The sequence below is a fragment of the Tupaia chinensis genome, unplaced genomic scaffold (assembly GCF_000334495.1).
Source record: "Tupaia chinensis unplaced genomic scaffold, TupChi_1.0 Scaffold148296_1, whole genome shotgun sequence".
NCBI lineage: Eukaryota > Metazoa > Chordata > Mammalia > Scandentia > Tupaiidae > Tupaia > Tupaia belangeri.
The window spans coordinates 263753-328740 of record NW_006208147.1 but is presented as its reverse complement, the minus strand read 5'-3'; the positions used below and the strand labels follow the sequence as shown (position 1 = coordinate 328740).

The following is a 64988-nucleotide window of genomic DNA, read 5'->3' as shown; positions in this document are numbered from 1 at the left end:
AGCAGGAAGAATAATAGACAGACTATAATGTCCCATCTAGTGCTAAAGTTTGGTGTTTTTGACATTATCCAACAAATTTTCAAGTGAGTGCCACAAACATTCCCTGAGGGGCTGCTGAAGGCGTGGTCTGCTAGGGTCAGCATCAACACACAGACAAGACATGGATTCTGAGGTCCTCGTGCTGTGGGTTAAGGACAGATGATTCCACTTTCATGTAAGATATAAGGCACTTAGCTGGAGGTATTTGGGAATGAGTGCAATAGCTAAAATAGGAAGCCTTAGAAAAATCCCTTTGTTTTTAATACAAAGAACAGTGTTTGCCATTCTAGAGAAACCAGAGCACTTGGGTGGTTATTTTAGACATTGCCCTGTTTTTCTCTCACAAAGATAGACGAATTCTATTGAAGGAACTCCTGCAGCCCCACAAGACATTTTGTCACCTAGGCTAAAAAGCACAACTGTTAGAACTAGCCACTTAGGACAATGGGGGGGGTGCAATTAATACATCCCGTCGACACTGTCTCTTGTCAGAGGAAAAGAATACAGAGCAAATGCATCCCGCACTGTTTTTGTATTGATCACAAACTTGGGTACACTGCATCAGTGAGGTAGTGGAAGAGACGGTAGGTACCTCCTATAAAGAAGTGTGGACGTCACAGTCAGATCCCACCTCCGTGTTTTCCATGACAGAAACGTGCCTTCTTGAAAGCACTTTTAACCCTATGCTTGCCCTAAGGCTCATCCACCATCACTGAAGTACACACTTTGATTATCTTCAGAGTAGTGGCAAAGGGTGTGTGTTAAAATATCTAGCATCCCAGGACCAGCAGTTAGCGTAATGGCTATGTCGCTGGACTCCCACGTAGTCGACTGCGGTTCACGTCCCCGCGGTTCACGTCCCGGACCCGGTGGCTTAAAACTCACGCCGGGTGTGTGTGCGTGCGTGCCCAAGATCCCAGGAGGAGAATGGAGAAGGGATTGCGGCACAACCATCCTCCCTCGGGGGTGATTTCTCGCCTTCTGTCTCTATGTCCCTCCCTGTCTGTCTGGCGAGTGCACGTGCCCTATAGCGAAAACCTCTCAAAAAAAAAAATAAAGTCTAGCATCCCTTGCTGAGGGATCCTTTGGCAAGAGCAAAACTGGCCTTCATGGGATCAACAGATGGCATAATGGTTATGTCACTGGACTCCCACATAGCTGACCGCAGATCAAGTCCTGAATCCAGAGGCTTAAGACTCACGACGAGCGAATGCGCATGCATGCTCAAGATCCCAAGAGGAGGGACCAGCAGTTAGCGTAATGGCTATGTTGCTGAACTCCCATGTAGTCAACCATGGTTCAAGTCCCAGACCTGGTGGCTTCAACTCACGCCAGGCACGTGTGCGTGCATGCCCAAGATCATCCCGAGAGGAGAATGGAGGAGAATTGCAGCGTAGCCATCCCACCTGGGGGTGGTGGGGGTGGTGGGGGTGATTTCTTGCTTTCTGTTTCTCTGTCTCTCTCTGTCTTTCTGGAAAGCACACACGCCCTATAGCAAAAACCTCTCAAAAAAAAAAAAAAATCCCAAGAGGAGAATGGAAGAGAAGGGATTGGGGCATGGCCATCCTCCCTGGGGAGGTGATTTCTCACTTTCTTGTCTCTCTCTGGCGAGCACACTTGTCCTACAGCAAACATCTCTTAAAACAAAACAAAACAAAACAAAACACAAAACTGCCCTTCCTAAGCATTAAGCTGAGATCTTCAATGTGACCAAAACAGACTTAGCTGGTCATGGACAATACCAGGTATCACTAGCTGCAAGGCAAAGGAAATGACTCAGTCTGCACCCAGCGTGCACGGGAAACAGAGGAGGAAGAAACATCTAAGTCAACAGCACGCATGCACAGTTTCCCAAAACAGGAGGCCCGGTTTCTTTTGTGGTGCTCTAGGGCTATTTTAGTTGTCATCGTTTTGCTTTGCTGTTTAAAATTTATGTGCAGTTACCTAGTAGATGGGAACATTTACAATAGAAGAGATCTCTGTCAAACCATACTGGTGCACACAGTTTATGGCCCACAGTTGTGTGGTGGCAAAAAATTCCTTTGCATCCTGTAGGACTACATGAAATTTACAACTGTGCTGAAAGTATGTGAAGAACTAGTATGGCTGAATTAGGACCTCCTGAGCTCTAAGAAGTGATAAACCTAAATAGAAATTGCTAATGCCCAGATTTTCATTATTATTATTATTATTATTGTCATTTTAGGTTTTTTGCCATAGGGCACATGTACTCACTGAAGAGAGACAGAAAGAGACAGTGAGAGGGAAAGTGAGAAATCACTCCCTAGGGGGGATGGCCACATTGGAATCTCTTTTCCTCCATTCTCCTCCTGGGAATTTGGGCATGCATATACATGTGCCTGGTGTGAATTGTAAGCTGCTAGGTCTGGGACTCAAACCACAGTTGGCTGTATATGAGTCCAGGGCCTTAACCACCATGCCACCTGCTGACTACTGTCCAGATTATTTTAAGGGCAAGTCTAGATCAATTTAAGAGACTAAACTTTCCTTTTTGTGGTGCTGTTTTCCAAAGCATGGCTTTAACTGCCTCCTAAATAGCTCAGCTGATATTAGGTGGTGAGTCTGACCTCCTCGCAGCTCTGTGTGTTACTAAAATTGATAGCACTGCAAAATCACAAAACATTTTGTGTCATGGGCTTTTAATAAACTTCTTTACAATGATGAAATCCATGGGTTTTGTAGTAACTTAAAGGCTCCATTTTAAGAAAAAAAATTAAATTAATTTTTAAGCCAAAGCCAGGAACTCCTGGATTGTTCAATAATACAAAGCCAAAGAACTTAGGTCAAAAAACTTTATGTAGAAAAACAAGAAGGTTCACTCTCGTGGGTGTGTGAAATGCCTTCCTACTAAGGCTTACCCAGCATGATTTTATTTTATACCTTATTTTGTCGAACCCAATCCAGGCTCTAACCCAGGCTTAATGTTTTGAAAACTGGAAATCTGAAGATATATTACAAGTAAATTAGAAGGGAACTAATGAAGTAGCCCATAAACACCTAGAGTGGAGGAGCATAGAAGCAAACATTTAGCAATACAGGCCACTTAGAAATTAGACAGTCTTAGGACCAGCAGGTAGCATGATGGTTAGAGTGCTGGACACTCCCACATGGCTGACCATGGTTTGAGTCCCGGACCTGGTGGCTTGCTTTCTCACTTTCCCTCTCTTTCTCTCTCTCTCTCTCTGTGTGTGTGTGTGTGTGTGTGTGTGTGTGCATGTGTGTGTGTGTGTGTCTCTCTGGTCAAATTATAATAAATAAATAAATTAAATTAAATAAATAATTATTTAAAAAAGAAATTAGGCGATCTTTTCTTTTTCCTTTTTAATTTTCCAGAAGGCACATAGATGCAAGAGAGAGCGAGAGAGCAAGAGAGAGAGAGAGAAAGGCAGAGAGAGAGAGGGAGAAAGAGAGATACATACACACATACACACACGGGGAGTAGGCATGCTGCAATCCCGTCTCTATTTTTCCTCCCCTTCAGAGCCTAGGTACTCACATTCACGTGCCTAGCATGTTTCTCAAGCCACTGGGTCTAGCACTCTAACCACGCAGCCAGCTATGCAGGATTCAGTAGCCTTAACCACCACACTAGCTTACGGTATTGTCTTACTGGTGTGGGACAATCAGAGAGAGGAAGTGATCTCCCTTTGAAAGTGAGTCTTACCTCATCACAGGCTTTACCCTATGGCTTAGCTTGAAAAAAATCTTTCCTTTACAGCAAAGTGCATTTGCGTGTTCAACTATAAACACACTCACAAAACACGTATTCTGTGAAACAAGTACTGCTAAGTATCAGGAGCTGACATGGGTGCTCGGGAACATCGATCAGCAGTACAGACGAAGGGACGAAGGGCTTGTTCATTCTGGTTCTGAGGAAACTCATAACCCCAGTCAGCTGTGAACTGGACAGGTCTCACCAGAGATCTGTCTTACCATGAAAAGGCCATTGGGAAAGAAAACGAAAACTCTATTACCACAAAAGCCTTTTGGAATTTCCAATATCCTAAAACATGAGCAAAAGGAGGCCTTCCAAATAGACTTCTTTGTCCATAGCAAATGAGCATGTTTCAAGCGTGAGTAGAAACAAAGAGACATGCTCTTGTCCACATGGCGATCCACCCTGTTTCAGAACTGGCACAGAGATGCTTCATTATTGTACAGAAACACGTTGGTTGGCGTGACAGGAAGAATCAAATGACCTAAGTACTAAGAAACACTATTCTCTAACAAGTGGTCTGTGCAAGCCGAAAAAATTATCTTCTCCAACTTAATACAGCACATTATTATACACCCTGTCTCCTAAATGTTCCAGCTGTGCTGAACAACAGCTGTCATCCTGCGTGAAAACACCACCTTAAGTTATTGTGATGTGTCGCAAAGGGTCTAATTATTTTTTGAAACTGTCACTTTTTTTTTGAGCACACGAATAATTCTAAGCCTTCTTTTAACTTGTGAAATGATTTAGCCTTCCTAAAGATTTTTTGAAAATAATTACTTATTTAATTTTATTTATCATTATTATTGTTTAACCAGATTGAGAGAGAGAAAGAGGGAACGAGAGAAAGCAAGCCACTAGGATGGGGACTGTAACCGTGCTCAGCCATGTAGAAGTCCAGTGCCTTAACCACCATGCCTCCTGCTGGCCTCTAAAGGAAAATTATTAAAAATGTTCTTTTCTTTTTTTTGTTTGTTTTTATTTGCCAGAGGCATGTGTGCTTGCTCGAGAGAGACATGTGGGGGAGGAGTGAGAAAACACCCCCATAGGGCATGGTGGCATGGTAATCCCTTCTCCTCCATTTCTCCCCCCCCCCTTTGAGATTTTGGGTACATATGCATGTGTGTGCACACACATATCCCTAGTATATTTCTAATGCAGCCAGGTCTAGGACTTGAACTGCGCAGTTGGCCATATGGGGTCCTGACACCTTAACTATAAGATTATGGGCTAGTCCATTAAAATCTTTTGACACTTAAAACACATTTGCCAGAGGGTATGTGTTCTCACCAGAGAGACAGAGAGAAAGGGAGAAAGCACCCCCTGTGGGGCATGGTCACACTGCTTTCCCTTCTCCTCCCTTTCTCCATGCTGTTGAGATTTGGGGAACAAAAACACATGCACCAGGCACATTTTTAAGCCATCAGGGCCATGATCCAAACCATGGCCATGTGGGATCCAGCTCCTTTAACCACTGGGCCACAGGGCTGGCCCAATTATTAAAAATCTTACAGTCATCTCCCACCTTATCTTCTAGTCATTTACAGTCATCTTATCCACCAAAGATAAAACATTTGTCACCATAAATAGTACTTTTCAGTTGCAAATTTGATTCCACAGTCAAGAGGAAAAAAAGTAAATGTATTTAAAATATTTATTCTTTCAGTGAGATGTTCTCTTGTCCTCCTTCATGCCTTATTACAGTTATTTTAAAATAAGCTTTTCATGTTCTGGAATACCATACTTCCCTTTGTGCTCCTCAAATAATTTCATGAGCTCTTCCATATAGGTCTGATGCAATTCTTCAATCTGCTCTGGGGTTGGGTGCGGAGTCCGAAGAACAGGGATTGGGCGGCCGACTGCAAAAATAGAGAATACATCACACGAGAAACCAAAACCACTCCACCGCAGGCGCCCACCTCTGATGGGCAGCGGTGGGGAGGCCTGCCAATCAGAACCCCTCCAGGCTGCTCTTGCCAAGCCTTTTTTCATCTTACTGGCTGCCTGCAGCGGTCACGCCATTCCATTTGATAACAAACAGGGAACTTTCCTTCTCAGCAGACAACTGGATTGTCAGTACCCTGGTGGTTTGGACTTGGAGTCAAACGAGCTACTGTGTGCACTGCAGCTGTGCAGTGAGTGGACGTGGCTGTGTGTCCACGTCCCCAGCATTCTCCCTCTGGTACAGCTGACAGCCAGACCACAGTGCTCTCATTATTCCTGACTGTGAAATCCCCGAGTCACGTGGCATCCCTCTATCCTGACTCTTCCTAATGCCTTTCTAGCCAATTCAGAATACATACATCTTTGCAGCTAACTGTCTATATTAGAGAAACACGTATAATCACAAGAATTTCATTGTTTGTAATAGTAGAGACTGAGAAACAACAACAACAAAAAGACCCAAAAAATTACTAAACTATGGAACAGTCACTCAGTGGAATCCTGGGCAGCACTTTTAAAAGAATAAAATGATAAAGATGTGCAGATATATGCAAATACACACAGTTGTCTAACACATATGAATTAGGAAAAAATAAGTTGTAAAATAATACAGAATGATTCCATTTATTGCAGAAAGCATTGCTACATCTAGGTGCCTTGTGTTTTTTAGTGCATAAGAAGTCTGGAAAGAGACAAATGACAATAATCACCTCTGTGAAAGGAGATAGGATGGGGGACCTCTCACTACATCTATCTGTACTATGTGAATTTTCTACAAATAAGAATGCATTCGTATCTTACCTGTATAAGTACAAATACAGTAGTTATTAAAAAGAAATGCGGCAACGTACACACATATTTTTGGAGGTGTTTATATACTAAATAACCCATAATTCACTCATCTCAGATTTTTACACAGTACACACACTAGGTTTTGGTGCTTGCATTCAGTGCGCCCCCTGCTGGTCATACTCTGCTACTGATGCCAAGGGCTGAAAATGTACAGATGCTCATTGATTTGCTGGCTCTGACCTTCGATTAGCTTGGGTATGAGGTCAAATGAGGTTGTAGGTAATGAAGGAAACTTACGGAGGAGGCGGTTTCCTTTGACCTCCCCTGAAACACCCTGTGCTAGGTATATAGGCTTGTCCGTGCCAGTAGCAGAAGCGGTAAATTGAGAACAAAACAAAGCAAATGTTAAGTCACAGAGAAGGAAGTGGAAAACGACATCAGTATGGGAGTAAGGGAGCACAGAGAGGAGCCTGGTAACACGTACATGTACATGTATGCACACACACACACACACACACACACACCCTTACTGCATTATTTGATGTTCTCAGGCTGCTGAGGATTTAATCACATAGAGCCTCAGAAGTTCTTGCATGAGACAGCCTTGTGGCTCAGTAGTTGCGGGATTTGGATGCCATATGGCCGGCCAAGGCTTGAGTCCCACCCTAGCACTTTGAAAAACATACCCGTGTGTGTGTGTGTGTGTGTGTGTGTGTGTGTGTGTGTGCCCCAAAGCCCGAAAGGATGATGAAATGGAGAAGGGGTTGGGGCATGACCTTGTCCTACTGGGAGGGGGGTGTTTGTTCTCTCTTTCTCTCTCTCTCTCTGACTCTTGTGGGCAAGCAATTAAGAAATGAAAGGACAAGCTGGTTCCTACATGGCAACTATAGTTTGAATCCCTCATCTACTCAACCTGAAACACTCCAGGCATGTGCACTAGTCCCGAGAGCTGACAGCCTGGAGGACCAGAGAGAGGAATCATGGCATGACCAGATCCTGTGGAGGGTGATCTCTGTCTCGCTCTCTCTCTCTCATATATCTTTTACATGTATATATACACACACGCATGTGCTCTATTATTAATAAAGGTGGGGAAATAATCTTTTTCAAAAGAAGATCCCACACAGATTTCTTTGTAGCTCGGACGTCAGATTTATTCATAGTGGACATTAGTCCTTTCATTATTATTATTATTACGACTACCATTATTATTACTTTTAACTGCAACAGGCACATGTACTTATCAGAGATGGAGAAATAATTGGGATATTCTAAAAAGGGTCCCTGGAATCCTAGAAAACCAGAATTCTTTTTCTCCACATAGTTTTTTTGTTTTTGTTTTTGTTTTTACTACTAAGGAGAAGAAAATGTTTTCAATATAAGAGTAAGCTGTAAAGTTGCAAACTGCTGAAAATTTCCTTTTTACAGAACAAAGAAAAGCACAGTTGCATCAGGCTGCTCTTGAAAATGAAACTCCTAGCTCTGGAAAATATTGGCCGACGCCTACTTGTGGCAGAGTCAGAAATCACAATTCTTGTTTATGCTCTGCTGCTTTTTACAGCTGGTGTGAAGGACGGCTCCATTTTCCAATTCCCCCAGCACTTTAAGATGAGTTGGTATTGGGAACCAGCAGTTAGCGTAATGGCTATGTCACTGGACTCCCACGTAGTCGACTGCGGTTCGTGTCCCGGACCCGGTGGCTTAAAACTCACGCCGGGCACGTGTGCGTGCGTGCCCAAGATCCTGAGAGGAGAATGGAGGAGAAGGGATTGCGGCGTGACCATCCCCCCTGGGAGGTGATTTCTCACTTTCTGTCTCTATGTCTCTCTCTGTCTCTCTGGCGAGCGCATGCGCCCTATAGTGAAAACCCCTTCAAAAAAAAAAAAAAAAGATGAGTTGGTATTTACGGCCACACATAGTCATCTTGGGCTGGTTTCTACTATGCTGTGCTGTATTCACCCAGGATGAAGAGGGCACTCATACATAGTCTCCTCAGTTGCACGTGGGCCTTCTTTGGAAATGGGCAATATTTCATTTTCAGGGGGCAAATAGTAGGTCTAACACAATTGGGGAAAAAAAAATCCTCTTTCTATTTTCTGTTAACTATAAAGATCTCATAGAATATATCCCTCTACTAGACTCATACAAGGCCCTATTTTCCTCAAGATGCTACATGGCTGTGCAAAAAAAAAAAAAAAAAAAAACGTGAACACCATGCAGTTTTTCATAATATGCATTTCCCATGAATTTTATGAAACCCCTTCATAGCTATATATGCTTTATTATTTTTTTTATAGTTTGTTCTCAGATGTTCATGCTTACCAGAGAAAGACAGAGAAAGAGAGAGAGATAGTGAGAAATCACCCGCTGGTGAGGGTGGCCACACCAGTCCCTTCTCCTCCATTCTCCTCTGGGGATTTCGGGGATGTACACACACACATGCCTGGCATGTTTTCCAAGTCACCACCTCCAGGACTTGAACCATGTAGTTGGCCATGTGAAAGTCAATTGCCTTAACCACCATGCCACCTGCCGGCCCTTATTTTTATTTTTGTAGACTCAGTTGAAAGTAAGTTGTAGACACTGGTGATTTAATGATTTGCCTCATCCTTGAATCGTTCAGATGTATTATCTAAGAGCAAGAACACGGTCCTATGTTACATCATTATCACACCAAAGAAATGAAAACTCCATGCAGTAATAGTTTGTGCTTAATCTATATTCAAACTATATCCATTGCCCCAATAATATCATTTATAGTTGTTTCCTCCCAACCCACAACAGCTGCTGTGTGTCTCTGGGCACCTACTCCCTTTGTCTTGCATGACTTTGATATTTTTAAAGAGTAAGGGCCTAAAAAAAAATTTAAAAAAAGAGTCAAGGCCAGTTGTTTATGCAATGCCCCGCAGTCTAGATTTGTCTGATTACTTGGTCATGATTTAGTTCAGATTAACACTTTGGCAGGAATATTTAACAGGGAAGTTGAAACTTATTTGCAGGCTCTCAAGAAGCTGGTCAGAAAATATAAAAAGAGCAGATATTCAAAACGGGGCCAGTTTCATGGCTGGCGATTGAAAGAGCTAGGTCCCACATGGCCAACTGTGTGGCTTGAATCCCTGCCATGGTGGATAAACATGCTTGGCACGTGTGTGTGTATGACCCAATCCACTAGGATAAAGAAATGGAAAAGGGACCGTGGTATGATCATGCCCCACTGGGGGTGAGCTTTCTCCCTCTCCTTCTCTCTGTCTCTGGTGAGTACACACATTTTTTAGCAATTAAAAAAAAAAAAAAAAGAAGAAGAAACTGGTTATGCTATGGAGCAACCTGGAAAACTTGTGAGCAACCCTGAAGGAATTCAGGGGTGATAGCTGCCTCAGTTTTCTGTTCCCCTGTGAGCTAACTCTTCCTCCCCTGAACTGTTGAGCAGCCGAAGGCCTTGGGCAGGTTGAATTCCCTGCTTCTCTGCCAGTTCCATATTAGGGCAGACTCCGAGCACCTTCTTTTATAGGACACTCCAAGTGTGCTGAAACTGCCCCTCCCCAATTCACTCATAAAAAAGCTATGTCCAACACACAGTCAGCTCCAGAGATCAGAGATTCAGAGTGTTAACACCTGAATAACACCCGCCAGCATAATAAACAGTTCTCCTAATCTTTCTGAGTGCTGCTTTCTGTTCCTTGGTGTCTGGTTTTCTGCAACATTTTGGTGCATTGGCTGGGAAGCAGAATCAGGCTAGCACTTTGAGCCATCGATCCCAGGACGCTGCCCCTCTGGGATAGGTACTACGGTATGGAGAGATAGACACACCCCTGTCTCGTTTGACAGGATCCCTCAGCTGGGATGCCTGCTCTGAGGCTGAGCGTTCCTGGCTCATCAGACTCTGCCTGGAGAAAAAGATCAACTCCTGGACCCTGATGCAGCAACCCTGGTCAACTCTGGTAATCTGGTAAAACCCCAGGGATCTGTAGAACCCTAGTCAGACCTACTCATATTGAGTAGAAGACTTGATTACTCTCCTTCGGTCGCAGGACCGACAGTCAGGGTTCATGTGGTAATAAGGTGGTGTGGGGAGGGAATGTATAACCTCTAAATGAATGCGTTTGTGGCTCCATGGATTCTTGTGACAGAGCATGATTTGGTCTGTTATTGCATTTCTGTGGTAGTTCTGTGAAGGCTAAATGGCAAAATTGGCACTGGGGGACCCAGTCCCTCTCTACATGTTCAATCCAGCGGAGGGTCTATATCTGATTGCTTATTGCCAAGGAACTACACAAAGCCCACGAGGGACACAGCCAGACAGATGCCTGATTGGTCCTCTTCAGGGGGCACCCACCCTTTGTCTGTTTGGGACACAGGTTCGGGTTAGGTTCGCAGGAGAAGGGACACAGAGGCCAATGGGAGGGCTTTCCCTATAGAGATGGATAGGCAGAGTAGTGAATGTCAGGTCATCAATTTTGCCTTGGAAAGTTGGGTCACAAATTTCTCCTGACTGTGATGCATTTATAGATAGGCTGCAAAAAATCTTTGCAAAGGCAAGTAGAGAATGTAGATTCAACTGAATCATTGTTGAAGCAACTGGCCTTTGAAAATGCTAATGTGGATTGCCAAGAGGTGTTGAAGGAAATGTAAAGCCTGTGGTGCCCTGGTAGCTCAGTCCCCATAGCAACTTAGCAACTCTTAATGACCTTGAAGACCTGATAACAGTCTAACAACTCTGTTTAGTGCTAACAGACACTGAGTTAACCCTTTCTCGTCCCTAAGGTGCTCAGGACTTTCTTTTTATGGGCAGTTGCTTTGGGCTTTCTGTTTCTGCCTTCTAAAAATTTTTTCAAATGATTAAAATTTTAAGTCATTACCAATAAGAACGTTTTATTTTGGGGGAAATTTGTTGAACAGTTTTTGTTTATTGGTAAATTATGCATCAACGTGTAAAACAAACTCTCACAATTTATGTAAAACAGAAAAAGGGAGGAACTGGGCTAGTCCCTCTACACGTGCTGCCAAATTACTCTACTTAACCAGGTTGAAATTAAATAATTTAAATTTGATTCAAAATTGCATCAATGGGGCACCGCCTGGCAGCATTTATCATCTACTCAAAAGCTTCCTCCAGCCAGTGATCTCCTGAGCCCTCTGGGAGATGAAGGCTTTTGATATCTGGAGAAATCAGATATATTTGGGCCATGCCTCTTGGTGCCACCATGGAAAAACTCCAAGCCAAGTTATCAAAGCCCATTGTGCTGGATTGTATGTTAGCTAATTTCAAAAAAGGCTTCTCTGGTGACTATGGGGGTCAAAATGAAACTAGAGAAATTGAGAGTTCTTTGTGAGGTCGAATGGCCCCCTTTCAAAGTAGGATGGTCGCCAGGAACTTAGCTCCTTATGGTGTGGGCTATATACAATGTTGTCACTGGCACTCCAGGCCACTCTGATCAGTTTCTCTATGCTGACTCCTAGCTGCAGATAGCCCAGGTCCTTCCACCATGGTCACATATTTGCATAAAGGGAAGAATCAATGCACTCTTTTGGCTGCCCCTGGTGCCAGACCCTGACCAAAAGAAACCTACTAACATGGCAAAAAACATGGAAGTAATTCAGAAGACAGATGAGCTGCTGGGGCAGTCTTATGAGAAGCTCTATGAGGCATACTGGATATGTACTCTATTTGATCTGGAGATCCCCGAAAGTCAGCAAATGATTAATGCCACCTTTGTTGCCCAATTGGCCCCTGATATCCATAGAAAAACTCCAAAAGCAGGAAGGCTCTGCCGGGATGAACACCACCCAGCTCCTGGAGATTGCTAATTGAGTCTCCGTGAACCAAGACCATGAGAAAAAAAAAGGAAGCAGACCAGCAGATGAAGCCAAAGGCAACCCTGCTGACCACCAGGATTAGACAATCAGATGCCCCACCAGGTCCTGGGGGGGCCAAAACCCAGCCGCCCAAGGCCCAGAGCAACCCAATGTGCATACTGCACAGAGTATGGACACTAGAAAGGTGAATGCCCCAAGCAGAAGGCAAACCAAGGGATAATGACCAAGAATACACCAGGGGCCCTCAAGACCTTCCACCCAGAATGCCCAGGGGACCTCCTGGCCATGATGGAATCAGAATAGCAAATCAGCTTTGACTCATCAGGCTCAGCTGCATTGATTGTCAGTCCTGCCAAAATCCCGACTGTAACAGTGCCCCGAGAGGAAGAATGGCGAATATTAACCCCCAGGGAAGCACTTGCTAACAACTTAGAAAATTTTCCAGATCAGGAAACTGGGTGTATGCTGCTCCAATATGTGGATGACCTCCTGCTTACTGGAGTGACCCAAGAAAATTGCAACTTGGGTGCTGCTCCAGCTTCTCTCCCAGGCCAGGTACAAGGTCTCAATGAAGAAGGCCCAGATCTATCCTATTCAGGTGCAGTTCCTAAGATTCATTCTGACTAAAGAACACCATGCTCTTGGGCATGAACACAAACAGATGAGATGTGGACCATCTCAGCCCACAAACAGGAGACAACTGCATGAGTTCCTGGAAGCAGCAGGGTTCTATAGAATTTGGATCCCAGGCTTTTCTAAGAAGGCCAGACCACTGTATGAGCTACTCACAGGCCCAGAAGAGTCCCATTTTATGGGGACCCCTCCAAGAGCAGGCTTTCTAGACTCTCAAGTCAAGTCTTGGGAAAGCCCAGGTTTTGGGGCTCCCAGATGTCACTCAAGAATTCAATCTGTTCATATATGAGAAAAGTTAGACAGCACTAGGAATTCTGACTCAGTGCATTGGACCTTGGGAGAGACCCATTGCCTACCTGTCTAAGAGACTCAACCCTGTGACATCTGGATAGTCCCCTTGCCTATGAGCCCTTGCTGCCATTGTCAAATTAATTAAAGAGGCAGACAAATTAACCTTAGGCCAAGTTATCACTGCCCAGGTCCCTCACTCAGTGACCTCCCTGAAGAATAGCAGGGGATAAAAATGGCTAGCCAGCTCTAGGACAGTCCACTATCAAGGCTTATTGGTTGGAAACCCTCCGGTTAGGCTCCAGACTCATTCTTGACGAGGTCTTTTCTGGACACCCTGACACATTGCTGAAGACTCCAGACCACACCCTCTTCACTGTCAGCAGCAGTTACATGCAGGATAGAAATCGATATGCTGGCTATGCAGTTACCTCTCGAGATGTGATGATCAAGGATGGAGCACTGCCCCAAGGGTGGTCGGCTCAGTGGGCTGAGCTCTGGACATTAACCTGAGTCCTGAAATTAGCAGTTGGCAAGAAGGTAAACATCTACATGGACTCATGATACGCCTTTGCCACCCTACACACCTATGGGGCATTATATTGAGAGAGAGGACTCCTCTTGGCAGAAAGAAAACAGTTAAAAATAAAAAATAAATCTGCCAATTATTAAAAGCAATCCGAAAACCAGAAGAAATAGTAATCATCCATTGCAGAGGACATCAGAAAGGAGAAGACCTCGTCACCCTGGGAAACTGGTTAGCAGACCAGGCAGCCAAGGCTGCTGCCAACCGAACCCCAACTGCTGTAACCAGAGTGTTCCAACTAGAAGGTCTCTCAAAAGCCCCCCCCACCCCCACCCCCATACCCTTGACGAATATTGTTGGGCAAAACCAGAGGGAGCACCTCTGGAAGAAGATGGATGATGGAGACAGCCAGATGAAAGAATACATACCCCAGTCCCTGGGATATTCATTGGTAAAGCAGCGCCACGAGTTGACTCACTGGGGAAAGACAAACCTGGAGAGCTTACTGGGCAGATACTATTTCTTGAGTCACCTACTGTCTCTTTGGGCAACTATGAATGAGAATGAGATGCAAGACTTGTGCCAGAAATAACCCTGCCCAAGGGCCAACTCGGCCAGCTAGAATACAAACCACCAGGACCGCTCCCTAGAAATTACTGGAGGCAAACTTCTCAGATGTGTGACAGTGCTGGGGCTATAAATACTCACTAGCCTTGGTTTATACTTACTCAGGCTGGGTAGAAGCCTTTCTCTATAAACTGAAAATACCAGAGAAGTCACTTGAGCCCATATGTCAGTTTGGGCTTCCCCTTATGATCAGATCAGACAATGGCCCTGCTTTTGTTGCAGACGTTACACAGGGAGTGGCAAAAGCCTTGGGCATAAAATGGAAGCTTCATGTGGCTTACCAACCTCAGAGTTCTGGGAGAGCTGAAGGAATGAAGCGTACCCTCAAGTCCACCCTGGCTAAGCTCTGTCAGGACATTGAATGCCCCTGGGTGGATGTCCTCCCACTAGCCCTGCTCTGAATTCAATGTACACCCCAAAGACAAGATTATTCCCCTTATGAGATTCTATTTGGCTTGCCATCCCCTTTAGTTACCCAGACCAGAACGGCTGACATCCGTTAGCTGGGTAAGGCAATCCTGACCCAGGATCTGGTGGCCTTGGGAAAGACCTTAAAGAGTAGCCCATATCAGCTTAGAAAGAACCCCTGTTCCCCTTGGAAACTGGGTATACAAACATAAACCTGAGAATCTCGTATGGGTTAAAAATTGGAAAAAAAGAATCACTACAGCCCACCTGGTTGGGGCCATATGTTGTTATACTTGTTACCCTTACTGCAGTTAAGGTTGCAGGGCTAGTCCCATGGGTCCACCACTTGCAAGTGAAGCAAGCCACAGTACCAGGGGATGCCAGGACCTGGACAACGAAAAACCACCCTGAGCAGCCAACTAAGATAACCTTCCAGAGGACCAAGACCCATCATCAGGATTACAGCCCTGCTGCAGCCACTCCTGGGCTGGCTGCTCTGCATGCAGCAGAAGCTTGAGGAGTCTACAGCCCTACTTTGGTCACTCTGGACGCTCACCAATCTATGCACAGCAGAAGCTTGAAAACAGAAATGAATGACTTTTCTACAATACCCTTACAACCTCTCACCTTGAAGCCATTAAATATCAACTGCTTGTCACTACCCCAGGAAGCTATGTTTACCGCCCTCCTGTTAATTGACCCTCCTCAAATATGGTAGAGGCGGCTCAAGAGGGGGGAATAATATGGAGCAACCTGGAACTTGTGAACAACCTCGAAGCAACTCAGGGCTGATAGTTGCCTGGGTTTTCTGTTCCCCTGTGAGCTAGCTGCCTCTCCCCTGAACTGCTGAGTGGCCAAAGGCCTTGAACAGGTTGAATTCCCTGCTTCTCCGCCAACTCCATATTAGGGTGGACACTGAGCACCTCCCCTGATAGGACACTCCAAGCATGCTGAAACTGCCCCTCCCCAATTCTCCCATAAAAGACTGTGTCTAACTCTAAGCCAGTGCCAGAGATTCAGAGTGTTAACTCCTCTGTGCCTAAGCATAATAATCAGTTCTCCTAATCTCTCAGAGTGCTGCTTTCCATTCCTCGGCGTCTGGTTTTCTGAGACAGTTAGAGGTCTCTGCTCTTTGTGTCGGTTAGAGGTCTCTGCTCTTTCTGTCAGCCTGCATTTACCAAGTGCCTGGAGTCTACCAGGTGTTTTCCCACATTTAATCCTAGGATAGCCCTAAGAGAAGACAGGGCGGGTGAGCTCATCTGCCCTATCATAGTTGTAAACTCTGAGGCTCAGAGAAGATAGATGAAACATTCATAGTCACTCAGAGCTGGGCCTCAAACACATGCCGCTTTTTCTGTACATGCAGCTGGTGCATTAACAATGCTTTCTTGGAACCAGCAAGTGGTGTAGTGGTTAAGGTGATGGACTCCCACATGGTCAATTGTAGTTCGAGTCCCAGGCCTGGTAGACTGACACTCATGCTGGGGGTGTGTGCATGCATGCCCCAAATCCCAAGAGAATGGAGGAGAAGGGATTGTGGGGTGGCTATGACCCCTAGGGGATGATTTCTCACTTTGTCTCTCTAGGCACACACCCTATAGCAAAAATCTCTCAAAAATAAAAATTAAAAAGGCTTTCTTCACACCAGTATCAATCTGTGTGCAGCCAGTAGACGTCTGAGCATTGATCATAGTGGCCATTGCAAACCACATGGGAGTACTGTGTTCACAAGTACTAAGTAACTGTACGGCGCTGTGGTAAGAGGATGGTGACACAGTAAGACATTGTAAAAAAAAAAAAAACGGTTTGCCAGAGATAGGGCCAGCAGGTGTTGTAGTGGTTAAGTGATTGTGGTGGACCATGCTCCCTGGGGAGTGATTTCTTATTTTCTCCTATTTTCTCTCTCTCTGTGTCTCTCTAGCAAGTGCACATGCCCTATAACAAAACACTCTCTTAAAAATAAGAAATTGCAGGGACCAGCAGTTGTCGTAATGGCTATGTCACTGGACTCCCATGTAGTCAACCGCGGTTCGAGTCCTGGACCCCGTGGCTTAAACTCACACCGGGCATGTGTGCATGCATGCCCAAGATCCCAAGAAGAGAAGGGAGAAGGGATTGCGGTGTGGCGATGGCTCTAGTGGGTGATTTCTCACTTTCTGTCTCTCTGTCTCTGTCTGCCTTTCTGGCAAGTGCATGCGCCGTATAGCAAAAACCTCTCAAAAAAAAAAAAAAAGGAAAAGAAGAAAAATAAGTTGTCAGAGCTGGTGGTACAGTGGTTAAGGCTGCTGAATCCAACACAACCAACTGCATGGTTTGAACCCTGCACAGGCAGCTTGAAGGACAGGCTGGGCATGCTGTATTTGTGCCCTAAATGCCAAGAAGAGAATAGAGGGAAATTGTGGCATGGCCATCTCTGGGGTAGGGCTGTAGGGGATGATTTCTTGCTTTCTCTCTCTCTCTGGCAAGCACACACTCCCTATAGCAAATTAAAAAAAAAAAAAAAAAGCCAAATGTTATGTATGCTTGTCAGAAAGAGAAAAAGAGAACCCTCCCAACAGAGCATGGTCATGCTGCAATATTTTTTCCTCATCTCTTCCTCCCATCAGGATTCTGGGTATGCATACACACATGCCTGACATGTTTTTCAAGCTTCTGGACTCAAGATTTGAATCTTAGCCACATGAGATCTTATGCACAGGGGTTAATTGCTATGTTACAAAGGTAGCCGCCCTCCCACAAAAAAAAAAAATTAAAAAATTAATAAAGAATACTTTTATCATACCTCTAATCTGGACTCAGGAGTTAATAGAAAGCCAGTGAGATCCTTGAGACTAGAAGAGATGGGATTAGTGCTCTTTCTGTGCTACGTATAATCATAGCTGATAAACCTGCTTAGATGTTCATATATTTAATAATTTAATAAGTCAAAGAAGAAAAGCACTTCTTTTTTAAAAAAATTTCTAGGAGGACCAGCAGTTAGCATAATGGCTATGTCGCTGGACTCCCATGTAGTCAATCGCAGTTCGAGTCCCGGACCCGGTGGCTTAAACTCACACCGAGCGCGTGTGCGTGTATGCCCAGCATCCTGAGAGGAGAATAGAGAAGGGACTGCGGCATGGACATCCCCCCTGGGGGGGGGGTGATTTCTTGCTTTCTGTCTTTCTGTCTCTCTCTGTCTGTCTGGCGAGCGCTCACGCCCTATAGCAAAAACCTCTCCGAAAAAAAAGAAAAAATTTCTAGAGGGCACATGTGCTTCCCAGAAAGGAAGGGAGAAAAAGCACCTTACCATGGGGCACAGTCATGGCACAATTCTTTTTCCTCTATTTCTTTATTCTATCAGGATTTGGGGTTCAGACACATGTGTGCACACATGCCTGGCATGTTTTTTAAGCCACCTTGGCTGGGATTTGAACCACAGTCAGTCAGGTGGGAATCCAGTTTTCTGTACACAGCCCTTAATCACTGTGCCGAGGAAATATCTTCTTTAAAGTAAAATGCCAACTAATAAATACTGAGTGAGGTTCACAGAAGAACCTCTGTGGCTTAGTGGTTCAAGGGAGCAAGTGCCCACATGGCCAGCCATGTGCTTCCAATCCCAGCCCCAGTGGCTTGAAAAACGTTCTGGGTATGTGTGAGTGCTCCAAATGCCAACCAATGGAGAAGTGGAGGGGAAGGGATTGCGGCATGACTGTGCTTCCTCCCGGTCCTCTCCCTCCCTATTTCTGTCTCTCTCCTGAATGCAGGTGCTATCTGACAAAATGAAAAATTGAATAAATTCTTTCTTTCTTTTCTTTTCTCTCTCTCTCTCTCTCTTTTTTTTTTTTTCCCAAGAGATTTTTGCTATAGGGAGTGTACACTTGCTGGACAGAGAGAGACAGAGAGACAAAAAGTGAGAAATCACTTCCCAGGAGGGGTGGCCTCACCACAGTCCCTTTTTCTCCACTCTTCTCTTGGAATCTGGAGCACTCACACATGCCCAGCGTGAGTTTTTTAAGCTGCCAGGTCTGGAACTCGAACTGCGGTGGACTATGTGGGAGTCCAGTGACATAACACCATCTGGTGGTCCCAAAAAATGTAATCAATTCAATATAGAAGAAATTCTAGAGTTAGAAAATTGCTAATTTGCAACCATGACTATAATCATTGACTCCAGTAATAATTATCAATGGATATTAAAATCACCAAGTAAAATTTGATAAGGAACAGAAAAAGCAGGCATCTTTAAGTAACACTATCCCCAGCCTTATTAATAATTGAGACAGGGTAATCAGCAGATGGCATAATGGTTATGTCACTGGACTCCCATGTAGTCGACCATGGTTTGAGTCCTGGACCCGGCAACTTAAAACTCACCTAGGCACGTGTGCATGCGCGCCCAAGATCCTGAGAGGAGAATGGAGAAGGGATTGCAGTGTGGCCATACCCCGTGGGGGGTGATTTCTTGCATTCTGTCTCTCTGTCTCTGTCTCTCTGGCAAGCGCACATACCCTATAGGAAAATAAAAACCCTCTCTAAAAATTAATAAGTAAATAAATAATCAAGACAGGGCTGGCCCCATAGCGCAGTGGTTAAGGGCTGTGCATAGAAAGTCAAATCAGAACCAACCACAGTTCAAATCCCAACCCTAGTGGTTTGAAAAACATACCAGGCATGCCTGTGAGGGCTCATAGTAATAACAATGTGTTCTTTGTAGTAGAAGAACATGGCAAACACCTTGCCCAATGATCAAAGTCAATATGACCAAGAATGAGGCAAGCTACTATCACATCGCCTCCTGCTGCCATTCAGTAAAAGGCCACTGTGCTGTTCTGTGCAACCGTTGCCCAGTGTACACACCTGGAATATAATCAGGATGAATGATACCACTGCCAGCTGAAGAACATTCTAAAAACTGTAGCAAAATGTTAACTGGTGTGCCCAGGGGAGGCATTCATTTGACTATTTGTGAAACTAATTATTCTGAATATCTGAAATATTTCAACATAAAATTTAAAGCAAAATCAGCACATACTTCGATCCATCCAATTTCCTTTTTTTTTTTTTTTTTCTTTGTAGTTTGTTCTCACTGGAGAAAAACTGGGAGATAGAAGGAAAGTGAGAAATCTCACCCTTATACCACCAACATCTAGGGAGATAGCCACGCTGCAGTCCCTTCTTCTCCATTCTCCTCTTGGAATTTTGGGCACACACACATATGTACCCAGCATGCTTCTCAAGTCACCAGGTCTGGGACTCAGCCCGTGAAGTCAGCCATGTGAGATGCAGCTGCCTTAATCTCCACGCCACCTGCTGGCCCGCAAATGTCCTGTTTTTAATTTTGAATCTTACTTTCTTGTCTAAATTTGCAACTTCCCATCACACCTCCTAAACTGGCTCTAATATTTGAACTTATTAATTTATCTTGACATTTCTAATTGCTCCTGTTAGAGTGCTAGAAACTTAAGAATTACAATCAGACAAGCATAATGAAAGACTAATTTGTGTATTTTTGAATGTTTGTTGAGCTCCTACTCTGTTGGCACTAAGAATACATGTGGAATAAAGACGAAATCTGCCCTTCAGGACTCCATCAAAGCAATGCCCCTCCAAGTAACTGAGATTCTTGACACATTTTTCTGAAAGTCTGTACTTATTTCAATAATTTTTCCTGGATGTTATAATAGATATATCTTTTAAATCTGTTTTCTCCATCATTATCTTGTGATGACTATGTGTAGTAATAATATTGTATGTAAATATGTTATTGTATTTTGATAAAGTGAAAATAGCATTCATAAAATATGTGAGCTATGGGACCAGCAGATGGTGTAATAGTTATGTCACTGGACTCCCATGTAGTCAGCCACAGTTTGGGTCCCGGACCTGGCAGCTTAAAACTCAGGCCGTGCACATGTGCACCCATGCCCAAAATCCTGAGAGTAGAATGGAGGAGAAGGGATTGTGCCTGGTCATAACCCAGGGGTGATTTTTCACTTTCTCTCTCTCTTTGTCTCTCTGGCAAGTGCATGCACCCTATAGCAGACATCTCTCTAAAACAGAAAAAGAAAGACAGAAGAAAGAAAGAAAGGAGATATAAACTATATACTATTTGTGAAATGTGTAAAGCAAATATATATGAAGGGTAATTCAAAAAGTTCACTGACCAATGAAATTCAGGAACAAGAGTAGGGCCAGTGGTGGAGCAGCAGGAACGCAACTAGACCTGCATTGGAAAGGTCTGCATCTCAGGACCTCCCTGAAGACACCAGCTCTGTGCGCCCTGTGATCCTGTCCGGCTGAGACTGGGGGTGGGTCCTAGTGAAGACCTTTAGGGGTGCCTCTCTTTCTCTGTCTGTCATTTTAGAAATGAATATATATATATATTTTTAAAAAGTATGAGTTCATTTTGGTGCAAGAATTTTGAAATCTATGCATGCTTTCATAGTATGTACTTTCTGGGAACTTTTTAAAGACATCCCCCACCACCACCCCATAGTAGCTTCTTTTCAAATTATGCTCATTGAAAATGCCTCTTAGCAAAGATAAAAAAGAATTTTGATGAAAGACCCAAGAAACCTGATGGGTTGGGCTGAAGAAATATGCAGAAAGTCACTGCGTACTACTTGAAATAACAAATGTAGCCAGCTTATCTTGAGAAATACGATTGCACATTTGTATCTGAATTGCACACCTGTAATTGGAACTATGGCAGTTTGGGATTGCTGGAATATATTTTAAACTTTTTTTTTTTTTGAAGAGATATTTGTTTTTGCTATAGGGCCTGTGCACTTGCTGGTGAGACAGAGAGACTGAAAGTGAGAAATCACTCCCTGGGGGATGGCCATACTGCAATCCCTTCTTCTTCATTCTCTCTCTCTCTTTTTTTTTTTTTTCCCGAGAGATTTTTGCTATAGGGAGTGTACACTTGCTGGACAGAGAGAGACAGAGAGACAAAAAGTGAGAAATCACTTCCCAGGAGGGGTGGCCTCACCACAGTCCCTTTTTCTCCACTCTTCTCTTGGAATCTGGAGCACTCACACATGCCCAGCGTGAGTTTTTTAAGCTGCCAGGTCTGGAACTCGAACTGCGGTGGACTATGTGGGAGTCCAGTGACATAACACCATCTGGTGGTCCCAAAAAATGTAATCAATTCAATATAGAAGAAATTCTAGAGTTAGAAAATTGCTAATTTGCAACCATGACTATAATCATTGACTCCAGTAATAATTATCAATGGATATTAAAATCACCAAGTAAAATTTGATAAGGAACAGAAAAAGCAGGCATCTTTAAGTAACACTATCCCCAGCCTTATTAATAATTGAGACAGGGTAATCAGCAGATGGCATAATGGTTATGTCACTGGACTCCCATGTAGTCGACCATGGTTTGAGTCCTGGACCCGGCAACTTAAAACTCACCTAGGCACGTGTGCATGCGCGCCCAAGATCCTGAGAGGAGAATGGAGAAGGGATTGCAGTGTGGCCATACCCCGTGGGGGGTGATTTCTTGCATTCTGTCTCTCTGTCTCTGTCTCTCTGGCAAGCGCACATACCCTATAGGAAAATAAAAACCCTCTCTAAAAATTAATAAGTAAATAAATAATCAAGACAGGGCTGGCCCCATAGCGCAGTGGTTAAGGGCTGTGCATAGAAAGTCAAATCAGAACCAACCACAGTTCAAATCCCAACCCTAGTGGTTTGAAAAACATACCAGGCATGCCTGTGAGGGCTCATAGTAATAACAATGTGTTCTTTGTAGTAGAAGAACATGGCAAACACCTTGCCCAATGATCAAAGTCAATATGACCAAGAATGAGGCAAGCTACTATCACATCGCCTCCTGCTGCCATTCAGTAAAAGGCCACTGTGCTGTTCTGTGCAACCGTTGCCCAGTGTACACACCTGGAATATAATCAGGATGAATGATACCACTGCCAGCTGAAGAACATTCTAAAAACTGTAGCAAAATGTTAACTGGTGTGCCCAGGGGAGGCATTCATTTGACTATTTGTGAAACTAATTATTCTGAATATCTGAAATATTTCAACATAAAATTTAAAGCAAAATCAGCACATACTTCGATCCATCCAATTTCCTTTTTTTTTTTTTTTTTCTTTGTAGTTTGTTCTCACTGGAGAAAAACTGGGAGATAGAAGGAAAGTGAGAAATCTCACCCTTATACCACCAACATCTAGGGAGATAGCCACGCTGCAGTCCCTTCTTCTCCATTCTCCTCTTGGAATTTTGGGCACACACACATATGTACCCAGCATGCTTCTCAAGTCACCAGGTCTGGGACTCAGCCCGTGAAGTCAGCCATGTGAGATGCAGCTGCCTTAATCTCCACGCCACCTGCTGGCCCGCAAATGTCCTGTTTTTAATTTTGAATCTTACTTTCTTGTCTAAATTTGCAACTTCCCATCACACCTCCTAAACTGGCTCTAATATTTGAACTTATTAATTTATCTTGACATTTCTAATTGCTCCTGTTAGAGTGCTAGAAACTTAAGAATTACAATCAGACAAGCATAATGAAAGACTAATTTGTGTATTTTTGAATGTTTGTTGAGCTCCTACTCTGTTGGCACTAAGAATACATGTGGAATAAAGACGAAATCTGCCCTTCAGGACTCCATCAAAGCAATGCCCCTCCAGGTAACTGAGATTCTTGACACATTTTTCTGAAAGTCTGTACTTATTTCAATAATTTTTCCTGGATGTTATAATAGATATATCTTTTAAATCTGTTTTCTCCATCATTATCTTGTGATGACTATGTGTAGTAATAATATTGTATGTAAATATGTTATTGTATTTTGATAAAGTGAAAATAGCATTCATAAAATATGTGAGCTATGGGACCAGCAGATGGTGTAATAGTTATGTCACTGGACTCCCATGTAGTCAGCCACAGTTTGGGTCCCGGACCTGGCAGCTTAAAACTCAGGCCGTGCACATGTGCACCCATGCCCAAAATCCTGAGAGTAGAATGGAGGAGAAGGGATTGTGCCTGGTCATAACCCAGGGGTGATTTTTCACTTTCTCTCTCTCTTTGTCTCTCTGGCAAGTGCATGCACCCTATAGCAGACATCTCTCTAAAACAGAAAAAGAAAGACAGAAGAAAGAAAGAAAGGAGATATAAACTATATACTATTTGTGAAATGTGTAAAGCAAATATATATGAAGGGTAATTCAAAAAGTTCACTGACCAATGAAATTCAGGAACAAGAGTAGGGCCAGTGGTGGAGCAGCAGGAACGCAACTAGACCTGCATTGGAAAGGTCTGCATCTCAGGACCTCCCTGAAGACACCAGCTCTGTGCGCCCTGTGATCCTGTCCGGCTGAGACTGGGGGTGGGTCCTAGTGAAGACCTTTAGGGGTGCCTCTCTTTCTCTGTCTGTCATTTTAGAAATGAATATATATATATATTTTTAAAAAGTATGAGTTCATTTTGGTGCAAGAATTTTGAAATCTATGCATGCTTTCATAGTATGTACTTTCTGGGAACTTTTTAAAGACATCCCCCACCACCACCCCATAGTAGCTTCTTTTCAAATTATGCTCATTGAAAATGCCTCTTAGCAAAGATAAAAAAGAATTTTGATGAAAGACCCAAGAAACCTGATGGGTTGGGCTGAAGAAATATGCAGAAAGTCACTGCGTACTACTTGAAATAACAAATGTAGCCAGCTTATCTTGAGAAATACGATTGCACATTTGTATCTGAATTGCACACCTGTAATTGGAACTATGGCAGTTTGGGATTGCTGGAATATATTTTAAACTTTTTTTTTTTTTGAAGAGATATTTGTTTTTGCTATAGGGCCTGTGCACTTGCTGGTGAGACAGAGAGACTGAAAGTGAGAAATCACTCCCTGGGGGATGGCCATACTGCAATCCCTTCTTCTTCATTCTCCTCTCAGGATTTTGGGCACTAATGTACATGTGTCCAGAGTGAGTTTTAAGCTGCCGAATCTGGGACTCGAACAGTGGTTGACCATGTGGGAGTCCAGTGATGTAACCATTATGCCATCCACTGGTCCCAGTGGGAACACAGTAAAAAAATAATAATAATTTATTTATTTAATTCCATTTATTATTATTATTATTTAATTTGACTAAACAGAGACATAGAGAAAGGGAGAGCAAGAAAACAAGCCACCAGGTCAGGAACTCGAACCAGCATTGGTCATATGGGAATCCAATGCCTTTAACCACCATGCCATCTGCTGAGCTACACTTTTTTTTTGGAGAGGTTTTTGCTATAGGGTGTGTGCACTCACCAGAAAGACAGAGAGACACAGAGAGAGAGAAAGCGAGAAATCACTTCCCCCCCACACCAGGGGGGATGGCCACGCCGCAATCCCTTATCCTTTTGGATCTTGGGCACGCACACACATGCACCCAGTGTGAGTTTAAGCCACCAGGTCCAAGACTCGAACCATGGTCGACTACATGGGAGTCCAGCAACATACACCAACTACTGGTCCCTGGGCTACACATTTTTAAGGGGATCTAGCTCATAGGAGGACATTCACAGAGAAAACATCATAGTGGTCATGAGAAACATTAAAAAGGAAATAAATGCTCTAGTTGAGGTCATTGATGAAGAGTGCTCTGAAAGTTGTGTGGGAAAACTTTACAGGATGGAGAATCTGGGCTTCCCTGGACACCTGTAAGTAACAGCATTATAGATTGAGTGATGATTTATTATGGGATAAATCCAACCAATATTTATTGAGTTCTTACTATGTGAGAAATGTAGGGTGTCATGAAGGATTGAGAAAAGAAATGAGGAAAAGGTCAAAGCAGGGGGCTAAAGCTCTCTTGGAGTAGAAGCAAACTGTGCCAGAGCAGAGCCTGTTTATTATAAATTAAATCAGATAAGCAGTGAGTGAGTTTAGATATAAAGAACAGTGTACAATATACATGACATTTTTTGTATGCTAGACTCTTGATACAAGATTGATAGCTGTCGTTAAGTTAGTACTTAAAAAATATTTTGGCTTTTGGAGTGTCATCCATCTTGAGACACAGCCCATGCCTGGAGCTCCATCTGGTTGACCATGAGTCCCTGCGGCTTCCCGTCTGGGAATGGGGGTTGCTTTTAACTCCCTTCTGCATTCTTCCCTTCGGGCTTGTCTCTCAGGCCTGGGCTGGTTTTTGTCTCCAACATTATTATGTGAGGTAGTGCTTAAATTGATAATCTCCAAATTAAGTCAAAGGGGGAAGAGAGGGGCCACAAAATATTAGGTCACTGGGAAAGTCATGATGTATTTCTTTATTTTATTAATTTTATGTTTTATGCAAAAATGCATCACGACTTCCTGGGCCACCCAATAACTTGCTGCCCTGTGAGGCCGTCTGAATCCTGCCTGGGTGGGATAGACCATCTGAATCCTCACAGGCTGGGAGTCAGTGAGGAAGCAACTTCGGATTTCAAGCACACTGACCTAAAATAGATACAAACGTGGTAATTTCTATTGTCGTTTCAGCATCGTATTGTGTTTTCATCTCTTTGTATTTTATTGACACATGACTTTATTTTAGTTTATGAGATTGTAAATAGCCTACCCTCCACTTGTGTATTTCGAGTAAAGGAAAGTCTCCCAATACACGTAGTCATGAGAGTCTGGATCACACAGATCAGGGTACTTTAAATCACGTTGACTTCCACTGTTACGTCCCACGATCATGACAGCTGAGTTCTTATGAAATTCCCTTTTTTTTTTTTTTGTTATAGGGTGCGTGCGCTCGCCAGACAGACAGAGAGATATAGAGAGACAGAAAGCGAGAAATAACACCCCCCCCCCCGGGGGGATAGCCACACTGCAATCCCTTCTCCTCCATTCTCCTCTCGGGATCTTGGGCACGCACGCACATGCGCCCAGTGTGAGTTTTAAGCCACCGGGTCCGGGACGCGAACCACAGTCGACTACATGGGAGTCCAGCAACATAGCCATTACGCTAACTGCTGATCCCTGAAATTCCTATTTTTAAAACACTTCAAATAATAATGGGGAACCGAGAATGCTACAGAAGAGTGATCATTTTAATCCTCTGGCATATAAACAGAAGGTGGATTGAAGCCATGTTCTCTTCTGAATCTTTAAGGGAAGGACATTGGCCAGCCATGAATGTGTTTTTCTAGTCTTGGCATCAAAATCACATTCAATAATTTCATCTGACCCTTGACCAATTAATTATTTTTCAGTAGAGGTATAACCAGGCTATCCCCAATAGCAAATCATTTAATTTTTTAATAAAAGCTTGGGATCAGCAGGTGGTGTGGTGGTTAAGGCACTGGATACTCCCACAGGGCTGACCATGGTTCAAGTCCTGGACCGGGTAGCCTGCTTTCTCTCTTTTGCGTGCTCTCTCTCTCTCTCTCTCTTTCTCTCTGGTCAAATTTTAAAAATAAATGAATAAATAAACAAAATAAAATAAATAATTCTTTAATAAAAAAAGGTTAACCCAACCAGGTAATAACTGTAATCATTTAACTTAAGAGATTACACTTGCTTTCACTATCGACAACTTATTTTATGTGTATGTAAATTACCTTTAATTTAGCTTGTAGTTCCTAAAATCATGTCTTACAATTTTCTTTATATCCCCTCAAACTGATAATACTGGTACTATGGTAGTATTGAAAAAAGGAGGGAACCAGCTGTACAAATAATAGTACTCTGAACATAAAAGGTCAAAAATGTTTAACTAATACTATGACAAAGAAATGTAACCAGCTTGTCTTGAAAAATAAAGTTGCACACTTATCTCGGTATTCCTCTTACACTGACCAACCTGCAAATTTATCTCGGTATTCCTCTTACACTAACCAATCAGCAGTCTGTTAACATCCACTGGAGCTAAATATAGCATTTAAAAATAGTGACAAGGGACCGCACGTGAAATCAAAGCTCTTATAACTGTCAGTAGCAAAATTCTATTCTAGTGAAACAGATCTAAAACAACTGCCTATATTTGAATTTCATTGGCTATCCGTTTCACATGAAGTATATACAATAGCATTGGTTAATCCTACTGTTAGTCCCTGGCCCTGTACATACTCATTTTTAGCCTTCCAATCCCCCTTCAACCTGAGGAGGTCATTACTTTCTTTTTTTTTTTTTTTTTCCTTTTTCTTTTGCTGGAGGACATGTGAGGTTGTCAGAGAGAGACAGAAAGAAAGAGAGAAAGGGAGAAAGAGGGAGTGGTCAGGCAGTAATCCTTACTCCTCCATTCTCCTTTTGGGGCTTTGGGCATGTGTGTGCACATGCTTTTTAGGCCCCTGGGACCAGGACTCGAACCAGACAGGAGCCATGTGGAATCCAACCATCTTAACCACCACACCACCAGCCGGCCTCCTCCTCTGTCCTTTTATCACAGTACCATGGATTTCACCCTCTTCCTTCATCTCAATTACCCTAACATGGAACTTCTTAAAATTATTCTATGCTAGGATTCATGTAAGAAAACTACTTTTGCTATTAGAAACTGATACTTACGGGAACTGAATATGATGAAGACCTCTATCATCCACCATTTTTCATCTATTCATAGACTCTGATGTAACTTATTCACCCAAGAATTGCTACGTGATAATCTGTTGGCACAGAAATAGATTCCTGATAGAGTACTAGGAACTTTATCTCTAAAGTTAAACTTTACCTGTAGTTTAATAGCAGTATTCTTGAAAGAGGTCAATTTTGATTCCAATGTAGTCACTCCATAAACAAAAAGCATACCATAAATGAAGCTCAGATAACATCTACAGGGTTCTTATTTTAGGAAGTTTGTGCTCAAAGCCACTTCTCTTACACCTCAGTCAGTAACGATATATACTGTTTAAAGTAAGGTAATAACTTTCCTTATTTTATGCACATACCAACAGTGTGGATAGGTTTCCTGTAGGGCATGAAGCCAAAATTGTACTGAAAAATTCCCCTGGCATGAAACAGCGGCAGCGCAAACCCCATGATCTTCTGCATCTTCTCTTGCACGGTTCGAAGCCATGAGCCTTCAGGGTTGCTAACTTGTTTGAACAGTTCATTTTCACCAAAAGAAAACACTGGGACCAAATAAGCACTACAAATAACAAAAGGGAAGAAAAAGACTTTTAAATGTAAAGGATTTAAATAATTGACTCTGTCCAGCTAATGCAACAAATGCCTGAAAATTCTTAAATGTGCCCAAGCCTCTTCCTTTTTTTTTTTCCTTTAAAGAATTACTTTATTTAACTTCACTTATTTATTTATTTTAATTTCACCAGAGATGGGGGGAGAGAGAGAGAGAGGCAGAAGGAATGTGAGAAAGCAAGCCGCCAGATCCAGGACTCCAACCACAGTTGGCCATGTGGGAGTCCAGTGCCCTTAATCGCCATGACTCCTGCCAGCCCCCAAGCCTCCTTCCATTGCCAACTTCATGTTCTGAGTATAGAAACTACCAAATACTTGAAGTGCTTTGGGGAGGTACTTCAACTAGCTGGCCATTGATGGGGTTTCATTCTAGAGAAAATCAAGGTTTCTAGAAGCTTCTCTCATTGTAGTTTTGGCCATTGCTCATTTGTTTGTCTGGCTGGAAATGTACACTGTATATACATTTCTCAACTTTGGGGTCTTGTTTTTTGTTTGCTTGTTTGTTTGCTAGAGGGTGTATGTGCTCACCAGAGAGAGAGAGAAGGACAGAGGAAGGGAGAGGAGAAAGCACCCCTCATGGGAATGGTCACGCTGGAATCTCTCCTCCTGTTTCTCCCTCCTTTTAGGATTTTGGGCATGCACACACACATGCCTGCCGTGTTTCCCAAATTGCCAAATATGGAACTTGGACTACCCAGTCAACATGGCGATTTGGCTCCCTTAACCACTAGGCCATGGGGCTGGCTCTGTTGTTGCTTTGCTTTGAAAGATGAGTTTCATTTCTGGATGCCATGGCATGGTCATATCCCTTTCCCCAAGAACGTTCACACTTGCTTTTATTATAATACTGATTTGGAGGTTTTTAAGGGGCTAGAAAAATTATTTATGTTCATTTAATAATAACTTTTTTTTTTGGAGAGGTTTTTGCTATAGGGCACGTGTGCTTGCCAGACGGACAGAGAGAGATAGAGAGATAGAAAGCGAGAAATGACCCCCCAGGGGGGATGGCCATGCCACAATCCCTTCTCCTCCATTCTCCTCTCGGGATCTTGGGAATGTACCCACATGCACCCGGCGTGAGTTTTAAGCCACCAGGTCCAGGACTCAAACTGCAGTCAGCTACATGGAAGTCCAGCAATATAGCCACTACGCTAACTGCTGGTCCCAATAATAACTTTCTTGGCCCAGTTACCTTAAACAAAAAGCCACTTACCCGTGGGTCAGAGCAATTTTAATAAATCCTTTCCGCTGGCGGATGAACAGAGTGAATTTTCCAGGATGAGCATCCAGTGATTCTTCGGCACCCCCAAGGACAATGACTGAAATGTTTCCACCTCCCTCCTTGCTCAGCACGTAGGACACACTTTTCTTGGAAACTGAAACTGGCCCTTTAGTGAACATAACAACAGGTATAACTAATCATCCTCTTTTAAAACTTAAAAAAAAAAAAATGGGCTAGCAGGTGATGTGGTGATTAAAACACCGGATTCTCACTATGGTTCAAGTCCTGGACCTGGCAGCTTGAAAATCACACGTGTGTGTGTACCCAAAATCCCAAGAGGAGAATGGAGGAGAAGGGACTGCAGTGGAGCCATCCCCCTTGGGGGTGACTTCTCACTTTCCCTCTCTGCCTTTGTTTCTCTCCAGTGAGTGCATGAGCCCTATAGCAAAAATGTAAAAAAAATTATCATAATATTCTATGGCAAACATTTAACAAAATCTCCTGCACTGCTTACCTTTGGGGTATTTGGCATGTTTGTCATTTTTTTCATAGCCTAGTCTTTGGTAATGTATTCCATTAATAACAGCTAACCTTTTGGTAGGTGATGAGTTAGACCTTTAAAGTCTACTAGGCTTCACACGTATTTGAGTAGGCTACACACTGCTCAACTTTGCGGGGCCCTATTCATATTTCATTCTAAGTAGAAGGGTCTCCCCCCACCAGGTGGTCAGTGTACAACCTACACAACTATATGTGGTGGCAGAACCTTGTTCAGAACCATAAAATATATTCTTCAAAAGGTGGCAGTACGTTTTCTGAACACAGGTGGCCGGCTACCAGATATTCTATATAGATTATTATTTTCCATGCCTAAATGTATAATGCAAATGGTTTTTAAAATTCAGATGTTTGATGGGGACCAGCGGTGGTATGGTGGTTAAGGCACTGGACACTCCTACATGGCTGACTGTGGTTCAAGTCCCAGACCTGGTGGCTTGCTTTCTCACTTTCCCTCTCTGTTTGTCTCTCTCTGGTCATATTAAAAATAAGTCAATGAATAAATAGAGTTAAATAAATAATTCTTTTTAAAAAAATTCATATGTTTGACAAATAACCTACAGCACTTGCCAAATCACTAAACATGTTAAAAATATATGGTCTGACTTTGGTAAATTGTTTAAGACAATTCCATAACTGTTCAACCTGTGTATTGAGTTTTTCCACGTAAAAGTAACTTTAAAGGTTACTCCAGCGAGTACGTGTGCCTGCCAGAGATAGACAAAGACAGAGCGGGGGGGAGTGAGAAAGCACTCATCTTCCATGGGCAATGGTCAGACCACAAGTCCTTTCCTTCCAACTCTCTTCTTTTTGGGATTTTGGGCATATACTCACATGCACTCAGCATGTTTCTCAAGCCACTGGGCCTGGGACTGGAACTACATGGCCAGTTATGTAGAATCCTTTACCACTCAGGTCACAGGCTGCCTGATTCCTGTCCAGACTTTAAATGTGATATGGATTCTTGGAAGAAAATAAAGGAAAATATAAAAACAGAAATGTGAACCATTAATGACCCACATTTCAGAGATAATTGCTTTTTAATGTGTTACCCTTCTGTCCATTCTATGTCTTACCTGTTTTTTTTTTTAATTTAGTCATAAAGAATGTGTTACATAAACTTTATAGAGACAGCACACTTTATCCCTTAAGGCAGTGATACGCTAATGTCACTGTGGGTTTCTACTACAGGGGAAATGTTAAATTAAGACAAGATTCAGAATAGCCAACAACTCTATTAGGAGAAAAGGCAGAGGGTGGTGGGTTAGAAGGTTGAACACCAACTTAAGCCTGCCTTGGAGGGTTTGAACTTTCCCTGAGTTCAAGGGGTGACATTCTGCTCTGTGCAACTAATCGCCACTTATGTGTGCTGAGTTTCCCCAAGTCACATCCTAAGAAATCTTCCTCTTGAGCCTCCAGGCCTGCACCTTCAATCCCATGGCCCAGGGGACATCTCTGCCTTAATAGTTCAGAGACATCTCAAATCCCATGTCTTCAAACCCAGTGCATTACATTTTTCGACATGGTTCGTCTTCCAATATTCCCTATCAAGGTGAAGGGGACCATCATCTACCAGACACCTAAGTCAGAAACACGCCTTTCCCTCGCGTAGTCACCACACTGACTGGTCACTTATTCATTCAAAAGCACCTGCTGCAGCGCAGGCACCATGCAAGACGCTGATGACAGCAATAGCAAAGTATTGCTGCCTTTCTGCCAAGGAAGCAATCACTATGTCTGGCTGAATCTGGTTCATCAAATAGTTTTCACAGTGATCTCCTCTTCTAAACTCCCAGCGTCACACTGTCACTGTGCTAGTTTAGCCCTTATCACCTCTCCCTCACAGTCACTGCTGCAGCCTCTTTCCATCAGTCTCCAGGCTCATTTCCTTCCAGCTTGTCTCCTAGCTGCTGCCTGCATGATCTAACATTCTAACATTCAAAACCCAGTCAGTCCCTTCTTTGCTCAAAATTCCTTATGAGTTCCCTGTGGCTGACCTACAAGGTAAAATCCAAAGTCCTCGGTGTGGTACATCAGGCCTTTGTGATCCGGTTCCCTCTACCTGCCTGGTCTTAACAGATAGAAAGAAAGGAGCGCGAGTCTCGAAACACCGAGTCTGCTCTGGCTAAGGCCTGGTGAGGATGGACACACCAAAATGGGCCAAGAGGAATGGGTTTGAGGTGGGATTTTAAATGACTTACAGCTACAGAAACCTCTTGGGTGACAGCAAAACAGACACCTGTGAGCGAAGGACCTTGGAACCCCTCTTGGTTTTACTCCATGTGCTGGTGCACATCCTGCCAGTCTTTCACATCCAGAAAGACAGCCTGGAGGCCGGTTGAGAGCAGAAGGGCAACACCAGACCAGGGTGTGTCCTGGGAAGCTGGTTCTGGAAGGCGTTATGAACTTTCTAAGCTTAGAGGTGAAGACAGCTTAAATCTTCATTGGATGTAACTTCAGATATCCTTATGTAGTTTTCAGGACACTGAAGGTTGTAGCAAGGGAAAAAGGGATGTCATAAGCCAGTGGCAGCAGATATGTTTTACCTCAAATGCCAATTCTAGTAAATGGCAGTGGCTATGGGGCACTACATGGAGAAAAATGCCAGGATTGATTGCGGTGTCTGCCATGGCCGTGGAGAGAGAGGGATATACCTACTTCGTGACTGACTTTGCCCCACGTCTCTCAAACACACTACTCAGATTCATCTGTGGCTATACTTTGAATCAGCAAATAGTAAAAATATTTCTGTGTCTTTTAGTCCTTTTTTAAATCTCCTTTTTTAAAAACATTTTTTTCTTTATTTAATTTTATTTGTTATTATTTTTTAATTTGACCAAAGAGACCGTGCGAGAGAAAGGGAAAGTGAGAAACGTTTTAAATCTTTTAATTTTCTTTCTTTTATAAAACACTATCCCATATACATATCTATCTATCTATCTATCTATCTATATAGATATATTTGTATATATCTATATATATATATTTAAAACCATACTGCTTCTGTTGTTATAGAGTTATAAAATTATACAAAATTATAAGACATATTTTGAACATTATCTTTAAAATTCAGTATTTTGGAAATTTTGAAAGTTGTTTGTAAACTGTCAAGAATTATGGAGTATGGGTTAAAATGTTTTGCTATGCAAAGTAAATGTTTGTGGAAAAATGTAAAAATAAATAAATGAAAGAAAATAAAAATAAAAATAAAGTAAGGAAGAGAAGGGATTCCCCCCACACCAATAGTTTAGAGGAGTTAGTGTGCCCTCTAGAGGTCACATGCTAGACCTTTCAGTAGTTTGTGGAGGAGGTTAGTGCACCCTCTACTGTAACCTGTAGCCCAGAAGGACTAAGCTCTGTTGATGGGTGAGTGAACACTCCCAACCAGGTATAAAATAATAGTATCTTAAAAAATTAACAAGTGAAAATATAGGAGACCATAGAAAATTCTACCATGAATATGCCACTTAATTATCTTGAAATTACAGCTTTTCAGAGTCTACCTACTCTTCCTTGTATCCAAAAAATTCAAAGAAAAGGACAATTAACTATACAATGCTCACAAATAAAGCAGTACGTAAGTTACTGCAGTTTGTGGTTAGTCGATAACTTAGTCAAGCTGGAAAACCAAACAAATGAAAACTTTTAAGTTGAAATGAGAGCTGTTAACACAAGATCAGCTCTCTGAACACATTTATATGGTATCTTTAAAGGATTTCAAATTAATTAGGCTCAGAATTGGCAGAATTATGGTGTCGCTAATCAGAGTCTTCTGGTTCAGAGTAGCAGAGTAAAAGGGACTCATTTCTGAACAAGTTATATTTAATCAGGAAAGAAAAAACAAGTTGAATATGTTTAGTTTCTATCACTGCCAGTTCTTCAAGACACAATGGAGGACATTTTTCATTGCTAATATTTATAAAAGCATAAAAAGTACCTCTCCAAGAGTGTGATTTATCACTCATTTGATCTATGATTTTTGCTTCCATATCTGGATATATAAAATGCATTTAGTGAATTAATATTTATTTTTTTAATTGCCATAGGGCATACACGCTTGCCAGAGAGAAAGACAGAGAGAATGAGAGAGACAGGGAGAAGGCATTCTCCCACCTCGACTGGACACGATCACACCATAATTCTTTGTCTCCCAGCATCCTTTCAGGATTTGGGGCATACACACACCCACACACACCCACACACACCCACCCACACACACACACACACACACACACATTTTTCAAATCACTGGGACCAGAATTCAAACCCTGGTCAGTCATGTGGGATCTGGCTCCTTTAATCACCAGGGCTGACCTAACATTCTTATTTTGCAGACTCCATTCCAAATATGTAGATTAGGAAAACAACAAAAAGACACAGCCCATGTCTTCCTGGCCCTTTAGTCTAAGGGGGAGTTGGGAGTTGGGGGCATGGGAGGGCAGGTAAGAAACATCCAGACAGAGCAGGAAGAGCCAGGCAGGACAAACGACCCAGTTTACTCTAGGGGACTGTAAACCCAACCGGGTTTGGGAGGGCACATCCCGTGTGCTCCTGCCACCTCAATGGACCGCAGACCACCATCACTTACCACTACTCATGAGGTATTCTCGGAAGAGAGGACACCGGAACCAAACCGGAAGCACGTGTAGATACGCAGTAAAGCCCGGAAACAGCTGCTTGAAGTCAGAATAATTTGTGCAGAAATTTCCAAAGGCTCCAGCCACGAGTACTCCATGGGGATGAAACCCGAATACATAGTTGTGACTCAGATCCAAATCTTGAGTTTTGATGAGCTACAGACATTCATAGTGATATATACATTAATTTTTTTTTTCCTTATTAGTATCCAATGAGCAACAAAAGGACTAGTGATTAGTTTTTGTGTCAGAGGGTGGAGAACATGACTGGTTTTAGTTCCTTGGTCCGTAGCTATTTCCAAACTCATAAACTATCTTCTGGCTCAGATCCCCTCACACTCAGCCTTCTGAGTTCTGTCAATTCAGCTTGGAGCTCTTTTAGTTACTTGGGCCAAATTGTAGGCTTTCTCCTTACTATAATTTGGATGTCTTGGAAGCTTAATCCCAAGGCAACAGTGCTAAGGAGTGGGGCCTGAGGAAAGGTCTTCAGCCATGAGGGCAGAGGGAGTGGATTAATGCCACTATCACAGGAGTGGTTTCTTTATAAAATGTTTTTTTTTTTTTTGTTTTTATAAAAGGACATGTTGGGCCAGCTGGTGGCATGGTGATTAAGGCAGCCAGATCCCAGAAAGACAACTTCACAGTTTGAGTCCCAGAGCTGGTGGCTTGAGGAACATGCCTGGCACATGCGCATGCATGCCCAAAATCTTGAACAGAGAATGGAGGACAGGAAGTTGTGGCATGGCCATGTTCCCTATCTCACTTTCCCTCTCTCTCTTGGTCTGTCTATCACTCTCTGGCAAGGGCAAGTGCTTTATAGCAAAAATGGAAAATAAATGAATTAATGAATAAAAGGACCTGTTCAGCCCCCTCTTGCACTCTCACTCTCTTTCCCTTCTACTTCCCACCATGGGATGATACGAGTTAATCCTCATATATCCACCTGCTACTGAACCTCCCAGACTCCAGAATGGTGAGAAATCATGTGTTCTTCTAGAAGTTATCCAGTTACTCTGGATATTCTGTCATAGCAGCACAACAGAACAAGACACTCCCCCTGAAAAGGGAAGAGCTTAAGAAACATAGGATGAAAACAAATTTCCACTCTTCTGCCAATTTAAAATAATAACTCTATAAAACAAATTCTACTCACATGAATTGGAAAGTAGTCTTTAAAGTACCTCCAAACAGTCCAATTTCTGACCCAATTAGATCTTCTGCCTCCTTGCTCTGGGGTACTCCAGTCAAAGTAAAGCCACGTCAAATACGGGATGTACAGAAACCAATAGTTGTAGATGATCAGAATCACAATGAACCCAACACACACCTGTGCTGTAAGAGAAGGAGAAGCCTCATGGAACCAGGACCAGTTAGGATCTGTTCCTTGTCCTGCACAACCATTTGCCCATGGTGGGGGTGCTTAGTGCATATAGGCATATTAACCTGAGCCTACATAACTAACAAGACAGTAATAATATACTATTTTCAAAATATTGATTAGGTATTTACTATATGCCAAGCGTATAGTATTGTATTGCGTACTGTGCCTGAATAGTTTCAGTTAATCCTTATATATCCACAGTGCCAATAAAGTAGCCATAGTACTCTTACTATTCTTTCATTTAATTTTTTTTTTCTATAGGGCACATGTGCTTGCTAGAGTGAGACAGAGAGAGTATGTAAGAGAGGAAAAGAGAGAGGGAAAATGAGAAATCATCCCCCAGAGAGGATGGCCAGGCCATAATCCTTTCCCTTGATTCTCTTCCTGGGATTTTGGGCATGTGCACACACATGCCTACAGTGATTCAAACCACTAAGTCCAAGACTTGAATTGCAATCAACCAGCATGTGGAATTCCAGTGCCTTAAACCACCATACCACCTTCTGGCTCCAACATCCTTTAAAGGAAAAAAAAAAAGTTTTTTATTAAGTCAGAAGGTGTGTGCACATACACAAAAAGAGAGGGGGGAAGAGAGAAAAAGGAGGGAGAGGGGGAGAAGAAGCACCCTGCAATGGAGCATGCTGCAATTCTTTTTCTCTAATTTTCCACCCACCGGGATCCTGGGCACAAGTGTGTGTTCCTGGCTTGTAACCCACCAGGGTTGGGACTCAAACTTTGGTAAGTCACATCAAATCTGGTTTCCCCTACACAGCACACAGGGGCTCACAGCTAGCGCTTAACATCCTTTTCATATAATAGAAGAGAAAATGAAGGCTCAGAGACGTTTGGTGAATTACCCACGTCACACTGCACGTAAGAGGCTGATCTGCCTGATTTCAAAGTCTATGCCCTGACCATGGTCTTTATCACCTCACAGAAGATTTATGGAAGAACTGTCCCTGACAAGTGGGATATAGAGGACTGCCCACTGAAGGGAATCCTATCTTCCTACCTCTACTGAGCAGCCGTTATTCACGTACCCACAAAGAGGGCACATTCTAGTGACAGACTCCATGTTCAGAGACATGCCAGAGACAGTATAGCGTAGGGGGGAATCTTTAAGTTATAGCACATAATCACTTCTTGCATTTTATAATGAGAGAGTAATTCTCTTTATACGTGTAATAATATAGCTTCAAACTACAAGGGGCAGAAGCTCACAAAGCTTGACCTGAGTGGTAGAGATAAGCATGCTCATCTTCAGGGACTGGATGGTGTTGCTGTGATAAAATACGATACCCTGTGTGGCTGACCCCCATGAGATTCCAGGGACCTCTCTGAATCCACTGGGCACAACTATATACACAGTCTGGGACTGGATGAAGCTGGGAGTGGATCATAGTGTAAGACTCTTTTAGGGGTGTTTTGTCTCTTTCTCTCTCTCTCACTCATGTTAGATATAAATAAACTTAAAAAAAAAAAAAAAAAGCAACCTGGAGGGGCTAGCAGGTGGCGTGGTAGTTGAGGCGTTGGGCTTCCACAAGGCCAACTGTGGTGTGAGTCCTGGACCTGATGCCTTGCTTTCTCACTTTCCCCTTCTGTCTCTCTGGTCAAATTAAAAAATAACAATAACAAATGGAATTAAGTAACTCTAAAAAATACTTATATTTTTAAAAAAAATGTACCCTCAGGAAGCCAGCAGGTGCCATGGTAGTTAAGGTGTTGGACTCCCACATGGCCAACCACAGCTCGAGTTCTAAATTAGTGGCTTAAAAACCACACCAGATGCCTGTGTGTGTGTGTGCCCAAAATTCAGAGGAGAATGGAGAGGAGACTAAGGCATGGCCATTCCTCCCAGGGACTGATTTCTCGCTTTCTCTCTGTCTCTGGTGAGCACACACACCCTATGATAAAAAAAAAAAAAAAAAAAAAAAAATGAACAGTGAGGTTAAAAAAAAAAAGTTCAATTTCCAGTAACATATAAATTAAATTATGCATTGTTAATGTCTGTGTTATGTATTAGAATAAACAGTATTTATGAGGAGAGGAATAAATCGATGAGAGTGAGAATGTACATAAAGACATCGAGTCTGGCTCACTCTAAGTACTCACAGTACCAGCTACTCCTGGACCTCTAAGGGGCACCACTGCCGCCCCCGTCAAGTCCATTCTGCACTGCATCCTGCAACCGAGAGCCCACTCAGTCCCACACTCCTACCCACGCCCCACCAGCCTTCGTAAAGGGAGCTTGGTCCCCCCATGATCCATCAAGGACTCTGAGTAACAGCATCGTGATCTGCCATTCAGAGAGCAACATCCACACTGCGATGTACATGTCTATTGGCCCCAAACAACACTCACATGTATTTCTGGATATATACACATCAGCAGGTTTCCCAGTATGTTCTGTCATTGAACCTAGACAGGGGATTGACTTGCTACTCTCACCAGAGTGGGTTAAAGGTTAACAGAGAGCAGGAGAGGTTAAGGAAGCATGTGTCCTCCACGCCCCTCTGGGAGTTTTATTGCATTCTGGAACTGCCAAGAATGTTTCCACAAGTCCAGAAAAAGGCCAAAAGAGTGACCTTTGCCCTCATTCCTAACAAGATATTTCTATTTCGCTTCTCTCACTTCCCTCGTCTATCCAGGTCTCAGTGCTGACAATTTACCACCATTGGTTAATTTTCTGTTTGTTTTAGTGAAATGTGCAAAACATTTGCAAGAACTATACCTAGGGCTCATTCTTCTGTACTCAACGCTAGAGCAGGTGAGCTCAGAGGAAGTAGGAAGGGGGAAGAACAGTGTCTGAGTAGGACTGTCACCCTCACTTCACCTAGGGAATCCCATTCACTCATCGCAAACCTCAACGGGTCATTGATTCTACTTTACAGATCTAGAAATAGGCTCGGAGAGTTAGAGATTCCAGAGGATTTCATTCTGGATCTGCTTAGTTAATAAACCCAAGCACATGGCACTAACACTATATGAAGGTACTTCCAAAAAGTTCATTGAAAAATGGAGTTAGGGGAGCAGTAGAGGGCATGGTGGTTAAGGCACTGGACTTATATTTAAAAAGAAGTAACCTCAAGAAGGCAGCAGGTGCCATGGTAGTTAAGGTGTTGGACTCCCACATGGCCAACCACAGCTTGGCTGATCACAGTTTGAGTCCAAGACCCAGCAGCTTGAAAATCACGCCAGGTATGTGTGCATAGATGCCTGAAAGCCCAGGAGAATGGAGAAGAGATTGTGGCATGGCCATACCCCTGGGGGATGATTTATCATTTTCTCTCTCTTTGTCTCTCTCCTGTGAGTACACATGCCCTATAGCAAAAACAAAAACAAAACAAAACATAAAAGAAAAGAAAAAAAGAAAGAAAGACTTAAGGTTGGCCTTGTAGTTAGGTCTTTAAGAGAGCCAGCCTCGGGAACCAGCAGTTGGCGTAATGGCTATGTCGCTGGACTCCCACGTAGTTGACCGCGGTTCGCGTCTCGGACCCGGTGGCTTAAATCTCACGCCGGGCGCGTGTGCGTGCGTGCCCAAGATCCCGAGAGGAGAATGGAGGAGAAGGGATTGCGGCGTGACCATCCCCCCTGGGGGGTGATTTCTCGCTTTCTGTCTCTATGTCTCTGTCTGTCTGGCGAGCGCACGCGCCCTATAGCGAAAACCTCTCCAAAAAAAAAAAAAAAAAAAAGAGAGAGCCAGCCTCCACATGATTAACTACACAGTTTGAATCCTGGTCCTGGTGGCTTAAAAAACACACTGGGTAAGTGTGCTTGTCCCAACTCCTGACAGGATGGAGAAAAAATGGGACTATGTCCCATCAAGGAGTGCTTTTCCCCTTTTCCTCTTTCTCCCCTTCCCTGTCTCCTCATCTCTCTCTCACAAATGCATATGTCTTCTGACAAGATTTTCTTTAAAAAGAAAAATGGAGCTAACGTACAATTTTTTTTCCTTTTCTTCTTTTTTATTTTTTGGAGAGGTTTTTGCTATAGGGTGTGTGCACTTGCCAGACAGAGAGAGAGAGACAGAGACAGAAAGCAAGAAATCACCCCCCAGGGGGATGGCCACGCCACAATCCCTTCTCCTCCATTCTCCTCTCAGGATCTTGGGCACGCACGCACATACGCTCGGTGTGAGTTTCAAGTCACCGGGTTCGGGAAGTGAACCGTGGTCGACTACATGGGAGTCCAGCGACATAGCCATTATGCTAACTGCTGGTCTCCTAAAGTACAATTTTTAAATTTTGTTGCAAAAAAATTTTGAAGCCATGCAGTTTTTCATAACAAGCACTTTCCACGAACTTTTTGAAGACTCCTCTCACAGACCCATTAGTAGTTATTACAAGTGCATGATTAGGTTCAAAAGCATAAAGAGTCAAGTAAATGAAAGGCTGTCTTCCTTACTACAGAGATGGAGAAACTGGGGCCAGCATGTGGTGCGGTGGCTAAGGTGACTGGATCCCACATGTCCAATGTGTGGTTCGAGTTCCAGACCTGGTGGTTTCAGAAACACACCGAGTATGTATATACATGCATGTCCAAAATCTCAAGAAAAGTGAGATGGTGGAGAATGAGGTGGCAGTATCACCATCCACCGCGGGGTGCGCTGTCTCACTTTCCCTCTCTCTCTCTTCGTCTTTCTCTGGTGCGCACATGCACCCTCTGGCCAAAAAGAAAGAAAGAAAGAAAGAAAGAAAGAAAGAAAGAAAGAAAGAAAGAAAGAAAGAAAGAAAGAAAGAAAGAAAGAAAGAAAGAAAGAAAGAAAGAAAGAAAGAAAGAAAGAAAGAAAGAAAGAAAGAAAGAAAGAAAGAAAGAAAGAAAGAAAGAAAGAAAGAAAGAAAGAAAGAAAGAAAGAAAGAAAGAAAGAAAGAAAGAAAGAAAGAAAATAAAGAAAAAGATGGAGAAACAGAGAACAAAGCAAATTGACTTAATTTCAATCACGGAGTAAGCTAAGAGCAGATCCAGAGCCTCCCAGCTACTTATTCAATGCTGCATGAACTCAAGCACATGCAACATTAGTTGAACACACTTTGTCTGTCTCCTTAGTGCTGGTTATTTGCTTTGGTTGTGTAGTAGGTAAGATGTGTGCCTGGAATCGGACTGCCTCTTGGAATTTGCCACTGAGTAGCTTCTTTTTATTTTTTTATTTTTTTATTTTTGAGAGGTTTTCGCTATAGGGCACATGCACTTATCAGACAGATAGAGAGAGACAGAGAGACAGAAAGAGAGAAATCACCCCCCAGGGGAGTTGGCCACGCCGCAATCCCTTCTCCTCCATTCTCCTCTCGGGATCTTGGGCATGCACGCACACGCACCTGGCGTGAGTTTTAAGTCACCAGGTCCGGGACACGAACTGCGGTCAACTACATGGGAGTCCAGCGACATAGCCATTACGCTAACTGCTGGTCCCCTGAGTAGCTTCTTGATCTGGGATAAGTTCTTGACCTCTTGAGCCTCAAATTACACATTTTGGGAATACAGAAATACAAGCAGAGTATCAGTCACGTTCCTGTCACCCAAGAAAAACTACCATTAAGCTTTTCTTCTTGGTCTTTTTGCTCTATGAATGGGCTAGTTGTGTTTCCTTAACTTTGATGATCACACTTTATTTTTTCCCTTTATTCATGATGGAGCATGTATGTGTGCACAGAGAGAGAAAGATTTAAGCATCTTTCACAGGGTCTGGTCACACTGTGACCCAGTCCCTCCTCCAGTCCTCCAGCCCATCAGATCTTGGGCACTGGAGTGTAACTGGTGTGTTTCAGGATGACTGAGTGGAGGATTTGTACCATGGTTGCCATGTGGAATCTGGCTTTCCTTTTTCTTTCTTTCTTTCTTTCTCTTTTTAAAGGATTATTTGATTTTATTTATCATCATTATTATTATTCAATTTGGTGCAGGGCATGTGCATTCACCAGAGAGAGGGAGAGAGAGAGAGAGAGAGAGAGAGAGAGAGAGCAAGAAAACAAGCCACCAAGTCCAGGACTCAAACCACAGTTGGCCATGTGGGCATCCAGTGCCTTAACCACCATGCCACCTATTGGCCCTGAATCTGGGGCTTTTTCTGAGTGGCACATTACCACTGTACCACCAAGCCAGTTTTTGTTTATTTGGTTGTGTTTTGTTTTGTTTTGTTTTGTTTTGCCATAGGGTGTATGCACTTGCTGGAGAGAGACAGAGAGAGAGAAATGAGAAATTACCTCCCAGGAGAAATGGTCACACCGCTGTCCCTTCTCCTCTATTCTCCTCTCAAGATTCTAGGCATGCATGCATATGCACCTGGTGTGTTTTTCAAGCCACCAGGGTCCAGAACTTGAAATACTGGTGATCGTATAGGATCTAGCTCCCTTAACCACCACACCACTGACTGGCCCCGTAAGTATCTTTTTAATTGCTAGAGGGAACCTGTGATCATCAGACAGGAAGAGTGAGTATGAGAGAGAAAGCACCCCATCAGTGGGGCATGGTCACGCCACAATCCTTTCTTCACATCTCCTTTCCATCAGGATTTTGGGCATGTAGGTACACATCCAGCATGCTTTCCAAGTTGCTGAGGCCCGGAGTTGAACTGTGGTTGGCCATGTGGGATCTAACTTTCTATGCACAACATTACCTGCTGTGCTTTAGGGCTAACCCTAGAAATGTTATTTTTAAAGACTGACCAACACGCGATTGATTATGAATGCCAGTTCAACCATTCTCACAGTTTTGAGTATGTGTGTTCCCAACAAATTTTCTCTACACACATGCGATCGCTTAAAGTTTTTTAAAACATTTTATTTACCTCCATAGGACAATAAGTAACATACTGGATCACTAAGCCAAACATCTCTGTCACCCAATATGCTTTAATACCTTGCCGTCCCCAGGAATCATTCTAATTGACACTCCCACTCCACACACTGCATACACTTCCATCATAAACAGAGCCAAAATGGTTTTTTAATGCTTTGGTTCTAAATTGGATTGAACGAAGAAACCATTATGAAAAGTAGGTGACTAAATAACCTCTATTTTCTATTTTTAATCTCATTAAGCAATCCATGGTAACTTGATTCTTCTAAGCTAGAGGTCAGAGAGAAGAGGAAACTAGAAAAAGAAGCACAAATGAAAGCCAATGTAAGTAGAAGAAAAGAAAAGAAACATGGCAGAAATCAATACAATTGAAAAGAGGAAGTCAGTAGAGAAGAAAAAGAAAACCAAAAACTGGTTCTTTGACAAGATCAATAAAATCAGTAATCCTCGCCTTTCCGGCTGTGACGACCTCCCCACGAGAACACGCCTCTCGCAAAGGACCTCCTTCATCCCTCTCCTGAAGAGGAGAGGAAACACAAAAAGAAGCGCCTCGTGCAGAACCCAGATTCCTACTTCATGGCTGTGAAGTGCCCGGATGCTATAAAACCACCACAGTCTGTAGCCAGGCACGAATGGTAGTTGTGTGCGTTGGCTGCTCCGCTGTCCTCTGCCAGCCTACAGGAGGAAAAGCGAGGCTTACAGGAGGATGTTCCTTCAGGAGGACGCAGCACTAAAAGCATCCTGACTCAACATGAGTGGGAAACCAGCCCCATAAACACATTTTGGATATGTCAAAAAAATTTTTTTAAAAAATAAAATCAGTAATCCTCTAGCTACATTAACTCACACAAGGAGAGGACTAATATCAGAAATGAAAAAGGAGACATCACTGAAGATCCCGCCAACATTAAAAAGGATAAAAAGGAGCACTCTGAACAACTCTATGTCCACGAACTTGATAATTACATGAAATGGAACAACTCACTGAAAGACACAATCTGTCAAAGCTCACCTAAGAAGAGAAAGACAGTCCAAATAGCTCTATATCCATTTTTTAAAAAAAAAAATCAGCAATTAATAACTTTCCAAAATAAAAGCACCAGGCCCAGGTGGATTCTCTGGTGCAGTTTACCAAGCATTTAAGAAGAATTTATACCAAATCTCTAAAATCAATTTTTAGAGAAAGAAGCTAAGGAAATAGTTTCAAATTCAGGACTAGCAGGTGGTGGTGTGGTTGAGGCGCTGGACTCCCACATAGCCGATCATGGTTCAAGTCTCAGACCTGGTAGCTTGCTTTCTCACTTTCCATCTCTCTCTCTCTCCCTGGTCAAACTAAATAATAATAATAATAATAATAATAAAATAATTACTTGAAAACAACCAAACAAAACTTCCGAATTCATTCTATGGCCAGCATCAGCCTAATACTAAACTAGTCAAAGACATTACAGGAAAAAAAAGCTATTGACCAATACCTTTTATGAACATATGAATACATACAAAAATTCTCAACAAAATATTACTAAATTAAATCCAACAACGTATAAGAAGAATTACACACTGTGACTAAGTCGGATTTATCCCAGGCACATGAGGCTGGTTCAACATTCAAAAATAAATTAACATAATTTATTACATCAACAAACAAAAGGAAAAATATAATCACATCAAAAGGTGCAGAAGAAGCATTTCACAAAATGTGACACTCCTTTATAATGATTTTCAGTAAATTAAAAATAGAGGGGAACTTGATAAAGAAAAAATATCTATAAAAAGTTGATAGCTGGGACCAGTAGTTGGCATAATGGTTACGTCGCTGGACTCCCATGTAGTCAACTGCGGTTCAAGTCCTGGACCCGGTGGCTTAAACTCACACCGGGTGCGTGTGCATGCGTGCCCAAGATCCTGAGAGGAGAATGGAGGAGAAGGGATTGCGGTGCGACCATCCCCCTGGGGGGGTGATTTCTCGCTTTCTGTCTCTCTCTGTCTTTCTGGCAAGCGCACGCGCCCTATAACAAAAACCTCTCCAAAACAAATAAAATAAAATAAAATAAAATAAGCTGATAGTTAACCTCACATGTAATGGTGAGAAACCAGAAACTTCTCACTAAGATTAGGAATAAGATAAGGTTGTCCCCTTTCACCTCTCCTTTTCTTTTCTTTCTTTTTCTTTTTTTTTTTTTTTTTTGTTATAGGGTGTGTGCATTTGCTTGAAAGAAAGAGAGGCAGAGAAAGGCAAAGTGAGAAATCACCCCACGGGGGTTGGCCACACCATAGTCCCTTCTCTTTCATTATCCTCTCAGGATTATGGGCATGCGTGCAAACACACTGCTGAGTCCAGGACCCAAACTGCACAGTGGCCCATGTGGGATCCAGCTACCTTAACCACTGCACTACCTGGCTGGCTGTTACCGTTCATTTGGAAAGTTAAATTGACAGTCCTAATACAATATAAAAGAAAAGGAAATAAAATTATACTGATTGAGAAGGAAGAAATAAAATGGTCTTTGTTCATAGGTTACATGATTGTCTACATCAAAAATATAATAGAATCAAACAAAACAAAAAAGAAAAAAGAAAACCCCCCTGAAACTAAGAAAAGATTATATCAGGACTAGCAGTTATTGTAATGGCTATGTTGCTGGACTCCCACGTAGTAGACCACGGTTCTAGTCCCGGACCCGGTGGCTTAAACTCACACCAGGCGTGTGTATGTGCGTGCCCAAGATCCCGAGAAGAGAATGGAGGAGAAAGGATTGTGGCGTGGCCATCCCCCCTGGGGGTGGGGGTGATTTCTCGCTTTCTGTCTCTCTGTCTCTCTCTGTCTGTCTGGCAGGCACAGACGCCCTATAGCAAAAACCTCTAAAAAAAAAGAAAAGATTATATCAATGATGTCAAATATAAAGTCAATAAAAGTCAGTTATTTTCATATGTACCATCAATAAATAAGTGGAATTTGAAATTAAAAATACAGTATCAGGCCAGCAGGTGACAAGGTGGTTAAAGTGGCTGTATCTTACATAACTGACTCTGTAGCAAGTCCCAGACTCAGTGGCCTGAAAATCACACTGGGCATGTGTGCGTGCATGCCCAAAATTCTCAGAGGAGAATGGAAAGAAAAGAATTGCTTCATAACCATCCCCGAGGAGGGAGGATGATTTCTCACTTTCCCTCTCTCTCTGTCTCTGTCTCTCTCTCCTGCAAGCACATATGCCCTATAGCAAAAACTACAAACAAGAACAAAAACCGCCATATCACTTACACTGAATCCCTAAAATTGAAATGCTTACACATAAATCTAACAAAATATGTACAAGATCCATGGGAGAAAAACTACAAAACTATTGAAAAAAAATCAGAGAATATGCGCAGAGCTATTTCATGTTCATGAATAGGAAGAACCAATATTGTCAAGATTTCAGTTCTTCCCTACTTGATTCAATGTAATCTCTTTTAAAATCCAGGAAATAATTATTTAAAAAAAAACTGTAAACTTTTCATTGTTTCTTTTCAGGTTATATAGATCACTTTTTTTTTGAGAGAGAGAGTTTATTTTTGCTGTAGGGTACATGCCCTCGGGCAGAGAGATAGAGAAACAGAAAGCAAGAAATCACCCCTCCGGAGGGATAGCCATGCTGCAATCCCTTCTCATCCAGTCTCCTTTTGGGATTTTGGGCCCGCTAGCACATGCACTTGGCGTGAGTTTTCAGTTGCCGGGTGCAGGACTGGAACTGTGGTTGACTATGTGGGAGTCCAGCAATGTAACCATTATACCCTCTGCTGGTCCCATGTAGACCACTTTTGATTAAAAAAAAAATTGTAAAAATTTTAGTAACTGTCACAAGTGGTGATACATGTCAATATTCCAAAAAGTCCTGCTTTGTGGTGTTTAAATGCCTTTCTTCTTTTTTTTTTTAGAGGTTTTTGCTATAGGGCGCGTGCACTCACCAGAGAGAAACAGAGAGACAGAAAGCGAGAAATCACCCCCCAGGGGGGATGACCATGCCGCAGTCCCTTCTCCTCCATTCTCCTCTCGGGATCTTGGGCATGCACACACACGCGCCCGGCGTGAGTTTTAAGCCACCGGGTTCGGGACTCGAACCATGGTCGACTACATGGGAGTCCAGTGACATTGCCATTACACTAACTGCTGGTCCCTTAAATGCCCTTCTTGAGGTCTCTTGCTTACACCTGCTGAAATCTATCATGGCAGATGTTAGTCTACAGGTCACTTTTCCTCATATTTCTTTGTAAACTCCTCAGTGCTCTTACAGAAATTTTACATTGTCCTTAGAATATTCTTCACCTAGGTCAGTCCAAGGGGGTGCTTGGGCTAGGGGTCATTTACCAGTGCTATGTCGGACTGGATGACTTGGCTGGTTTTGGTTGCTGGCTTCCAGTTTTCAGCACTAATTACTGGCAGACAGACTTATCCCTTTTAATTGATGTTCGGGTGGTAGATCTTTGTTTTATTATGATCTCCAGTGGTTTGAATGGATACTCCGCTGGGAAGCTGATTTCCATTCTGAAGGACCCCTTATCCTCTGAAGGTTGTCAGGAACAGTAAGCCCTTGCCAGGTCAATAGATTAGCTTTATCAACCTGGATGTTATGGAAGTGTTTCATTCCACATTCGTGGATTTCTTCACACTCCTTCATCGGCCCCTGCTGGCTACCGACTTCGATCTGGTGCTGCCACCAGCTAACTACTTTGTAGACACTGAAAAGTTGATTCTAAAGTGTATATAGTGAGGGGAAAGACCCAGAATAGCCAACGCAAAAATGAAGAACAAAATTGGAGGACTTTTACTACCTTACTTCAAGAGGTACTATGAAGCTACCAAGCAACCAAGACAGTGTGGTACAGGTGAAAAAACATAGATCAGTGGGACAGAACAGGAAGCCCAGAAATAGACCTAAATAAATATAGTCAACTGATCTTCTATTTTATTTTATTATTTTTTTTATAGAGGCTTTTGCTATAGGGCGCGTGCGCTTGCCAGGCAGACAGAGAGAGACAGACAGACAGAAAGCAAGAAATCTCCCCCCAGGGGGCGATCCCTTCTCCTCTGTTCTCCTCTTGGGATCTTGGGCACGCACGCACACGTGCCCAGCGTGAGTTTTAAGCCACCAGGTCCAGGATGCGAACCGCGGTCAACTACGTGGGAGTCCAGCGACATAGCCATTACACTAACTGCTGGTCCCAGTCAACTGACTTTTTTTTGGTTTTTTTTTTGAGAGGTTTTTGCTATAGGGCACGTGCACTCGCCAGACAGACAGAGAGAGACAGAGAGACAGACAGAAAGCGAGAAATCACCCCCCGGGGGGGGATGGACACGCCGCGATCCCTTCTCCTTTGTTCTCCTCTTGGGATCTTGGGCACACACGCACACGCGCCCGGCGTGAGTTTTAAGTCACCGGGTCCAGGACGCGAACCGCGGTCAACTACGTGGGAGTCCAGTGACATAGCCATTATGCCAACTGCTGGTCCCAGCAGTCAACTGCTCTTTAATAAAGGACCAAAGGTAATACAATGGAGAAAACATAGTCTTTTCAAAAAATAGTGTTAAGACAACTGGGCATAATGTATGCAAAAAAAATAAATTTAGACGCAGACTTTACAATTTCCACAATAGTTAACTCAAAGTGAAACACAAATCTACATGTAAAATGCAAAACTATAAAACTCCTAGAACATTAACAAAAAATCTAGACGACTATGAGTTTGGCAATGACTTTTTTGGAGAGGTTTTTTGCTATAGGACACGTGCACTCGCTAGAAAGACAGAGGGAGACAGAAAGACAGAAAGCAAGAAATACCCTTCGCCCCTCCTGGGGAGATGGCATACTGCAATCCCTTCTCCTCCATTCTCCTCTCAGGATCGTGAGCATGCACGCACACGCGCCTGGCATGAGTTTAAGCCACCAGGTCCGGGACTTGAACCGCGGTCTACTACATGGGTGTCCGACAATGACTTTTTAGATAGGACACCAAAGGCACAACCCATGAAAGAAAGAATTGACAAGCTGAACTACAACAAACGTTTTGTGTTAATTTCCAGGATGTATGTGTGCTTGCATGGGAGAAAGTGGCCTTCAACAAGGCATGGTCACACCACAATCTCTTCTCTTCCATTTCCCTATCCTGTTGAGAGTGTGAGCATTCACACACAAGAGCCTGGCATGTTTCTCCAGCTATTGGGACTGGGATTTAAATCACAGCTGGCATGTGGGATACAGCTCCCTTAACCACTAGGCTACAGACTAGCCCAAACGCTGTAGTTAACGTAAATGGAATCTAAACAGATTGTTGATTAGTTGGTGTAAAAGGAATACTGAGATAAGTTTGCAATTGTGTTTTTCAAGATAAGCTGGCTATATTTCTTTAGCATAATAGTTAAATACTTTTAACTTTTGTGTGCAAAGTACTATCGTTGGTTTTGGTGGGACATAAAGGAAATTGAAAGGCATAATTTTAGGAAGTGAAAGCTTAATTAGATGTAAGTGACCATGTGGTGTGATTGTGGTGTGACCATACCTTGTTGAAGGCCACTTTCTCCCATGCTCATATGAAATAAGTTGAAAGTAGTGAAATCAAGTGTAATCTCTTGAGTTAAAAGGTTACAGTTATCAGCTGATTGGGTTAAGTTTTATTATTATTATTATTATTTTAATTAATTTTCCATTGGGTATAGCCAATACATAATAAATTGGTCAAGGGTCAGATGGAATTACTGAATCTCAATTAATTTTAATGAATTGCCTAGGCTACAAAATCTCATTCAGTCCAGTCCAATGTTCTTCTCTTAAAGATTCAGAAGAGGGACCAGCAGATGGCATAATGGTTACATTACTGGATTTCCACGTAATCAACTGTGGTTTGAGTCCTGGACCCAGTGGCTTAAAACTCACACTGAACGGAGGACAAGAGAGTGTGATATGGCTGCCCCCCCCTCAAGGGAGGGCAATTTCTCACTTTCTCCTGAAAGCACACCAGCCTTATATCAATAAATAAATAAAGTTCTTTATTTATTTTTCTTTATTAAAGATTTGCTATATGGCACTTGCATTTTCCAGAGAGGGACAGAGAGAGGAAAAGCGAGAAAGCATTCCCAAGGGGATGACCATGAGACAATCCTTCTCCTCAATTATTGGGCACATACACAATGTACCTGGTGTGCTTTTTAAGTTGTCTGGTCCAGGATTTGAACTGCACAGTTAGCCATTTGGGATCCAGCCGCCTTAACCACCACACCAACTGACTGGCCCCCAAAACTAAATTTTTTTTTTTTTTTTTTTGAGAGGTTTTTGCCATAGGGTGCGTGCGCTCGCTACAAAGAGAGACAGAGAGATAGAATGCAAGAAATCCCCCCCCGGGGGGATGGCCACGCCGCAATCCCTTCTCCTCCATTCTCCTCTCGGGATGTTGGGCATGCACGCACACACGCCCGGAGTGAGTTTAAGCCACCGGGTCTGGGACTTGAACCGCAGTCGGCTACATGGGAGTTTAGCAACATAGCCATTACGCTAATTGCTGGTCCCCCAAAACTAAACTAAACTCTTTAAAAAGTTTTATCATTTTTTTTTTTTTTTGGAGAGGTTTTTGCTATAGGGCACGTGCGCTCACCAGACAGACAGAGAGACAGAAAGCGAGCGAGAAATCACCCCCCAGGGGGGATGGCCACGCCACAATCCCTTCTCTTCCATTCTCCTCTTGGGATCTTGGGCATGCATGCACACGCGCCCAATGTGAGTTTTAAGCCACTGGGTCCGGGATGCGAACCATGGTCGACTACATGGGAGTCCAGCGACATAGCCATTATGCTAACTGCTAGTCCCAACTCTTTAAAAACTTTAAGAGGCTGGCCTTGTGGCCTAGTGGTCAAGGAAGCTGGATCCTACATGGACAACCATGTGGTTCAAACCCTAGCCCTGGTGGCTTGAAAAACACACCAGGCATATGTGCCTGTGGGCCCAAAAATCCTGTCAGGATGAAAAAAAATGGAAGAGAAGGAATTGTGGCATAACTATGTCCCACTAGGGGGTGTTTTCTCCTTTTCCTTTTCCCTTTCTCACTGTCTCTCTCTCTCTCTCTCTCTCTCTCTCTCTCTCTGGCAAGTGAAGACATTCTCTGGCAATAATTTTTTCTTGGGATCTTGGGTACGCATGTACATGCTCCCAGCGTGAGTTTAAGCCACTGGGTCTGGGACTTGAACCGCGGTCGACTACATGGGAGTCCAGCGACAGAGCCATTATGCCAACTGCTGGTCCCTTCAAAAGCCACTTTTAAGAGAATGAAAAGGTAACCCTTAGATTGAAAGAAAAATCTATGAGATTTATACCTGACAAAGGACTTATACCCAGAATAAACAAAAAACTCTCAAAACATAGTAATAGGAAAATAAGCAACCCAGTCAATAAGAGGCAAAGATGTTCAACATCATAAATCACTGCGGAGGAGCCGGCAGGTGATATGGTGGTTAAGGTGCTAGAATCCCACATGGCTGACCGTGATCTGAGTCCCAGACATGAAGGCTTGGAAATCACACTACATACACATGTATCTGTGCCCCAAGTCCCAAGAGGAGAATGGAAGAGAAGGGATGGTGGCATGGTCATCCACTCTGGGGGAGTAATTTCTCACTTTCACTCTTTCTGTCTCTCTCTAGTGAGTGCACGTGCCTTGTGGCAAAAACAAAGTCTTTGAGGAAATGCAAACTAAAACCACAATGAGACACCACTATACTAAATTACTAAAATTGCCAAAATGAAAGGACTGACTATATCAAGAGATGGCAAGAATACTGAGGAACTAGAACTCTTTCACACACTGCTGGTGAGAATGTAAAATGGTACAATTAATCTGGAAAAAATTTCAGCATTTTCTTAAAAAGTTTGACCCACACTTACCTTATGATCTAACCATTTCATTGCTAGATTACCCAGCAATGATGAAAACTTATTTTCATACAACAATTTGTAGGTGAAAGTTCACAGCAGTATTAGTCAATATAGCTCTGTCTCAAATACTCATCAACAGATGAACAAATTATAATACATTCATTCAATAAAACACCATTTAGAAATAAAAAGCAATGGACTATTAATACAAATATGAAGACTGAAGTGTAAAATAGTGACTAAATGAAACAGAATATTAAGTTTTTAATATTAATATATCCCAAGTATTAATAGCTTAAACCAACTTTCTTGGTGATAGAAAAAAAGATTTTAGGATTTTGATTTAGAGATCTTACAAATACATAGTTAAAGCAGTTTCCTGCAGGAACTGAATGATAGGGTAGTTAAATGGTCCTAGATGATGAGGGAAATTTTTCTTTATAGGAATTCTAACTAACAAATGAAGAATGAATCATTTTGCAATCTCAAATAAAATAATTCAGACAAGGATCATTAGCAGAGACTTCAACCACTAGGTAAAAGGTCAACAGACAACAGAGCATGTTTGTGTGAAGCCTGTCAATTATCACCCCTCAGATTACTTCTTTCCTTGACCCACTGACCAGTCTTAAACGCTAATAATGCAACAACCAGATATTTTATAAATCCTGACATGATACAATATGACACACAGTAGTGAAAAGGCTTATCCAAGTCTAATCTAGGCTTTATCTCTAACTTCCATTTCAGAAGAAAGTACAAAGAAGCAATCAGACAGATCCTCGGTGAGACATCCCACCAGACTCACCGGGTGGTTTCTTCAGTGCTTCCCCAACAAACAAATAAATGGGGAACACTATTCTAAATAACAAGACACATATGGAACAAGCTGGTGGCATAGTGATTAAGGCACTGGACTCCCACATAGCCAACCACAGTTTGAGTTCTGGACCGGGTAGCTTGAAAGTCACTCTGAGTGCATGTATGTACATGCCCAAAATCCTAGGAGGAAAATAGATAGGGGATTGTGGCATGGCTATTCCCCATAGGGGGTGATTTCTCACTTTCCATCTCACTGTCTCTCTCTCCAGGGAGTGCATGAGCCCTATGCAAAAGCCTTAAAAAAAATAGAGAGAGATCAATATATGACCTAACGGTTACATCGCTGGACTTCCATGTAGTCGACCAAGGTTCAAGGTCCAGACCCGATGACTTAAAACTCATACCAGGCACATGTGCATGTGTGCTCAAAATTCCAGGAGGAGAAAAGAGGAGAAGGGATCGTGGCTTGCCATCCCCCCGGGGAGGTAATTTCTTAATTTCTTGCTTTCTGTCTCTCTTTGTCTGTCTCTACAGCAAGTGCACACACTCTGTAGCAAAAATATCCCCCAAAATGAATGAATGAATGAATAAACAAACAAACAAACAAACAAATAAAATATAAAAATAAAAAGACACATACAGGGACCAGCAGTTGGCATAATGGCCATGTCGCTGGACTCCCATGTAGTCAACTGTGGTTCAAGTCTCAGACCTGGTGGCTTAAACTCATGCTGGGTGCGTGTGCGTGCATGCCCAAATCCTGAGAGAAGAATGGAAGAGAAGGGATTGTAACATGACCATCCCCCCTGGGGGGTGATTTCTCACTTCCTGTCTCTCTGTCTCTTTTCTGTCTTTCCGGCGAGTACATGTGCCCTATACCAAAAACCTCTCCAAATAAATAAATAAATAAATAAATAAATAAATAAATAAATAAATAAAATAAAAAGACACATACCAGCCACATGTAACATGCTCGTCTGGTTTGGATTTGTGTTCTAAGCAATTCCAATAAATATGCATTTGGGGCACAATTTAGGGTATCTGAATATGACCTTGGTTCAGGTGATTTTAACCAAGTTTTGTTAATTACGCTAGCTTTGACAAGATACTATAGCTGTATAAAAATATTTTAAAACATGCACACTAGGGGCCGCCAGGTGGCATGGTACTTAAGGACGCTGGTCTCCCACATGGCCAACCACAGTTTGAGTCCTGGACCTGGTGGCTTGCTTTCTCAACCACCTCCCCCTCTCGCTCTGTTCCTCTCTGGTCAAATTAAAATAAATAAATAAATAAAGTTAAATAAAAGAATTCTTTCAAAAAATGCACACTAATATATCTAGGGTGAAAATATTATAATGTGATTCACTTTAAAATATTTTTACAAGACAATGATAAAACAAATAGAGTGAGGCTGACGGGTGGCACGGTGGTTGGGGGTGCTAGACTCCCATATGGCTGGCTGCACAGTTCAGGTCCTGGACCTGGAGGCTGCTTTCTGACTCTCTTTCTCTGATCAAACTGGAAAATATAATAATAATAAATAAAGTTAAATAAAATAATTCTTTAAAAAAACAAATAGGGCAAATGAATAAATATTTACAATATGGAAGTTTTTACCCTTCTCTCTACTTTTCTGTGTGTTTGAAATTTTCCATTCTAGGCCAATATAAAATATTATGTTCCCAGGAACACAAATATCAAGTGCGTGAAATAAAAACATTGAAAGGAATGTCTGCAGAGCCACTCTACTTCGATTCACATTAGGCATGGTTTGCGTCGGGTCCTAGGCACTAATCTACTCAGCTGGGGCACAACCACCCACTACTGAGCCATGGGACTGAACAATCTACTTCACCTCCTAGATCTGTGGGCTTGCCCTACCTATACGGGTTGCTGTGAGGATTACATGAGTTATTACTCATGGGGACAGGTGGGGTGGACAGTCCTCTTCTGTGTGACAGAGTGGAAACCGTCATTCCAGGCATATTTCTTGTGTATCTTTCATGGCCAGACACATGGATGGTATCTCCTCTCCCTTGTAGGCCAGAGTGGCAATTCAGACCTTTCTCAAATAACCACGGACATACATAAACACAAGCAATGAAAAGTGTTATGAAAGAAAAGAACCGTGCAGGATCAGCAGATGGCACAATGGTTGTCTCTGGACTCCCACATAACCAACTGCGGTTCAAGTCCTAGACCTAGCAGCTACAAACTCAAGCCAGGCACAGTGTGCCTGCGTTCATATGTGCAAGATCCTGAGAGGAGAATGGATGAGAAGGGATTGTGGCATGGCCACGCCTCCCCCACCCCCACCCCAGGGGATGATTTCTGGCTTTCTGTCTCTGTCTCTCTGATGAGTCCATGCCCTACAGCAAAAATCTCTCTAAAAAAAAAGAAAAGGACGTGGACTCTCAGAGATATGCTGAATGGTCAGTTAGGAACTCGGGGTCCAAGTTTAAGAATTCAAGAGGGTGGGACCAGCAGTTAGCGTAATGGCTATGTTGCTGGACTCCCATGTAGTCAACCGTGGTTTGAGTCCTGGATTCACACCGGGCACATGTGCGTGCGTGCCCAAGATCCTGAGAGGAGAATGGAGGAGAAGGGATTGTGGCGTGGCCATCCCCCCTGGGGGGTGATTTCTTGCTTTCTGTCTCTCTGTCTCTGTCTGGCGAGCGCACATGCCCTATAGTACAAAAACCTCTCCAAAAACAAACAAACAAACAAAAAAATCCAAGATGGTATCTCAGTGGCCAGAGCAGGAACTGTGGGAGAATCCTTGGGTTTCCATCCAGCTCTTTCCCCCATTACTGGCTGAGTGACCTTACCAATTTACTCCACCTCTGAGCTCCCTCTTCTGCACAGAGAGGGCAAGAATAGCCCCTCCCTCCAAAGACCGGAGTACATGGTTCACAGTGGATGGTGCTTAGAACAGCACTAAGGCATATGCTAAGTGCTGGATAAGCGGTCTGTTCTTATATCTATGACCCTTTGGTCCAGAGCAAAGTGTACCATTATCAACTCTGCCTCGTGGTTAGCCTGTGAGGACTTGAGTTAACGTTTTGAATTATTTTTGTTTGAGGGACAGGGTCTCCCTGCATTGCCCAGGGTGGCCCTAGAGCTTGCAATCTGCCTGCTTAGGGTCCAGTAGTGGAACTACAGGCATGTACCATTGCTCCTGATGATGTTTTTAATTACTTTTTTCCATAAACTCTAGCTGCACATTAGAGTCCCTTGGAGAGGTCTTTTTTTTTTTAAAGTTCTGGGCTGACTCTGTGGCCTGGTAGTTAAGGCTGCCAGATTCCCCCATGTCTAATCAAGTAGTTCAAGTCCCAGAACTGGTGGCTTGAGAAACACAACAGGTGGATGTGTGAGCATGCCCAAAATCCTGACAGAAAAGAAAGACAGAGAAGAAGCGATTTCCCTGTGACCATGCCCCACAGGGGAATACTTTCTGCTCTTTCTCCCTGTCTCTCTCTGGTGTATGCTGGTTAGGGTGCGAGACTCCGACATGGCCAACCACAGTTCGAGTCTTGGACCTGACAACTTGCTTTCTCACTTTCCTTTTCTGTCTCTGTCTCTCTCTGGTCAAGTTTTAAAAATAAATAAGAATAGCAAAAAAAAAAAAAAATTAAATAACTAATTTTTTTAAAAAGATTAAAGTACCATTGGCTGCACTCTATTCCCAAACAAATGAATTAGAAATTCAAGGCATACAGCCTGGGCATCTGGATTTTTTTTTTTTTGAGAGGTTTTTGCTATAGGGCGCATGCTCTTGTCAGACAGACAGAGAGAGACAGAAAGTGAGAAATCACCCCCCGGGGGGATGGCCACACCACAATCCCTTCTCCCTTCTCCATTCTCCTCTCAGGATCTTGGGTACGCACACTCACATGCCCTGTGTGAGTTTTTTTTGTTTTTTGGTTTTTTTTCTTTTTTCGGAGAGGTTTTTGTACTATAGGGCTCGTGCGCTCGCCAGACAGACAGAGAGAGACAGAGAGACAGAAAGCGAGAAATCACCCCCCAGGGAGGATGGCCACGCTGCAATCCCTTCTCCATTCTCCTCTCGGGATCTTGGGCATGCACGCACACGCGCCCGTCATGAGTTTAAGCCACCGGGTCCGGGACTCGAACCGCGGTCGACAACATGGGAGTCCAGCGACATAGCCATTACGCTAACTGCTGGTCCCTGCATCTGGGTTTTTTTAAAAGCTCCTTCTCTAATGATTCTCACGTGTAGACAACTTAGGCATTCAGAATGTAAAAACCGCTTCCCAAGTATGAAACTACAATACAATGCCATGGGTTTAATACCACAGTCCCAGCACCGTACAGCCCCAAGATCCTACAGCATACAAATGATTTTAGCCTTCGAAAGAGTTTACGTTCCTATAGAAGAAGCTCGCAATAATTCCTGTCTTGTCCCCGCACCACTCCTATTTACTCCAAGGGAAGCACAAACATGAAGGGAAAACGCACTTCGTAAGTCTCCCGGCCCCACTGGGTGGGCAGCTCGCGTACGTTCTACGTGGGCTCAACTCGGGAACCGGCTGGAATTCTGGATTATTCCCAGATAGCCCCCATTCACTCCAACCCAACATGCGGTGCCAGGCTTTGCAGAAAGCTATCTTTCTGTGTCTGGGAGCTTTTAAAGACCCAAAAGTTACCCCTGCTATTTGTCATGCGGGTGGGGAGATAAAGGAATCGGGTTTTAACGTACTTAGGCATTACTTTTCCATTTATGAAAAGACAGTTCAAGAAAAGAGCTTGCCAGCTTTCGAGGGCTAACGTCAATGTCCTACAGCTCGACTGGGTCACGGTTACACTGGGTGAACACGGTTGCCCCAACTCATCTAGATGTAGGCGGTCCTTATCATCGGCGCCTTTAATTCCAGGTACAGAGCACCTCAACGTCAAGAAACAGAACAGCGAGAAAAGCAGGACACTCGTCCGCTCAGAGGTTCTGCGGGAAAGAAACCCGAGGGTCGCGGGTTAGCTCCAAACGCCCCCTTTGACGGGACTGCTCTGGTTGACACAGCAACAAGGGTCGAAGACTGGAAGCACGACCTGGGGTAGGGACTCCGGGAGGGAGGGACAGAGTCCATGCACCGCCGGGTACTCCCTCATCTCCCGCGGCCTGAACGCACACACGGTCCTTACCGAGCAGCAGGAAGGACAGGACCCACTGCAGCACCGCTGCCGTCTGCAGCCGCCGCACCAGCGGGATGTTGAGCGGCGCGAACTCGACCTTCATGGGTGGGGCCCGCGCAACCCGCGCCCGCCTGCACCCGCGCTGCTTCTCCGCGCCTGCCGGCAGTACGCGGCCTGATCTAGGCCCGGCGCCCGGTACCCGCGGGGCAGAGAGGAGGAGACGGAGGCCCAGCAGCGGGCGGGGACTGGACTTCGCCTTGGGTGGGAGGGCGCGCCGGGGCTGAGGCTGGGGGCTGCCAATCACCGGCGCCCGACGCTGGAGCTGGCCGGGAGCGCCCTGACCCGAGTGCAGCTGCTGCGCCCCGGGCGCATAGGCTGGCTCGCTTGGGCGCCAGCGGGAATAGTTTGCTTAGGGCTCAAGGGACAGCCAGAGGGGTCAGCTGGCAGCCGGTCCGAGCGGAGCAGCGCGGGCCCCTGCAGTCTTCGTTGAACCTGGGCTCTCCACCAGAGTCTGGCCATTGTTCAGCTTATCGATCATCGTGAGCACGACTTCAGCATCCGCCCTTGAACCCACCCCTTCCTCCAAACCTTCTACGACTGCGGAAGGGGTTAATTCAAGGGATCGCGCACCAGCTGGAAACAGGCGCGGGGCTTAGCGTCTTAGTTTATGGACTTGTGTCCCACGCGCCCCCTCCGAACTCGGGGAGGTATGTCGGGGAGGAGAGGAGCTGGCTTCCTCACTCTCGAGTCCTTAGAGCCCTGGAAATCTGACATGCATCCATTCATTCAAGCCACCTGTACTGAGCACCTACCAAGTTCTGGGCACAGTTCTGGGCGCTTGGCAGGATACACTGAATAACTTGGTCATCCAATATGTTCTCCGAAAGTACAGGGAATCGGGTGGGAGGGGAGAGAGAGACATAACAACTACACAGTTGGATATCTAATTGCTGCTGTGAGCTGAAAGATCCCAGGACCTTTACTGGAGGACAGGGATGTGACTGAAGAAAGGTGCTTGACTTGCGCGATCACATGAACCTGGTTAACAGGCTTTTGCCCAGGCGAAGGAAGTGTGTGCAAAGGTCCTATGTCTGAAACCCAGAGATCAATATAGTGGAAGCTGAGGGAGCAAAGGTGAGATTTGGCAAAAATGATGGGCAAGAGCTAGACTCTTGCAGACTGTTCAAGGTTCAGGTCTTTGCTCTAAGGTTAATACGTGGCACTGAAAGGCTTCAGTTATGATGGCTTTCATAGATGGATAAATTCTAAATAGTACCTAATCCTTTTTTTTTTTTTTTGGAGAGGTTTTCGCTATAGGGCGCATGCGCTTGCCAGACAGAGAGAGACATAGAGACAGAAAGCAAGAAATCACCCCCCCCAGGGGGGATGGTCACACCGCAATCCCTTCTCCTCCATTCTCCTCTCGGGATCTTGGGCACTCACACACACGCGCCCAGCATGAGTTTTAAGCCACCGGGTCTGGGACACGAACCATGGTTGACTACGTGGGAGTCCAGCGACATAGCCAGCTAACTGCTGGTTCCCAATAGTACCTAATCCTTTTGAGGACTCACTATATTTTCTTTTTTCTTACCTTCCCTTCTCTTCTTTTTTTTAATTGCCAGAGGACATGTACACTAGCTAAAAAGAGTCATAGAAAGAGAGGGGCAGACAGAGAGAGAGAAAAAGAGAGAAAGAAAGCAACACCCCCCCACACACACACACACACACGCACACTCACACACACAGCCACCTGGTGGTCAGTGGTCATGTTGCATTCTCTTCTCCATTTCTCCATCCTGTCCGAATTTGGGGCTTGCATACATAGGAGCCTGGCTTGACACTGCCCAGCAGGATTCAAATTTGGGAGTGATCAACTCCCTTAACCACTAGGCTGGCCCCATTTTCTTTGTAAATAGTAAATTCTATATAGTTGAAAAACTTCAATTGGCTGTCAAGTCATTGCTAAAGAGAATTTGGGACAAGGCAAAATAACAGAGTTGACTCCTACATCTTCCAGGCTGATTTGTCTTTCAACATTTTAATATAGAGAAAGTTGGACAAAAGTAAATATCAGGGTTACCTGGGGAATTGTTTGTGACTTTTTGCACACAAAATCTATTTGCTTTGGAGTCACTTTCTTCTTCCCTTTTAGATTTCTTCCTTGAGCCTTCTCCCAGTGCTAGGTGGGGCTCCTGTGAGTGCACACCAGGTCAGACACTGCAGAGCCCTCTACAGGCTTGATCTTCCACAGCAATCCAACAAAATAAGCATCAGCTCTCATACACAATGGGAAAGCAGCACAGTAAAGAAGTATCCAATGCAGTTTTCGGTGAAACTTGCAAAACGGAGTCATCCCTTCATCAGCGGAATCAAATGCAGAACAAAGATTTACTGAGTTCTTGCTTTGCACTGGGCATTGTCCTTGGTGCTGATAACGTAAAAGTGAATTATAATGTGGTCTCTGCACCTCTGAGAATTCACACACATTTTCTTATTGAATATTTGTGGTTTCTCTGTGTGAGGCATTGGATAAAAATGAGGATAGTCTGCAGTGGTGAATAAGAACGGTCTCTGTTCTCTTGGGGCTCAAAGTCCAGTCGGAGAAACAGGAACCAATTACGCAGGTACACAACCCAATGTGTGGTAGTACCCTGGAAGAACACGTGGGCTCCAGTGACAATGACTAGTGAGCACCTAAGTTAGAGTAGGTTAGAGGGAGTAAAAGTGGAAGTAAGGAGACCCCAGGGAAGCCATGGTGGCATGAGAGTAAAGCACGGTGGCTTGGCTTAGTAAATAAGAGCAAGACACCTGGATTTGTTTTTTGATGTTTGTTCACTTATTTTCTGCATAAGAAAGAGAAAAACAGAAAGAGAGAAGGGGTCACCCCCTAAAGGGTCTTCACATCAGGATCTCCTCAGTCTCAGCCAGTCTGGGTCACGGACATGCGTGTACCCGGCATGCATGAGGGTGCCTTGGGATGTGAACCTGGGACCTTTGGGCGGAGCGCCACCAAGCCCTGTGTCTACTGCACCACTGGCTGGTCCCAGAACTCCTGATTATAATCTCTTGGAGTTTTCTTAAAAATACTTCAGTCAGGACGAGTAGATGGTATAATGGTTACATCACTGGGCTCTGACGGATTCGACTGTGGTTCGAGTCCCAAACTTGGCAGCTTAAAACTCACTCTGAGTGCATGTGCATGTATGCTCAAAATTCCAAGAGGAGAATGGAAGAGAAGAGATTGCAACATGGCCATCCCCCCGGGGAGGAGGGGGGCTGGTGGTGGTTTCTCGCTTTCTGTCTTTCTGTCTCTCCACTGAGCACATGTGCCCCATAGCAAAAATCTCTTAAAACAAACAAACAAACAAAAAAAAACTTTAGTCACTTTTCTAGAGCACTCAGCCGGGTAGAAAAGCACTGTCATATCTATCAGAGCCCATCAAAGCATAGCACGGGCCCCTCAGGGCTCAGCCAATGCGACAGTCGTTTCTCGCTTTCTGTCTTTCTGTCTCTCCACTGAGCACATGTGCCCCATAGCAAAAATCTCTTAAAACAAACAAACAAACAAAAAAAAACTTTAGTCACTTTTCTAGAGCACTCAGCCGGGTAGAAAAGCACTGTCATATCTATCAGAGCCCATCAAAGCATAGCACGGGCCCCTCAGGGCTCAGCCAATGCGACAGTCCATTGTTATTTTATTTTATTTTATTTTATTTTATTTTATTTTATTTTCATTGGGTTGTCAGAAAAGTCATGACGCATTTTTGCATAGAAAAACTTAGAAAAATATGTCATAACTTTTCTGATGACCCAATATTTAATTCTTTTTAGTCAGGGTCTCACAGCTGTTATCTTCCTGCCTCAGACTCCCAGCGGGACTACAAGTGCCTGCCACCATACCCAGCTTTTCTTTTTCCTTAATTTCAGTTTTTTAAATTTGCTACAGAGTACATGTACTTGCTGGAGACACACATACACACACAGAGAGAGAGAGAGAGAAAGAGAAAGTGAGAAAGCACCCCCTAGGGTGGATGGCCACACCACAGTCCCTTTTTTTCCATTCTCCTCTTGAGATCAATCTTAGGAACAAGTTATTACGTAAAAGAGCACTGCAGAACAAACTTGTCTTAAGCTATATACAAGTGAATGATATATACATTCACTTGGGCTGGTCCTGTAGTAGTGGAAACTGGATCCCACAAAGTCAACCAAGGTTCAAGTCCCACCTCTGCAGCTTGAAAACATGCCGAGTACCTGTGGGCCCATGATCCTTACAGGATGGAAAACTGGAGGAAAAAGAACTGCAATGTGACCAGGCCCCATCGGAGGTGTTCTTCTCTCTCACTCGGTCATACACGTGCACACACCCTCTAGTATTAAAGAAAATTGTAATACATATATATCTTTACAGTAACTCGACAGAAATATATCAAGATTCACTGCTGGGACAAGACTTGGGGAGAACATGGAGACAGGAAAGTGGTGTACTTCCTCTTGAAGATCTGAGATTTCACCACTAAGTATGGTTCCTCTTCTTGTTTCTCAACTCTCACTGAGGAGCAAGAAGGGGACAGTTCAGATTGCTTCACAGATTACAAAAGTCTACTCTTGGAAACTGGAAATGAATAGTGAAAAGTTACTTTCTTGTCTTATTTATTGTCATTTATTTATTTATTTGGGCCAGCTCGTAGCATGGTGAATCCCTCATGGCCAAGCATGTGGTTCGAATCCCAGACCCCAAAACATGCTAGGTGCATGTGTGTGTATACCCAAAATCCTAAAAGGAGAAACGGAGAAGAGATTACAGCATGACCATTCCCCATAGGGAGTGCCTCCTTACTTTTCCTCTCTCCCTCTCTGTTGCTCTCCAGCAGGCATGCACACTCCCTGGAAGAATTTTTTAAAAAGCTATTGAGGGAACCAGCAGTTAGCGTAATGGCTATGTCGCTGGACTCCCACGTAGTCGACCGCGGTTCGTGTCCCGGACCCGGTGGCTTAAAACTCACGCCGGGCGCGTGGTGTGCGTGCGTGCCCAAGATCCCGAGAGGAGAATGGAGGAGAAGGGATTGTGGCATGACCATCCCCCCTGGGGGGTGATTTCTCGCTTTCTGTCTCTATGTCTCTCTCTGTCTGTCTGGCGAGCGCACGCGCCCTACAGTGAAAATCTCTCTCAAAAAAAAAAAAGCTATTGAAAGGGGGGCCAATAGACAGTGTATGATTACATTGCTGGACTCCCACATAGTTGACCATGGTTCAAATCCCAGACCCAGACTTAAAACTCACACCGAGCACGTGTGCATGCATGCCCAAAATCACAAGAGGAAAATGAAGGAGAAGGGACTGTGTGTGGCCATCCCCCCAGGGATTAATTTCTCACTTTCTGTCTCTCTGTCTTTCTCTGTCTCTTCAGTGAGCAGACGTGCCCTGTGGCAAAAAATCTCTAAGAAAAAAAAAGCTATTGAAGCTGTTTTGCTTTGTTTTATTTGTTGGTTTTGCCAGAGAGTGTGCATCATAGAGGGAAAGGGATAAAGCACCCCCTCAAATGAGACATGGTCATGCTTCAATCTCTTCTCCATTTCTCCATTCTATTGGGACTTTAGGCACATGTGCACACACACGAGTGTGATTTGTAAGCTCAGTTGGCCATGTGGAATTGGGATCATTAAGCGACAGGGCTAGCCCTTTTTTACTGTGCATTAAATCACCATAGTGACTAACTTGTAGTAGCAAATAATAATAATAATGCTTTTCTAGAAGATGATTTTACTGTAACATAAATTAAATGTTCCTAGTGATAAGTTAAAAAGGAAATAGTGGGACCAGCAGTTAGCGTAATAGCTATGTCACTAGATTCCCATGTAGTTGACCACATTTTGAGTTGCAAACCTGGTGGCTTAAATTCACGCTGGGCGTGTTTGCATGCGTGCCCAACATCCTGAGAGGAGAATGGAGGAGAAAGGATTGCGGCGAGGCCGTCCCCCCTGGGAGGTGATTTCTTGCTTTCTGTCTCTGTCTCACTCTGTCTTTCTGGTGAGTGCACGCGCCCTATAGCAAAAAGCCTCTCAAAAAAAATAAAAATAAAAAGGAAATAGTATTATTACTATTTTTTTTTCTAGATTAAGAGTCCTTAGAGGGACAGTTTGGGACAAAGGTTACAGTCTTGACTTTTATAAGATGGAGTAATCATAAAAGTAAACATTCTTTCACATACAGAAACATAAGAAACTCAATCATCATAGTTATCATAATTCATAACTCTGGTTAAAGTCAAATAAAATGCCATGGCTAGGTACTTTGACAAGAAGGCCTTTTAAGAAGTTCTATTTTCAAGGCTCTTTTGAACAAAGTTCAAGAAATTTTCTTTGGCCCCTGTTTCCTTATTTGTTTTCTCGATGAAGTATTTTATCGATCTTACAGGGCTGGGGTATGTTTGTTCTGGGCAGAGTTACAGGAGAATTGCCCGAGATAGTGAGGCTTTGTAGCCACCATGAGGAAGGGCCTGGTGTCCTATCCTCTGTCTTTTCTTGTGTATAGGCACACACTGTCTCAGATTCTATATATCATTCCTGCCTTCCTTTCACTTTCTC

General features: G+C 43.5%; 1 protein-coding gene across 2 annotated transcripts; it reads right to left on the bottom strand.

Annotated features, from left to right (window-relative positions):
- Window positions 1-5415: 5415 nt before the first annotated feature.
- Window positions 5416-58505, bottom strand: MOGAT1 (monoacylglycerol O-acyltransferase 1). Of its 2 annotated transcripts, none has more exons than XM_006170396.3 (6): window positions 58408-58505; window positions 36500-36678; window positions 35298-35502; window positions 30143-30317; window positions 28680-28879; window positions 5416-5634 (listed from the first exon to the last, which is right to left on the bottom strand). In XM_006170396.3, the coding sequence occupies exons 1-6, from the start codon at window positions 58499-58501 to the stop codon at window positions 5480-5482; spliced, it is 1008 nt and encodes a 335-aa protein (XP_006170458.1). In that variant the 5' UTR covers window positions 58502-58505; the 3' UTR covers window positions 5416-5479. The 2 variants fall into 2 exon arrangements, with proteins under 2 accessions (XP_006170458.1, XP_027624851.1); XM_027769050.1 differs by lacking the exon at window positions 5416-5634 and adding an exon at window positions 28327-28397.
- Window positions 58506-64988: the final 6483 nt, after the last annotated feature.

Bases quoted from the DNA above. Each gene is read 5' to 3' on its own strand.
- MOGAT1 (XM_006170396.3), bottom strand. From the start codon at position 58,501: ATGAAGGTCGAGTTCGCGCCGCTCAACATCCCGCTGGTGCGGCGGCTG. The intron at 30,318-35,297 runs GTAAGTGATGGT...TGTTCACTAAAG, and splicing joins AGAATACCTCATGAGTAGTG to GGCCAGTTTCAGTTTCCAAG. The intron at 5,635-28,679 runs GTATGTGCATAA...CTATTTTTGCAG, and splicing joins GAAACCTATCCACACTGTTG to TCGGCCGCCCAATCCCTGTT.